The sequence below is a fragment of the Coenobita brevimanus genome, chromosome 84 (genome assembly GCF_032717465.1).
Source record: "Coenobita brevimanus isolate Jiangsu-jjx chromosome 84, ASM3271746v2, whole genome shotgun sequence".
NCBI lineage: Eukaryota > Metazoa > Arthropoda > Malacostraca > Decapoda > Coenobitidae > Coenobita > Coenobita brevimanus.
The window spans coordinates 23,695,183-23,766,983 of NC_137037.1; the positions used below are offsets into that span (position 1 = coordinate 23,695,183).

Below are 71,801 nucleotides of genomic sequence, written 5' to 3' on the forward strand. Positions count from 1 at the left end.
AAACCTTGAATGAGCGAGTTTACCTTGTAGAACGCGTGGTTCAAAAATGCCATTTTCCATTAGTACGCAACCCCCCACACACACAACGCATCCATCGTCACATGTTGTGATGTTGATGCGCAGAAATTCCCGGGCATTCTACTGTGCAGCTCGGGGTAGGAGGCAGCAAGCACGCCATTACACACACGGCTCGTGCACACAGTGCTATGCGCTCTCTGCAGCAAACCTGTCGTGTACAATGTGTTACTGTTTTTTGCTCCATCCTGGGCTGTACTGTACCTTTGCTGCACCATGCCACCAGCCTCAAGAGTTACGAAACTTCTAACGCACGTAATGAAGTTGGAGATTATCAAGCTCAAGGAAGAGGGAAAAGGTAATACAGCTATCGGTAAAGCCCTGGGGCTGGCTGAATCAACAGTGAGGACAGTGTGGAAGAACCATAATACCATCAGGGCACTAGTGAAGAAGTATGATGCATCTGACCTAGACGGCCATTCCCCAGTGGGAAATCGTGTGATGATACTAATGGAACGGTATCTTGCCACCTTCATAATGAGGAAGGAGAAGGAAGGTGTACCACTGAAAGGCAGATTTATTCGAACCAAGCCCAGGTTTTTTACAAGGCAGCATCTCGCAAGTTAAATGTGGGCAAATCTTTGAAGGCATCAGCTGGATGGCTGCATCGTTTTTTGAAACACAAGGAACTCCATCACATCAAACTGACTGGTGAATGTGCCTCTGCCGATGAGCTGGCCGTGAGAGATCATCCTGCGATTTTTAGAGCGCTTCTTGAAGAAGGACAGTACACCAAGGACCAGATCTACGACGTCGATGAAACGTCGCTAAAAAACAGAAACAAGCCCCTCGTTGCAAGCTCCAGAATGTAAGATGACGGTAATGTTCATTGTAAACCTGTCTGGGAGCCACGAGATGAGGCCAGTTGTTGTACACACAGCTTCACACCCAAGGTGCTACAAAAACCTCACAATAATGGATGCAAGTGGTGTGTACTGGTACAAGTCTGCAAATAGTTGGATGATCAGGAACATTATAGCAGACTGCTTAACGAAGCACTGCATCCCCGATGTCAGGGCCAACTGTCGGGAACTTGGCATTTCATTTAAGATACTCCTTGTGCTGGACAGTGTACCAAGTCACCCTCCATACCCAGAAGATCTGCACAAGGATTGTCATGTTGTGCTTCTGCCACCCCAGATGAAGTCACTAATGCAGCCACTGTACCAAGAACTGATCGCCACTGTGAAGCACTTCTACCACAAGCAAGTGTATGACTACCTATGCAGGAAGACTGACACACAAGAGGAGCTTCATGCCTTACAAGATCATGATGAAGACCTCGATGAGGCACCAGCTCCCATACCATCTCCACCAGCAGCTGTATCCTGACCCTTCACAGGTGACCTGACTGTTGAGGCATTTTGGCGTCGTTTTACAGTGAAGGACGCAGTTGACTTTCTCCTACAAACATGGCACACAGATTACACCTGCAACGGTGAACCATGCATGGCGAATGCTCGTGCCTAACTTATGCATGACCCACGAGACAGCCATTCAACCACTGGCCGAGGCTGAGGCAGCAACACTGACAGCAGCACAAGCTGTACCAGATTTCAAGGACATTACGTTGGCGGACACACGGGAAGTGCATGCTGCTACTGAGGAACAGCCTCCCAAGGAAGTCTTGCAACAGATAAACAAGGCTGATGCAGAGCCCAACACCAGGCACAGTCAAGTTGAGCAGCCTAGTGTGATGGAGGGGAGGATAGAGCTGTGTATGTCCAGAATAAGCAGGATCCTTGCAGCCATGGATAAGCTCAAGGAAGAGGTGAAGGAAATAGATGCCAGCAAACCTAAGAATGGAGGAGGTTCTGGTTGATATCGACAAACTTTTCCATTTCTACACAGACAGGCACAGGCAAGAAATAAACAGGAGATCACAGACGCTCATAACAAGTTACACACAGCAGGCTCAAATTAGTTAAAGTGAGGAATCAGCTTTTTTTTTTTTTTTTTTAAATAACAGAACGGAGGAAGGAAAAACAAATGGGGAAAAAAAAATAATCCATACACCAGATTACTGGTGTCCTCTATTCACAAAATATCTGTAACAGTTAGACTTGAACAGTTGTGGGTTGAAATATGGAGGAAAACAACTCTGGGGAAGCGAGTTCCAGAGAGATGCAGTTCGGGGAATGAAAGAATTCTGATAGGCAGAAGTTCTGCAATATGGTTGAGTGACATTTCAGTCATGAGCGCTACCAGATGCCCGTGTAGCATGAGGGAAGGCATGGAGAGGTGGCACCATGGACGCAACTTCGTCTGAGCATTTGCCCAAAAAATATCTGTAAAATAATGCAAGGGAGGCAATATTCCTTCTTACTTGCAGGGGAGGTAGTTTATATGTAATGGCAGGGTTGTTAATGATTCTAACAGCTTTATTTTGAATTTTTGTCTAGTTGTCTTAATGCAACCTCTCCACAACCATTCCACAAGGGTGAGCAATATTCAAGCTGAGAGCACACATGACTCATATAAATTATAGCTAACTGCTCATCGGCGAAGAAGTTACGGACTCTGTACAATAATCCAAGTTTCTTTGAGGCGGTTTTAGCAAGTGATCTGACATGAGAGGTCCAGCTGAGGGCACTGTTAAGTGAGACACCAAGAATTTCAATACTTTTGGAGATGGGAATACTAGTAGCACTGAAGGTAATGTACGAATCTGGCAATACCTGTCTATTAGTAAACTGTATATATTTAGTTTTACTAGCATTAAAAGAGACAAGGTTGTTTTGTCCCCATTCACTGATTGTAGCTAGATCTTGATTTATGGAGATGGCTGTACTGAGTTGAGAGGTAGAGATATTAGACTTTGTAAATGGATGTCTGAGTGTGAATGAACTATGTTGTGTTGAGTCATCTGCATATGAGTGAACGGGATTGTGAGTGACAGATAAGAGATCATTAATATGAACCAGAAATAGGGTTAGCGCCAGAACTGATCCCTGTGGCACGCCGGCGTTGATTGAGTGGAAATTAGAATATACATCATCTACTTTTACTCTTATTTTCCTGTCACTAAGATAAGAAGAAATCAAAGGAACAAAAGACGTTAGTCCATAGCAAGGGAGTTTGGACAGCAGGGAACGGTGCCATACTCTGTTGAAAGCTTTAGAGATATCAAGAGCTACTGCATGAGTTTCTCCAAAAAGATCAATTGATTGATGGATGGTATGAGTTAAGAGATTGAGTATGTCAATGGTGGATCTTTCGTGGCGAAAACCGTATTGTCTATCACTAATTAAGTTGTTGGATTCAAGATGTTTAACAATATGCTTATTAATTAAAGTTTCAAATACCTTACCAAGAGAAGATGTGACAGCTATTGGTCTGTAATTGGAGGGGGTCAGACGAACTTCCTTTCTTCAGAACTGGGTGGATATTGGCTTCTTTCCATGAATTTGGGAATAAAGAAGTACGTATGCATAGTCTGAATAATTTGGCTAGGATAGAGGCAAGTTCAGGGGAACACTTTTTCAAAACAATTGGCGGAATTCCATCTGGGCCTGGAGCTTTGTTGGTAGGTAAATTGTCTTGGATGGATTTTACGAATCTTGTCTGTATTTTAAGTGGGGCAATTTCGGGAGAATCAAGTTCCAGTACTGAGACATTCTGGCTGGTATCATCTATGGTAGAGTTTCTTGCAAAGGTACTAGCAAAGATATCTGCTTTCCCACGTGGGTCATTTGTAATATTGCCATCTGAAGATTTTAGTGGGGGAATGGAAGATGACTTGTTAAAGTTATTATTGAAAGAATTAAGAGTTGACCAGAATATTCTGTTGTCATTAGGGTTGTTAAGTAGTTTTGATGCTTGCTTTTGAAGAAAGTTTGATTTAGATAGATTTAATACAGCTTTTGCATGATTTCTAGCAATTTTAAATTGGGAGAGCGATTCAGATGTTTGATTTTAAGTAAGAGTTATATGCTAATGACTTTTGGGCTGTTGCTCTGGCACAATTGCCATCAAACCATTTTGGAGAGTTTGATCTTTTAGTGAATTGTTGACTTGGTATGAATAAATCCATACCAGCTAGTATTAAGTCGCAAATGTGGGACATCGTTTGATCCTGTTCCTGTTGAGGATGAAGAGGATGCAATGCCAGATGCGTCAGCAACGGACTTAAAGGGGTTTGTGGCCGAAGTGAGTGACTTTGAGGCTCCTGAGGAAGGTGCTCAAGAGGAGTCTGTGGAGTGAAGTGTTGGTGCGGTGGGAGGTGCGGTGGGGGGCGTGGCGCTGTAAGTGTTGCCGTGCCTTGGAACCCCTGTTATTTAAGTCCAGCATGCCTGTTGTCTACTGTTGTTAAGGTGCCTACCCATATTTTTGTTATTGCAGCTATATCTGTAGTACAATGTCTGAAAATTTTGACCTTTATTATGTCTCTAGGGACCCAGAAATGTCTGTCCAGGTATGAGAGGATATCGCCCATATGTTATTTTTCCCTTAAGATTATGTATTCTCAGTGCGCAATTTCACAGTGCAAAGAGGACCAGGACCACCCAATCTCTCACGCACTGTGCGAGCCCACTATATATATATATATATATATATATATATATATATATATATATATATATATATATCATGTATACTATTAGGGGGGTACTGTGTATATTACGGTGCACTCTTAACCCTTAATTAATCACCAAAAGGGGTAAGGTAATGCTCACAAGAAAACTAATTTACTTTGCGCTATAACATACACACGCCAATGTACAAACCAGGATTCAATTTACAAAGCGGAATTCACATTGACCTCACAATACAAATATAAAACGAGTTATTTCTCTTACCTAACCAGATTACGGTACTATCGGTGAAGGCTACGTACTGACAGAGCTTAAGGCACTAGGAGAACCACTTAATAATATAATCCACACACCAGTGTTAAATGAAGAAGTGAACCAAAAATGGGAAATGGTGCACATGCAGTGTGTTTTGTAATCAAAGCAACGTGTATAGTAATGTGTGAAAATATGTGGAAATTTGTAACAAGAAAGTGACAAAAATGTGACAAAGAGTGACACACAAAAAAAAAGGCTACTTTCTTGCCAGGTCCTCGAGCTTATAAAGTAGCCTTACTCTGCCTCTCTTAGCTAACTAGTCACTAGGCTGTTGAAGTGTAATCTCCAGCTGTACACATACTATGGAGGCAACTGCTACCTATGATGAATTAACATGTCTTACACATTGCCACTACCAAGCCACCAAGTAAACGTTTTTAAACTTCTTTTGAGAAAATACTCTTATTTTGCCCCTCCTACACATTATGTCACACCCACCTATGGTCAAGGACAAAAGGTCTCTGCATAGTTCTGGGAAAACAACCAGCGTTATCTGCCCAGAAGCAGAAAAACTGACCACTGAGTAAACAGAGGGACGATACTGTAGTGAGGTCTTAAGTTATACCCTTACAGGCAGCAAAAATTGATAACACAAATGATTTAACGTTCTTGACAGCTCGCCTGTCTCCCTACATTATCTCCTTATCTTCTATTTCATCATTCACTACTGACGTAACTACGCCAGTGACACCTCCCTTCCTGGGAGAAGAAATACACCAATGAGAAAATTTCTGGATACTGTAAGTTCTGGACAGGTAATCAGCTAAAATATTAGTAACACCTTTTACATGTTTCACATCAAGGGAATATTCCTGCAAAAATAGGGCACAGCAGGTCAGTCTAAGATTTTTGTCCTTACCGGGACAAAAATTTCAGAGGGTGGTGATCAGTGTACACTACCACATCACCTGACCCTGTACCAACATAAACAGAGAAGTGTTGAAGGACAAGTATGAGTGCAAGGAGTTCCTTCTCAATTAGTTGAATAATTTTTCTGGGCCTTAATGAATTTTTTGCTAAAATAGCACACAGGCATCTGAAAGCCTTGATCATTATCCTGAAGCAACACTGCACTGGCCTCTAGGCCACTGGCATCAACAGCTAATTTAACCCACGCCATCCCGGGGATGTGTATATATGCCCAAATTTTTGTCACACCCAGTTCCGGAGATGTATAAAAACACCCTGTAATTGCAACCTCCATCAGCACCACATTTTTCAAGTTTCGTGATTGATTTTTGGTAGGCATGTGAGGCAGACCTTCCTCTAGTAGCCGCCAGGTGGCAACACACCCTGACCCTGTGTGACCCGCAGTCATCTCGCGCTCGTCCACTCTGTTACCAGCACACCCTACAGAACTACTAATAACTACTAATAATGTGTGTACTTGCTATATATGATGCTATATATAATTGTAAGGCCTTGTGAATATCTTAGAACAGTAGTGTAAGGTGAGAAATGGTATAGTGTAAGTGGAAAAGACACAAATAGTGAGCAAAGTGTGCAAGAATTTGGCAATTTCGATGTGTTCCGTTAGTAGAACTACACTTATATACCCTATATTTGTGTGTGAAAACCATTATATTCATGTATGACCTACCAATTCCTATGTAATGAACCTCTTTGTACCTTCCCTGAGTGTTTTGGCCAAATCTAGTATAGTTGGCCCTTGGATAGAAGATGAGACTGAGGGTGTGCTGTGGACCGCAAGAGAGTACGTGGCGATAGGGAGGCCCCCCCAAAATGGCATTTCTAGAGCCAGGTGAGCACTTTATTGGTTGTTTTCCATGGTTTCTCAAAAAAAACGACCTTTTTAACCAAAAAACACGAGATTGAAAAGTTGCTGGGACTGGAGTGATTTTTCTTTTTTTTGTGCCAGAGTAGTTGGGCCGTGGCAGGTTAAAGGGTTTATCAAAATCTGGAGCTTGAAGCACTGGGTGACTTGATAGGATGGCTTTGACTCTAGAATAGGCATCCTCACATTCTGACTTCCACTCATACTTGACTCTTTTTCTTAACAAATCAGTGAGGGGAGCTACAAGATCAGAGAAGTTCATGACAAAATGTCTGTAGTACCTTACCATACCCAAGAATCACGGCAACTCCCTTATTTTTGGGTTGGGGGGAATTGACTATGGCCTGACCTTTAACTTCAGGTGGACTCGTTCGGCCTAATCCGACAACATAACCTACCGGTAGGTACTGCACTTGAGCCCTTACAAATTCACATTTAGTTATTTTAAACAATAATTAGCAGAGAACAGTCCCTGCAGCAAGACATCTAGTTGGCTCAAGTGTTGTTCCCAGGTGTTGATAAAATAATATCATCAATGTAAGTAACACAACCTTCTAAATACTTGGCGAGATCATTCATCAGCCTCTGGAAGCTGGCAGGAACATTCTTCATACCACAGGGCATGACTTAACATTTATAAGTATTGTCACCGACCACTAAACAGCAAATTTCTTGGGCCTTGTCTGTGAGTGCAACTTGCCAATATCCCTTCATCAAATCTAATTTTGTAATAAACAATGCACTGCCTATCGCGTCCACGCAATCATTTACTCTAGGAGGTGGGTGGGTGTCAGTCTTGGTAAGGGAGCTGACTTAACAATAATCAATACAATGGTGATGTGACCCACTGGGCTTTAGAACCACTATGACCGGGAAGCACCACTCGCTTGACATGACTCAGCTAACCCCTGATGCAACATGTAGTTCATTTCCTCTTGGATGATGGTCTGCTTCTGAGGATTAGCCCAGTAGGGTGACTGCTTTATAGGGCTGGTGTCTCCAACATCTACGTCAATCTGTGCCACTTCTGTCCAACCTGGGGTGTCCTGGAAGACATCAGGAAACTTCCTGAGAAGGGCAACAAGTTCGGCACATCACTCTGCAGTCAAATGGGAGTACTTATCAGTTAACGTACCTCAAGCGTCCTGATTTTCTTTCCAACTGGTTGTCTGGTCCAAAGTCAAAGGGCAGCCACTCATCCTCTGTCAACTCGACAGCCAACACCACGCACGCAGCACTAACAGGGTCCATGTGTCACCTGTGGTACTCCTTTAACATATTTACATGGCACAAGCTTCATTCCTTCCTCCAGTCTGGGGTTAAGATGACATAATTTACTTCATCTACCCTCTTCTCTACTACATAAACTTGCCTCCAGAGGCTGACCATGAATGGGAAGCAAGACAAGAACTTGATTCCCTGGGTGAAACACACTGTTCCTAACTTTCTTAGAGTGGTCATACCACCTCTTCATTTTCTCCTGAGATGACTCCAAATGTTTACTGGCTACTTCCATACTATAGGCCCTGTCTTTCTTTAAATTCTGATACGTACTCTAGCAGGTTAATTTGGTCATCATCCTTGACCCATTATTCTTTGAGGAGGTCAAGAGGAGCTCTTACTTCATGGCCAAAGATTAACTGAAATGAGGAGTAGCCCAAGGACTTGCTCGGTGCCTCTCTGGTTGCTAAAAGGAAAGGCAAACACTTGTTCCATTCCTGTTCATCAATGGACAGCTTTTCAAGCATACTCTTCAAAGTTTCGTGATACCTCTCTAATGCACCCTGACTCTGATGATGATATGCTGAGGAAGTGATCTGGGAGATTCCTAACTCCCTAAGGGTTTGTCTGAACAGTCTGGAATTATAATTACTGCCTTGATCTGACTGAACTACCTTTGGGAGACCAAAACGGGTAAAGCAGGTCAGCATCTCTTTTACAACCAATTTAGCTGAAATATTTCTCAAGGGAATGACTTTGGGATATTTAGTGGCCATTGTGAGGATGAACTGGTGACCTGAGGAGGTTTTAGGCATATGGCCACCAATGTCCACAAGGACTCTAGCCCCTAAAACACGGATCGTCGCGTTTGCGAGGCTCGGCCATAAGGGCAGGACGGCGGGTCGTCGCGTTTGCGATTTTAGTAAATTTTGAATAACCGCGGGCAAGCAGGCTCCAGCTGGTATTGTCTATCAGTACCACCATCCTCTAGCTACAACTAGCATACTTTACCTTTGTACTACTGACCTCAGTTGTTGCCAAATATCGCGTTTTCCCCCCGTACCCCCCCTACCACGGCCCGGCCAGCCTGGCTGTGATACATGGCAGCGCTCTGAGCGCTCAGAACTGTAAATCTGCGATCTCCTCTCACAAGCAGTTTATGCTACTAGGAAACGCTTGTTTCCTCAGTTGTAACACTAGCTTTTGCCTCTGTTTAGTGTCAGTTTACTGCAGGCTTTCAAAGTGAGATTATGGCGAGTTCTAGCTCTTCCCAGTCAGTGCAAGCGGCCGACAGGAACGAGAATAAAGTGGCGGACGTAAGGCAGAATAAAAAGCGCACCGTGGTGATCTTTTGGGAAGTAATATGATTGAAAATAATGTAGTATACATGTTTTTAGCTGTGAAAATGGAAATGTTTGTTGAGTGATGGGAAAACCGCCGCCACAGTGCATGTCGGCCGTACGCTCCATTGATTTTAGCCTTATTTTCAGTGCTTATTGTACAAATACGGATTCCTAACTACCTTTACGTTGTAGTATAAAGTTTACTGTGACAGAATGAGGCTGTGGTAGAGGGGAAACCGGGTTGCTGGAGGTGTGAAAGTGAAAATTTGGTTACCCAACTTTGCAAGTCTCCACAAGTCCTTGGGTAGTCCACGAAGGCTCAACACCTGTCTCTGGAGAAAGCTGAATGTAAGTACTATCTGCCATACCAAGTATAATGTTCTAGGGTTAATCTCTGATTTTTGGCGAATATTTTCCTACAGGTACTCAGACCGCGATACAACCCCGCCACTCGGGGGGAATCGACTGTAAACACCCGCGTTTTAGGGGCTAGTGAATGGGGCCTCAAACACAGGTAGAGGAATCAAATGAGCTGCAGGGATGGGCTTATTGCTCTTACCGTCTAGCTGACAGGTGTGACATGACCTACGGAACAGGGAGACATCTCGACAGATTCCAGGCCAGTAAAAATGCTGCCAGATGCGGGAGAGAGTCTTTCTCTCCCTTATATGACCTGCTAAAGAAGAGTCATGAGCCATAGACATAATTTTTTGCCTATAAGGTCTTGGAACAACGACCTGATGTACAGTCTCCCACTCGTTATCATGAGCAACACTAGGAGGTCTCCATCTTCTCATTGACACGTTGTTTGGCTTTAAATAATAACACTCTGTCAATTCAGACTCACATTCATCTTCCCTAACTGCTGAGTCAATTAAGGTGGCAGTCTCTGGATCAGATCTTTGCATATCAGCTGACTTTGCACTTACATCAATCTGGGGAGAATCATCAACTTTTGAGTCATTTAGCTGGGTGAAAAAGGTATCACCAAGCGTAATATCATCTTTGGCATTGCCAGTGCCATTACTGTCAACATTACCATGGCTGGCCTTTGCCATCATAGCTCCAGTTACATCACCTGCGCGAAACATTTTAGGACATACAACTTCTATCTCTTTAGTCCTATCCTCACTGAGGGGAGTTTTTGACACACAGGGAGCAGTACTCACTTGTCCTGCCACCAAGTCATTACCCAAAAGGAAAGTGACCCATTGTACAGGTAGCTGGTGAACAACACCCACACACACTGAACCAGTAACTAACTCAGACTGGAGCTTCACCTCAACTAGGAGACCAGGTACAAACTCAGCTATACACTGCAACAAGACACATTTATTAGGGTCAGTTACATCAACAATCCCCTTCAACATTAGTGACTGTAAAGCTCCTCTGTCTCTAAGTATAGTGACTTCCTTACCACCTTTTTAATCAAGTGAAACTAACCCTTTAGATACGATGTTAGCAAATAAATGATCTGGGAAGGAGTCACTTTGTGTACTGCTTGGGGGAGGACACTCTTATTATCACTCTCACTTGATCCTGATTGCTGCAGTAATGTATAACAGTGGCTCTACGGGAATCTGGCCTTATCAACAATATGCACCTGCTGTGGGGGGTGTCTGACTACCACTAACAATATCTGTGGGTGGCTGCTCTGTGTTGGTGTCAAAAAATCCAGAAGAGTTTACCAAAGTAATATGTATCACATTGCAACTTTTCCCTCATTTTCTCCAGCACCAATCCTCCAAGTGCCCCATTTTCTAGCAATACTGGCAAAAGCTGACACTTTTTCTTGATGCTCTGGCAACACTGTCCTCACTTACTTTTGTGGAACTAATATACTCTGCAGTTCCAGTGTTCCCAGTATTGTCACTTGACATTAACTTGCCTTTACCAGAAGAAGGATTTACAAAAACTGGTTGGTTCACTCTCCTACCCTTAACAAATGACTGAGGCTTACATTCATGCTTATGAATTATACTATAATTATCTGCTGCAACAGCAGCCCCAGCTACCTGTAGGGTATCTAAGTCTTTCACTATAGTCTCACCAATCTAAAACCAAGGTTTGGGTGGAGTCCAGCCGGGGATTTCCCGGCGTACAGTGTTGCCTTGTTTCCTACACTCTGATTGGGTAGTGGCTGACCTGACACCGTTAGAGTTCGTCCGCTCACACCTCGCCACCTGGCCTGACATGACTTCACCCACTTCTGTGTGTGTGTGTGTGTGTGTGTGTGTGTTTTTGTGTGTGTGTGTTTTTTTTTTGTGTGTGTGTAAAGACAAACTAATTTAAGTTATAAATATAATTTAAGTTATATATATAACAAAGTGAACAGTGGAAGCACGTGACAGAAGCTTAATCTCCCTCCAATGGATTAACTCCCAGTATGGGCCTGGATGTTGCCGCTCGTGAGTGTTTTAACTTATTTATTTCTGTTAAGAAAATAGCGTATGTTCTACTGATTCCTTCAAATTATATTATAAACGTAATTGTTACATTACTTACCCAACTTAGAACTACCGTGAAAGTCGGTAAAAGTAACTACATTTTTTTCAGCACCACTGTAAAATATGTATGCCACGTTTCTTTATTGATGTACAAGAGCCATATGCATTACAAGTTTACCTTCCTTTGATATGCTAGAATACTTACGTTTATATTGTATTAGTATGTGTGTACCTATCTGCGATGCCTATTACATATATAACAGAATCTACTCATCGCTCGTTTAGGAAGTATGGCATGGCTGCACCCAGCGCCAGACCCCACCCAAACCTTGGTTTTAGATTGGTGAGACTATACTGGGAGTGTAGCAACATCCTTATCTATGTTACCAGTGAAGTTCTCCAAGATTATCAATTCTTTCAATTTAGAGAAATCGTCAACTTTCTTAGCCTGTGGCATCCCAACGACGTATGGATATGTCACAACTTGATTTGCACTCAATCCTGACAATGTACTGGTACGTTCTGCAGTTGCAAGGTCTGTCATTATCACATTTTTCAAGTTCTGCGGGTGATTTTTGGAAGGCACATATGGGAGACCTTCCTCTACCAATCACCAGGTGGCAACACTGCCTGACCCCGTGTGACGCCCACACACCATTGTCTCGGCAACTCACCTGTTATCACACCTTAGTACATTACTTATACTGTGTGTGCTTGCGATATATGACACTCACTATAATAGTAAGGCCTGTAAATATGTTATAACAGCTATATAAGGTGGAAAATGGTATAATGTTTGTGGAAAATTATTATGTAAGTTGAAAATAGAATGTAAGTTGAAACAACAGTCATAGTGAGTCAATTGTGCAAGAATTTGGCCATTTTGATGTGTTCAGTGAGTGAAACAATGCTTATATCTCCTATATTATTGTGTGAAAACCAATATACTCTTGTACTACTTATAAATTTGTACCAAATGAACAAATATCTACCTACTCTGAGTGGTTTGCAATAGTTCCTCCAACCATAGAAAAAGTGACAGCAGCAGCACGTGCCCTGAGAAGGCAGCACCAGGTGTTCGGAGAGAGACCTGTATGGCGCACTTATAAGCTCACATAAGTACTTATTTTGGTATTTTCCAATGTTTCATAATAAGTGGAGGTTTGAGTTTAAAAAAAAGAATCGAAAATCTGCCGTGATTGGGAGGGGGGGGGGGATCATTAGTGAGAAATCAGCTGGAATGGGGAGGGTTAGAATGTAACCACTGATCACATAAGTCTCTAGCATATTCCACATGAGTCTGGTCTTTCTGTTTAAAGGTAAATCTAAATTTAAACCTATAGCCTATGCCTCTGGCACGAGTTCATATGCTTTGAGAATGGCATCTTTTAAACAATAATGGTCAGCACTTTGATCAACTGATAAAGAAATATAGGCCTCTTGAGCCTTTCCTTTTAAAACACTCTGCAGTAGTACTGTCCGTGAGTCTTTTGGCTAAGAAAGACGACGTGCCATCTTTTCAAACATATGGAAGTACTTAGTGACATGACATCTTGCTCATTAAAGGGAGGGACTAGCTTTATGTTCCTAGCAACAACAAAATATTCCCTGGCAGATGAACTACTAGCTAGAGCTGAACTATCAGAGTGTTTCAGTCTGATTTCATGATCCATTTCCTTTTGTTTCATTTATGCTTGCAATTCTAGTTCTCTCATTTTAGCATGTGATTCTACTTACCTCATTTTCAACTTACACTTCTAGTACTCTCAGCTTAATTCTGGCAAGCTCAATTTGCACTTTGTCACCAGTATTATGAGCAGAAAAATAACTGGGGCCAGGAATCTTCGACCCCAAGGCCTCAGGGTCAACACCTTGTGCAGTATCAAATGGCTCAGAACTAACAATGGAGGACTCACTTTCGTCAAACATATTGTCCAGTATTAAATCAAGTAAATTAGTCTTAGCAATTGAGGCAGAAAAACTCAACTGTAAGGCCTGGCCAAGCTATATAAGCTTGTGTTTTGTGTTTTCATTCTGGTTGGGGAAGACTTAGAATCCAAAAATGTTTTCACATCACATTCACTCACTAGGGTCATGATTACTGATTATAGTTAAGTAGGTATGAGTAAGCACTGCGTATGTGGCCAAGGTTGCCAATATTATGTCACAGAGCTATCCGGGCGAGGAGGTCGCCAAATTGTTATGGGGGTATATATTATGGTGCATTTTAACCCTTGATTAATCACCAAAAAGGGTAAGGTAAGGCTCACAAGAAAACTAACTTTACAGTATAACATACACACACAAAAGAAGAACCAGGATTCGTATTACAAAAGGGAATTCACACAGGCTTCACAGTACAAATATAAAACGAGTTATTTCCCATACCTACCCATATTACAATCAGTGGAGGCTACGTACTCACAGAGCTTGAGGAACTAGGAGAACTCGTCAATGATATGATCTAGATATAATCCACACACTACAGTAGTGTTAAATGGAGATGTAAACCAAAAATGAGAAATGGTGCTCAAACATTGTGTTTTGTAATCAATGGAACATGTTTAGTAACGTGTAAAAATATGTGGAAAAGTGTAACAAAAAAGTGACAAAAAAGTGTCAAAAAGTGACAAAATGAGTGACAAAAAGTGTCAAAAAAGATGACTCTCTCTCCAGGTCCTCGAGCTTATAAAGTAGTCTTACCCTGTCTCTCCTGGCTAACTAGCCATTTGGCTGTCTTAAGTGTAATCTCCAATCATACACAAACAATGGAGACACATACTACCAATGGTGAGTTAATACATCCCACACATAACCAATAGTGAGCCACCAAGAAAACGTTTTTAGACTTCTATTGGGAAAATGACTCTCATTTTGCTCCTCCAACACTGTATGTCACACCCACTTATGGCCAAGGACATACGGTCTCTGCTAATTCTGGGAAAATAACCAGCGTTATCTGCCCAGAAGCAGAAAAACTGACTACTTAGTAAACAGAGGGAAGATAATGAGGTCTTGATTTATACTCTTACAGGCAGCAAAAATTGATAACAGAAATCATTTAACGTTCTTGATGGCTTACCTATCTTCCTACATTATCTTCTCATCTTCTATTTCATCCATTTGCTACTATGGTAAGCACGTCAGTAACAATACATATATATATATATATATATATATATATATATATATATATATATATATATATATTGTTACATCCCTACGTGTCAAGTGGGGTTGGTGGAGGATTAGTGCCCCTCCCTGTAAAACAATTAACTCTAAGCCCTTGGTCACCCCGTTTGGGATACATGGCGTCTGGCAATGAATGATATATATATATATATATATATATATATATATATATATATATATATATATATATATATATACTGTATGTGTGTGTGTGTGTGTGTGTGCTGTACATATATATAAATGTGTAATGTATGTATGAATACATGTATACATGTACATAAGTCCCTCAAAACGTTCTTGGCCAAGCCTATAAAACATCACAGGAGAAAGATTGTTCTTGTATTATTTCTCAACATGGCCTCCCCTAAGTTCAATGTATTTGGTCCACTCACATCCAAGGATTGCATTCCCGTCACAGAAAATGGTCGCATCTTGAGTCTCCAAATATCTATCAACAGCATGAATTACTTTAGCATCTCTCCAAAAACAGTGATCACGCAGGTGGGATTTCAGTTTAGCAAACAGGTAGAAGTCAGACGAAGCCAGGTTGGGTGGGTGATGAGCATGAGGCAAAAGTTCAAAGCCACAGTTGGCTGCGCCAGCCATTGCCACCTGTGCCGTGTGGACAGGGCCAATGACCTTAGCAACAGCACACCCACTCGCAGCTTTCCTCACGGTTTCTTTTTTATTGCTTCTTTCAGCTGTCGCAGTTCTGATGAATAATAACTCTATTAATGGTTTGACCCTTTTGCATGTAATCAATCATGAAAACTCCCTCACTATCCCAAAACACTGATACCATCACCTTGCCAAGAGATGCCACTTGCTTGAATTTGTGGGGAAGCAGAGAACCATGGTGTTTCCACTACTTGTTTTGAGTCTTTGATTCAGGTTCACAGTACTCAACCCATGTCTCATCCTGGGTCACAAATCTCCAAAGGGAGTTGCCAGGGTCAGCCTGAAAACGAGCCAAAAGTGTCATTGAAGTTTCCAATCTGGTCAGCTTCTGGCCTGGTGTCAACATTCTGGGCACCCATTTTGTAGACAGGTTACCCAAGATGTGTTAAAAAATTGTGCATAGACCCAACACTGATATCCATGTTACTGGCAATCTGTCGTACAGACAAACCTCCGTCATTCAAGACCATGCAATGAATGGCCTCCACTTGATCGTTCATGGTCGATGATATTGGGCAACTGGACCGTGGGTCCTCTTAAGCGCTCTCCCTGCCCAACTTTAATTCAGCAGTGCACCTCTTGATGATGGAGCAGCAAGGAGAGTCCCCACCAAATGTGTTTACCATGTGTTTATCGAGTTCCTTGGAGGTTATACCTTTTTTTCGCAGACACTTGATCACAGCAAGGGCTTCTTTCTTGTCAATTTTGGGGGTTTGCTCTAACCTACTGAATTTCATAAGGCCTAACCTGCTGACAAACTATGACAAAGATTTGAGTTTTTGTGTATAGTCATATCGTTTCATGGCATACAGTCATACCCAAACGTTGTGGTTACACCTTGTTTGTGGGTGAGGCCGAGAACTTTTCGAAGGACCCACACACACACACACACACACACACACACATATATATATATATATATATATATATATATATATATATATATATATATATATATATATATACACGAGTATATATATAGGGTGTTTCAGAACGACTGAAACCCATTCAATCGGGCGAGGCCCCGATGTTGGTTTCAAACATTCTGAAACATCCTGTATATATATATATATATATATATATATATATATATATATATATATATATATATATATATATATATATATATATATATATATATATATATATATATATTGATAGATAAATAGATAGACAGATGTTTGTACATTTATATATTTATGTATGTATGCATTATGTATGTGTATAGAGAAGCTTCTGTGGTACAGTAATAGAGTATGCGTCTCGCACGCTGGTGGACGCGGGTTCGCCTCCCGCCAGAGTTGTAAAAAACTTTGGGAAGTGTTCACCGAGCCACTTATTGCTTTGGCGGACATAAAGGGTGCTGTGGTTGAACCAGTGTTGCATACAAGTATGCTTGCACCCAGTCAGCTTAAGGCAAGCCGATGACACTTGGTTCACAGGCTACACACACACATCCAAAGCCACTCCAACATTAAAATCACACTCAGAAGCAATTCTCACCCTACTGTACATACAGTCTCTACCAGACAGCCTAAGCTACTTGGTAGAGATACATTGGCTGTATCGTCCCTGCTTCGGTAGGGATAGGCTGGTCCTGCAGTGGCTCATGATGATAATGAGAGAGAGAGAGAGAGAGAGAGAGAGGAAACTGTGACATGGACTAGGATAAATGAGACAGTGGAGGGACAATGGTGGAAAAAATGTGGATGAAATGGTGATGGTGGAGGGGAAGGGACGTGAATACACCCTTCTAGTTCTATGACATGTTGCTTATCTTACTTTACAGTTATGTGAGTTTCCACTGTGCTGGACAGTGTTTCTTTACCACCCTGTCTCTGTCCGCTTAGCAATACAAATGGGAACCTGGATGCAAAAGTGACTGCTGCTGTCATGTAGAGAAATATGGTGAAAATGAAAGTTAAATGTTTTCCTACGATAACCCTTGTGCAACCGAAAGGTAATAATTTAAAAAAGTGAGATCTCAGTATTGTCAACTTATGATGATTCTCAGCGCTGTTTACCAAGACTTTAGATGAATGAAAAATGAAATATGAGACGCACCTACAAGAATGAGGATGAAATGCACAGGTACGTTCTCGTTTGCTTGTACTTAGTCATATGACAACTTTTTTTTTTTTTTTCGGTGACTTTTTTCTCGTATCACTGCCACCATCAAGGGATATTCTATCTAGTAGTCTTCGCTTAGATCTTCAGGTGTTTCTTCATTACAAAGGATAACCCTGTGAGTTAAATCAAATGGTTTCGTGGTGGCCTGAACGAAGAAGGACGTCATCGGCCAGAAGGGTCTAACAGCAGCGTAAACACCCGTTACAATAAGCTGGGGTTATGTCATACTTCCCCACCAGCTCTTAACCCACATCGTAATACTTCCCCACCAGCTCTTAACCCACATCGTAATACTTCCCCACCAGCTCTTACCCACATCGTAATACTTCCCCACCAGCTCTTACCCACATCGTAATACTTCCCCACCAGCTCTTACCCACATCGTAATACTTCCCCAACAGCTCTTACCCACATCGTAATACTTCCCCACCAGACTTAACCCACATCATAACAGTTCCCCACCAGACTTAACCCACTTCGTAATAGTTCCCTCAAACAGCTCTCAACCCGCACCGTAATAACCCACATCGTTATAACACACACACACACACACACACACACACACACACACACACACACACACACACACACACACACACACAAGTTGTTCACTACTTTTCATTTATAAGGGAGGGTAGAGGGTTGTGGGGGAGCGAGGACTGGGAAGGCAGGGTAGGGTAAGGAGAGGGAGGTTAGGATAAAGAGTGGCAGGGTAGTGTAGGAAAGGGCAGGGGCAGGGTAGAGAGAGCCAAAGAAAGATAAGAAGAGGGAAGGCAGGGTAGAAAAAGGAGACGTAGTGTAGGGTAAGGAGAGGCATGAAAAGATAGGAGAGGGAAGGCAGGGTAGAGAAAGGAGAAGCAATGTAGGGTAAGGAGAGGCAGGATAGGGCAAGGGGGGGGTAGGGTAGGGCAAAGAGAGGCTGGGTGGCGTAAGGAAAGTCAAGGCAGAGTAGGAAGATAGAAAGAGGGAAGGCAGGGTAGGGAGAGGTACGGCAGGGCAAGAAGAAGAAGGGTAGGGTGACGATAGGTAGGTTAGTGTAAGAAAAGGTAAGGCAGGATCGGGAAAGACATAAATAGACAGGAAGAGGGGAAGGCATGGTAGAGTAAGGAGAGGCAGGATAGGCCAAGTAGAGGTCGGGTAGGGTAATAAGAGGCTGGATAGGGCAAGGGGGGTAGGGTAGCATAAAGATGGGCAGAGTAGTGTAGAGAACGTCAAGGCACTGTGGGGAGATAGGAAAAGGGAAGGCAGGGTAGAGAGGGGCAGGGTAGGGTAAAGAGAGGCAGGATAGTGTAGGAAAACCCAAGGCAGGGTAGGGAGAGGCATTAAAATATAGGAAGAAGGAAGGCAAAATAAGGAGGGGCAAGGTAGATTAAGAGAGGCAAATTATGACAAGGAAAGGCAGGGTAAGGTATGTGCAAGAAGAGGTAGGGTAGGTCAAACAGAAGCAGAATAGTGCAGGGAAAGCCAAGGCAGGGAAAGCCAAATGAGAAGGCGGTGGCTTAGTCGGTAGAGAGGTGGCCCGCAGTCCTACCGGACCCAGGTTCAAATCCCCGCTGGAGCAAGGCACAGTTTAAGGATATCAGTTTCGTAAAATCAGACCTTACTGATCTACCAGAAGACCCGCCGACATGTCGTAAAAATACCCCCGCTAATACCAGTACACCATTCCTGTATGAGACAGCCCTAGCATGTATTCAACATGGACGGTGGGTGTTAGCGCCCAAGTGGTGACATGTGGAGGTGTATGGTATGTAGGAGGACTACTGGACCTTGAGAGCAGGCTGTGAAGCCTATGCCGAGAGTCGGACACATTAAAAAAAGAAAAAAAAAAAAGGTGGGGAGTTAGGAGGAGGGTTGGGAGAGGCAAGGTAGGGTAAGGAGAGGCAAGGTAGTGCAAGGAGAGGAAAGATAAGGTTAAAAGAGAAAGGGGAATGTAGGGAAAGTCAGGGTAGAGTAGGGAGAGGCATAAAAAGATGAAAAGAGGGAAGGCAGCATGACGGGTAAGTAGAGTCAGGGTTGGAGAAAGAGAGTAAAAATAGAGTAAGGTGAGGAAGGATATTGTAATGAAAAGCAGGGTAGGTCAAGAAGAAGCAGCGTAGGATAAAGAGAGAGAGGGTAGGGTAGGAAAAGACAGGGCAGGGAAAACCAGGGTAGGGTAGGGAGAAGTGTAGAGTGGGGATATAGAAGGAAGAGTAGGGAGAGGCATGATTATGTGCTTCAGTTTTAGCCTTTTGCCTCCTTATTTCTGCTTTCTCCCATTTGATATGCTGTCAGACGTGTCACTGGGTGGTACTGGCGCTGCTTAGGTGGCTCAGTGCTACTTAAGCAGTTCGGCACGCTACCCGCCCATTTGGGCGGTGGAAAAGGGGGAACAGTTGGGAGAAAATAAGGTCACGCCTCTGTGGTGACCAGTGGGTGACTAAGTTGTGTTACATGTTCAGGGAGGCTGGGGGAGACCCATATGACCCATTCATAAAGCATAATCAAGCCTTAGACCAGGAGCACTGAGCACACAAAATATATATATATATATATATATATATATATATATATATATATATATATATATATATAAAGTTTCTTGCAGACTTCCAGAAACATACATTTCATTTGCTCTACTTACATAATACTTTTCCACTTACATTATACCAGTCATAGAACTGTTATCACATATTTACAGGCCTTACGATTGTATTTAGCGTAATATTAGCGTATATTTACATAGTGAGCGAACTCGCTATGACTGTTGTTCCAACTTACATTCTCTTTTTTTAACTTATATAATACTTTTCAACTAACATTACACCCGTTTCCACTTTATAGAACTGTTATCACATATTTACAGGCCTTACTGTTATACTGAGATTCATATTATCGCATATGTACTGTTATGCTAGGTGTTTTCGGGGCGGCTTCCCGTCCCTAGAACGCTTAGAGTGCAGCCGGGTTCCCTTTCTAGACAGGAGTTTAGACACAGTAAGAGAGGATCAGGGCATAAAAACACAGGGCGATAACCTTACACATGTATTGACAAATTCACTACTGTAGAACAGGAAGACTTGTACGCAATATACTGATCAAGATCAATACATGGGCTGGCACGTGGGTTTGGAGTATCTCGCAGGATACTAGTCAGACGGGAGTCTCAGTTCAGGTTTGGGCATACACAGCTTTTACAGTCACTTTATAAGAGGCTCTTTTACACAAAGGAGGCGATACATAAGTGCTATAAGGTCAAGAGAATTTGTTCTGGCATAGTCTCTAGTTCTAATTCTTATGATAATACTGGGAATTATGTCACTGTTCTGATTCTGGGCTTACACAGGATGGCTGGACACTGACACTGAGTTATGATAATGATACTGAGGGTTTGCCTCCGTCTTATACAAAATAGCCTAATACTGTTTCTGGTGTTTTCCGTATTGCACTGAATTTCACTGTCACTTATATCACACAGTATTGGCCTCTCGTTGCCAGCCTGCAAGAGCCGTATCTTGCTGTCACTATAGGGGAATGTCACTGATCGGGCGAGGGGAAGGGGGCGGCCTGGGGACTCACAGTTGCCTGCCTGGGGTACGAGGAGTCCCGTCAGGAGTCCCTTTGTTCCGCAGCCACGGGACCACTCTCAGGGGCGTCGTCTCTCGTCGAGGGTTTGGGCTGGGCGTCGTGAAGGACCCCTCACTGTCAGGGCAGGGAACTGGGGTCTGGCCCTTGGGACTGGGGCCAAACAAGTCTCTGAAGCACTCCCGCAGGGGCCTTGTAGAGGAAGGACATCGCATTCGGCGGGGAGTGAGGTTTCGCCCAGGGGTCCCGGGGGCGCCCTCAGAGGTCCATAGGCTGCAGTCTCCTTCTGGTGGTGGTGCTGTCAGGTTGGGGCTGTGGCGTTGTGCCCGGCCTGAGTCCATCAGGGGGAGGTCCTCGGGGACCAACTGGATAGAGAAGAGTCCCAGGGACAATATCGGGCCTCTCCACCAGTCCTTGGGGCAGCAGTCCTCCTTCTGGAGATTGCCTCATTCTGGGGGAACAAAGGGGAGGCCTGCGTTCCTGCTGGTAGGAAGGGCTGACTGCAGGTCACCCTTGCTTCGCAGAGTCACAGGGGGTGAGGGGCTTTGGTGTTCCTCCCCGGAGCAGCTATGGGCCGTCTCTACGCTGTTGTTGCGGCTATGGGCCGTCACCTGGGGCTCAACTCCCTGACGGGAATACAGACAAAGTGCGGCTATGGGCCATCACCTGCCTGTCGGCATGGCAGTGGGTCGTCGCTGAAGTCCCGTATGGAGGGCGACATGTAGACGAGGAGCGGCTATGGGCCGTCTCCTGCCTACGGGTGCGGCTATGGGCCGTCGCCTGTGTTGTGCCCTCCAAGGCAATTGCAGAAGGAGAGGGGGAGTACCTTTCTCTCCCCGGTGCAGCTATGGGCTGTCGCTGGTTCTGCAGGGGGTGTGGGCAACACCTGGCAGAGCGGCTATGGCCGTCTCCTTACTGGTGGCCCGGCTATAGGCCGTGGCCTTCTCTTGTGTGCAGCTTTTGGCTGTCACTGGGGCCCACTTATAGGCTGTGGCCCTTTGGGTGGAGTGGCTGTGGCCTGTCTCCTAATTGGCAGCCCAGCTATAGGCCATGGCCCTCTTTTGTGTGCAGGTTTTGGCCATCACAGGGGCCTGGCTATAGACTGTGGCCCTTTGGGCGGAACAGCTATGGGCCGTCTCCTGGTTTGCAGAGCGGCTATGGGCCGTCTCTTTATTTGCATGGCTTTGGGCAGTCACTGGGGTGATGCCTTGAGTTGTAGGGTCACTCCACCCCAATCCTGGTGAGGGCTAACTTGCCCGAGAGGTAGTGCACTCAGCCGTTTGAGTGTCCACTGCAGGATCAGCCTATCCTTACCGAAGTGGGGATGATACAGTCAATGTATCTCTACCAAGTGGCTTACGCTGTCTGGTAGAGATTGTACGTAGGGTGAGAAGTGCTTGTAAGTGTAACTGTAGTATTGTAGTGGCTTTGGATGTGTGTGTAGTCTGTGAACCAAGTGTAATCCGGCCTACACATGCCGACTGGGTGCAAGCATACTTTATAGTATGCGACACTGGTTCAACCACAGCACCCCTGATGTCCGCCAAGCAGTATGTGGCCAGAAGAACGCTCCCAAAGTTTATTACCCTGGCAGGGCGCGAACCCTCGTTCTTCAGTGTACAAAAACGTACATTTTACAACTGTACTACAGAGGCTCCATAAATATATATATATATTTATATATATATATATAGATAGATAGATAGATAGATATAGATATAGATAGATAGATATAAATATAGATAGATAGATATAAATATAGATAGATAGATAGATAGAGGAGCCTCTGTGGTACAGTGGTAAAGTGTGCATTTTCGTACACTGAAGAACGAGGGTTCGCTCCCTGCCAGGGTAATAAACTTTGGGAGCATTCTTCCTGCCACATACTGCATTGGCGGACATCAAGGGTGCTGTGGATGAACCAGTGTCGCATACTATAAAGTATGCTTGCACCCAGTCGGCTTGCGTGGGCGAATTACACATGGTTCAGAGAATACACACACATCCAAAGCAACTCCAACACTACAATTACACTTACAAGCACTTCTCACCTTACATACAATCTCTACCAGACTCCCTAAGCCACTTGGAAGAGATACATTGGCTGTATTGACCCCACTTCAGTCGGGATAGGCCGGTCCTGCAGTGGACACTCAAACGGCTGATGACATGAGATTAGATTTAGATAAATATATAGATTTTGATATAGATAGATAGATAGATAGATATCTTGGTCTGAGACTTCTTCATATTTTTAGTTACCCGGTAGTTGTTTTCCAGGGAGGGGCACTAACCCTCCGCCGACCCACTTGTCGCATAAGGAAAACCTGTTGTTTAGTTATAAGGTTTCTGCCCAGCGTTGTCAATGATTTTCTGGTTTGTGGAAAATATTTTGGCTTGCCACTCAGTGTAGAGCTACCCTAAAAACAGTACCACTACACTAAGTGGGTGGATGATGGGCGCCCCTGCGTTGTTGGAGGGACACAAGTCAAGAGTAAGAGCAGTGAAAATGAATAATATGAAAGGAGCGTTTGGAGTCCATGTAGAGACAGATTGCCAAGTAAGGAAGTGAAGGAACGTTGCGGTGTGAATGTGGATGTGATAGACAGCATTAGGAGAAACGCGTTGAGGTGGTTTGGCTATGTGGAGGGGAGGGAGAGCGAGACTGACGAGGGGAGTGTATGTGAGTGAGGTGGAGGGTGGGAGAGGGAGGGGGAGGTCAAAGATGAGCTGAAGGGATGGAGTGGCGAGGTATATGAGAGAGGATTGTGTGAGAAGCTGGGGGCAGGGCAATGAAATTGCGGGAGACAGGGCGACAAGGAAGTAATTTGTTTGTGGCCACCCCTTATGGGATTAAGGTGTCTGGATATATATATATATATATATATATATATATATATATATATATATATATATATATATATATATATTATCATCATCATCAGCCATTTGAGTGTCCACTGCAGGATCGGCCTATCCCAACCGACGTGGGGACTATACAGCCTATGTATCTCTACCAAGTGGCTTTGGCTGTGTGGTAGAGATTGTATGTTGGGTGAGAAGTGCTTGTCAGAGTGATTGTAGTGTTGGATTGGCTTTGGATGTGTGTGTAGTCTGTTAACCAAGTGTAATCGGCCCACGCAAGGCTTTTCGTCTTATTAACTCTCCTCCTCTTACTGACTCCCTTTAACCTCTGTCTCTTCATTGCACTGTTGCATCTTTATATCTTTTCTATCACTACTTCAATGGTCGCTGCTCCTCTGAACTGTCTGCATGCATTCCTCCACCTCTACGACGGGCACGTAGCACCCGTCTAGCAGCAAACTCTCACCTCTTTTCTGTCCAACTCTCTAAAGCAAGAGTTAGCCGTTATTCCCAGTCCTTCATTTATGCAACGGATCAGCTCTGGAACTGTCTTCCTCTGTGTGTGCTTCCTGCTTCCTATAACCTCCAGTCTTTCAAGCGCAGTGTGTCCAGGCATCTCGAAATGATCGGATCTTGAATTTGGCTCTCTATTGTATTTTGTTTTTCTGTTTGAGGGAGCAGTAATTGCGGGCTCTTGATCTTTGGTTCCTTCTTCTTTGCATTAAAAAAAAAAACTGGGTGCAAGCATACTTTATAGTATGCAACACTGGCTCAACCACAAAACCCCTTATGTCCGCCAAAGCAGTACATGGTCGGAAGAATGCTCCAAAGTTTATTCCCCTGGCGCGGCGTGAACCTTCATTCCTCAGTGTACAAGAACGCACACTGTACCACTATACCACTGCACCAACTCATATACCTCCCTCATATACCTCTCAACTCCCTCTCCCTCATCTATCTCCCTCCCCCTCCTCATATACCTCCCCCTCCCTCATATACCTCTCAACTCCATCCCTCCACCTCATCCTCGGTCTGCCTCTCCCTCTCCCTCCCTCCGCTTCACCTACATACACCCTCTTAGTCAGTCTTTCATTCTCCATTCTCTCCACATGTCCAAACCTCCTCAGTGTATTTCTTCTAATTTCCTCATTCACATCCACATCCACCCCACAACGTTCTTTCACTTCTTCATTTGTCAACCTGTCCCTCCATGTCACTCCACATGCTCCACTCAGGTAACTCATTTCCACTGCCCTCACTCTTGACTTCTTCCCCTCTAGCAAGGTCCACGCCTCGCTTCCATATGTAAGGGTAGGGATCACAATACTATCAAGCAGTGATTTCTTAACTTCCATAATCACCTCCCTATTTCTCATCACTGCTCTCAGTGAACCAACACCTTCCTTCTCTGCTGTACTCTTTCAAGCACTTCATCCCAAGAACTTCTATCCTTACTCATCACATTACCCAAGTACTTGAATGCACTCACATTCTCCATATCCTCATCATCCAACCTCACCGTGAATTCTGTGACTTCATTCCTCTCAAACACCATAACTTTACTCTTGTTTACATTAGTTTTCAGGCTGTCCCAAATACATTTACCAAACCTTGCAACTCCCATTCATCTTCACTCAACAATACTGTATCATCAGCAAACAGCAACACAGGAATCTTCCACACCTCACCCTCATTCATTAGAGTTACCTCCACATTCACTGCCCTACCTTGCACCTCCTTTACAACCTCACCCATGAATATAATAGAGAGCCACCTAGACATCACACATCCTTGTTTCAGTCCCACATTTAGATCAAAGAACTCACTCAGCTCACCATCCACTCGCACCGTAGCCCTAGCTCCCTCGCACATACTCTTCACAGCACTCAGTAATTTCCTATCGACTCCATATATTCTTAAATACCTTCCACATACCTTGCCTATCTACTCTGTCATATGCTTTCTCCAAGTCCATGAAGACAACATACACTTTCTTTCCCTTCTCTAGATACTTCTCCACTAAACATCTTAGAACAAATATCTGATCTATACACCCCTTTCTCTTCCCAAATCCCCCTTGTTCTTCTCCAACTAGCCCCTCTGTTATATCCCTAACCCTATCAATAAGTATTCTACCATATGTTTTTCCGGTCACACTAAGAAGGTAAATACCCCTGTGGTTCCCACATACTTCTCTCTCCCCTTTTCCTTTGTATAAAGGAACAATTATACCTGATTTCCGGTCCCATGGAACCCTTCCCTCTTCCCAGGCCAATCCACACAACTTCCATATCCACTCCACAACAATCTCGCCCCCATACTTCAGCATTTCACCGCACACACAATTAATTCCTGGGGCCTTTCCCATCGTGATCTTCTTCATTGCATCCAGTACTTCTGCCCTACTGATCTCATCCTCCCTCCTCTCATCTCTTCTTCTCCCAGCCATTCCCCAGCCACTTGAACTCGCACTGTTCTCGTTCTCTACATTCAACAAATCCTCAAAGTGTTACTTCCATCTCCTTATTTTCTCTCTCTTCTCCATCAACAATCTATTGTTCCCATCTTTCACATCCCTACTATTTACCCTTTCACAGTCTTATTTTCTTTACCTCCTTCCAAAACAATTTCTTACCCTCCCTCCATTTCACACTCAGATTCCTCCCAAAGTCTTCATCCACTCTCTTCTTACTCTCCTTCACCAATCTCTTCACCTCCCTTCTCCTGTTCACATATACAGTACCTCTCTCTTCTCCCTCTCATCTTCTCCCCTACCTATACTCGCTAGCCAGTTACAATATGCCTTCTTCTTTTGTTCCACAGCTCGTTTCACCTTATCACTCCACCATGCTGTCCCTTGCACACCAGTACATTTCCTCCTCATTCCACAAACCACCTTGCACGCTGCACCTATCTCTTCCGTGAATATCTTACATATGTCTTCCACCCCTTCTATCTGCTTTAACTCATACCTTCCCAATCTTTCTTCTACTATTCTCTTATGCTCTGCCATTTTCTCACTCTCTTGGAACTTCTCCACTCTTTTCTCAGGAGCTGTTTCTTCCTGTCTTCCCATTCGTCTCTTCACCCATTTTCTTTGCAGCCTACCTCGGCTATCATTATGTGATGGTCCGAGATTCCATTCCCCCACCCTGTCCACACTCTTGCATCCAACACCTGTCTTCTCATTCGCTCATCCACACGCACGTAATCTATCATTGCCTCTCGTTCAACAAGTTCACAGTTCATCCTCCTCATGACCTTCCATTTATACCTATGGATCATCTTCTGCCGGAAGAAGGTGTTAGTTATTCCCAACCCTTTACTTGCACAGATGTCCTCCAAAGCTCTACCATTCCCATTTACTTCAGCTGGCACACCCTGCTGACCAACCACTCCATCAACTCGTACATTCCCAACACTGCCATTCATGTCTCCAATCAAAAACACTCTCTCGCTCCTCTCAAACTCGTCCATACATGTTTCTACACTCGCCCAAAACTCATCTTTCACTCATGCTACTCGGTCCTCTGTCGGCGCATACGCACATACAATCGTCCAAGCTTGTATACCAACTTTCATCCTCACCCATACAATCCTTGCACCCACTGTTCCATACTCTTTTATATTCTCCTTCCAATTCTTGCTATCATCAGATATACTCCCTCTCTTGCCCTCTCATTCTCATTAACTTCCGCACATATTCCTACACCATACTCCCATTCTCTCACCGTTTCACCTTTCCATTTAGTTTCAGTTAATCCTCACACATCCACTCTTGCACAGATATACTATTTATGTAACTGTATGCTTCATGAAATATATTAGTATTCATCATCATCATCATCATCCGGACTTCCTTTCCCACCCTAGGGGAGTTGCAGCGTCCCAGACGGCCTAAGTTTGCCCAGTTCAATGGGCCACGCTTCCATTCACTCATCATTCAAAACCACGGAATCCTGGCTCCATCAGATAAGCCAAAAAAAAAAAAAAAAAAAAAAAAAATCACCACGTTCTGTAGCTTCACATATACCTATCTAATAGAGTCATTTCGAACACTGTCTCGTTAAAAAGGGGTGCCAAATCTCAGGTCATGCGCTTCTCCCCACAGAATTCATCCAGTCAGCTCGGTCTCTTGTCAGTCACTTAGCCTCACCGACTTCCATACCTCTCTTCCCCACACACTTATCCACCACATCCCTCCACCTTCTTCGTGGCCTACCTCGCCACCTCCTTCCTTCAAATTCGCTCATATATACAATACCTTTTCCACCACTCTATTGTCATCCTTTCTCTCCACATGACCATACCACCTCAGTACACTCTCTTCGATTCTGGTGTCCACAGACTTTTTCACCCTGCATGTCTCACGAATCTCATTATTCCATATCCTGTCCACTCTCTGTACTCCACATACATTCCTCAGCAGTCCCAGCTCCATTGCTCTTACTCTTAACTTTCCATTTTCACGCCGCACCATAGTATCACAGCCGTATGTTAAAGTTGGCACCAACAGCCCCTCATGTAAGCCTCGCGCAGCTGCAACATTCAACCTCTGTTTTTTATCAAGGCCTTCATAGCACCAGTTACTTTCCTTCCTTGTGTCACTTTACTTTCCACTTCTTTTACACATATTCCTCTCTTTTCTATCACTATACCCAAGTATTTGAACTCTCTTATCAATTCCAGTCCCTCTCGATTCACTGTAACATCACACTGAGAGTTTCCTTCTCTCTCAGCAACCATCACGGCACGACGCTCTCAAACATCTACAAAACTCTGCACTAGTCTACCAAGCTCTTGTCCGACACATGCAAGTAGCACTGCATCATCAACATACTACAAATTTGAGATATTCCATCTATCACCATTCATTACCAACGCTATCTCTATCTCCACTACTCGTGTTTTTATTTCTCTCAACACCCCATCCATATATATGTTGAACAACAATGGGGGCATCACAAAACATTGTCGCACGCCCACATCAATGCTGGGAACGCTACTAATAAAAAGCAGCGGCGCTCCCATTCCCGTTACTAGCTCGAGAAAGTAGTGGCGTTACTGGTTTCGTTACTTGATACGAAATGTAGCGGCGCTCCCGCTCCCGCTCCCGCTACTTTGGATAAGGAAAAGGTAAACGAAGGAAAGATTAACAAAAATCTGTGATATAGCAATGCACTATATACTGTTTTGATAATATTAGTCAGTCTGAGTGATTATATTGTGTACCAGTAATGCCAGTATATACTTATCCTGAAAAAAAAAAAAAAAAAATCATATACATGTCGGTGTCACTTTAATGAAGCTTAGAGCCGAAGGTACAGGAAAAGCTATTTACTGTATAATGTAACAAATGTTCTTTTACACTGTTACCTAGTATACCTACTGAAAGTAACATACGTAAATAAAAGACAAAAATGTGGCCTACCATTGACACATATAATATAGATTTATTATATTTTCAATGATACCTATTTAAGATATGTGCGAAAAAGAAAGTAAAAATGAACTGGGACTTTCTTTTAAAGGCTATTGATACAACAGAAATGTTTTTTCCATTAATTTAAACTGAAAGGAACATCTATCTATCTATCTATATACCTAGGCTGCTTCCCCCAAGGAAAGGGAGGTAGCCGAGACAGGACGACTCACTCTCCATTTACTCATCCATTCAAACACATTCATTTGCATCTTAGCCCCAAAGGGGAGAACGGACAGATCCTCACCGCACCACACCGCACAAGGGTCAACTGGGCAAATGCAATCAGTGACATCCGCAGCAGGGCCCGACAGCAGAACTGGTTTACCCCTGCCACATCATAACAGACCCATCCCCTTACCCGCACCTGACCTGACTAGCTGATCAGACCAAATGCGGGAGAATATCCCCTCAGGGCTGCGTCATCACTTATTCATTCACAATTTCTCTCCATTTATTTCTGTCACGCACAGCCACTCTTCCTTGCTCAACAGACATACTGTTACGAAATAATAACGTAGTGAGTAAGAAATAGGCTGAAAGAGAGAGTGAGGGAGAGAGCGGTAGAGACTGGGGTAGTTAGAGGTGTGTGTGTGTGTGTGTGTGTGTGTGTGTGTGTGTTAGCATTGCCTTCATCTAGCTGACATCCTTATTTATCTTTACTTTAATTTAAATGAACGATACTTAACTAGCAATTTCCAGTCTAATTATTGCACATTACTAATAAATAATTAATAAATTACTGATGTAATGTAGAACAAACATCATTAATTGACAGAACTGACGAAAGTATTATTTCTCGTCATTAATAAATACAACCAAACTGGCTAAAAAAAAGTAATGGCGTTACCATCATCGCTATTAAAACAGTAGCGGCGCTATTCCCAGCTTTGGCCCACATTGATCGTAAACCAATCACATAGATGCCCATTTACCTTTACACATGCCTCACTACCATCATTAAAACTCTTGGCGACACCTAGCAGCTACCATCTACACCTTATATGCCCAAACCTTCCACAACCCTTCTCTGTCTACTTTACTTTGTCGTATGCCTTTTCCAGATCCATATATGCTATAAACACCTTCTAGTCCTTCTTACAAGTCTTGTCCACTGTCTGCCTTTCTGCAAATATTTGATCCACACATTCTCTGCCACTCCTAAAGCCACCTGTTCGTCACTCACTAGGTCTTCTGATGTCTTTCTTACTTTTTAATAATTCTTCTCTCCCACGCTTAGTACACTTATGCCACGATAATTCTTGCACTCATTTCGCTCAGCTTTATTTTTGTTCAGGGGTACAATCACTGAGTTTTTCCACTCTACTGCCACAGTTGCACTCATCCATGCCTTCTTACATATCTCGAACAAGCACTGCATTCCGTTCTCTCCACTACACTTAATCATCTCTTCATACACCTCGTCAACCTAAGTTGCATTCCCATTTTTCAGCCGCTTCACAGCGTTTTTCACCTCTGCTAGTGTCACGTTTTTTGGCACTGCATACTTTCTCTGTACACCCTCGAAACCAATCATGTTAGCAGTCGCTTTGCTTTGTCCATTCCCATTCATCAGACTTTCAAAATATTCTTTCCATCTGGTCCTTACTTCATCCCCAGGGGTAATAATCTATCACTTACATCCTTCACACTTTCACATTTCTTCCAACTGTCACTTCTACATTTCCGCACCTCTTTCCAGAATAACTTCCTATTTTCAGAGAAGGTCGCTTTCATTTTTCTTCCCAGATCATCATTTACCTCCTTCTTTTTCCTCTTCACCAGTCTCTTTACGTGCTTCTTGAGCTCAATATATTCATTGCTTATTTCAACTGAACCGCTGTACTGTATCCACTCTTGCCACTTCTTCCTTCTCTTTTCCTCCAGTGCTCCTTTTTACCTCCTCATCCCACCATTTCGTACCTTTCTTCTTTGCTGTTACTCTCTCCACACCACACACAGCTTTAGCATTCCAAACTAAGCAATTCCTACATACATTCCACAAGGTATCCAGATCCGTTTCATTCCAGTTCACTGATTCAAACTCCTCCCCTACTTTGGCTGTGTATTCATCTGCCATTTCTTTGATCCTCAGCTTGTCGACTTTCAACCTCTCTCCCTAACAGCTCCTCTTCCGTTTGGTCCACCTCACTCCTCTCAGTTTGATCCTGCATACCACAAGCATATGATCTGACAAACTATATGATTGTGGCATGCAAGATTAAGCTAAGAGGAGTGAGGTGGACCAAGAGAGATAGAAGCTGTCAGGCAGAGAGACTGGAAGTCGACAGGTTAAGGATCAAAGAAATGGCAGATGAATACAGGGCCAAAGTAGGGGAGGAGTTAGAATGAGTTAATTGGAAAGAAATGGATCAGGACAGCTTGTGGAATGTATATCGAGTTTGCTTAGTTAGGAATGCTGATAAATTTATATTGTATATTTGCATTTTTTAATTTCATGAAATTGTTGTCTCATTCACTGGATGCGTGAATAAGTAAAAGCAATGCTTTTCATGAATCGCACACTTTTTAAAATCATGTAACAGTCACTTCAGAAGATCTGTAGTATAATGGTCCATTGCGGTCCATGCTTTAACCATATTTGAACCCAAAGAACAGAGGTACATAGAATAATTAAACAAGACTCATATAACACACTGAGTCCAGCAAACACTGCAATGTTACAGCTTACTATAAATTATGATGAAAATATAACCACGAGTACAAAAGCTTATGTAAACAAGATTTATATTAAAATCGGTATACCAAAATCCAGCACTAAACTTGTTTACTACAAAATGAACTTAAGCAATGCAATAACTGTAACCCACAACATCCAAACACAGAAGATCGATGCAAAAAGGAACCGCCAGTTACTCGCACTTGAGCACACACACACACACACACACACACACACACACACACACACACACACACAGGCAGGGTGAGGAGTAGCAGTGTTCAGACAGCCCAAATTTGCCCAATCCAATGGGCCACGCTTCCATTCACTCATCATTCAAGCCCCCGGAATCCTGGCTCTATCGGATAAGCCAAAAACATTCACCACGTTCTGTACCCTCGCATCAACGTATCCGATAGAGTCAATCCGGACGCTGCCATGTTAAAACGGGGTGCCAAATCCCTGATCATGCACTTCTCCTCACAACATTCATCCAGCCAGCTCGATCTCTTGTCAGTTCCCTAGCCCCACCGATTTCCAAACCTCTCTTTCTCACACACTCATCCACAATATCTCTCCACCTTCACCTTGGCCTACCTCGCCTCCTCCCTCCTTCAAATTAGCTCAGATATACCTTTTTCACCACTCTGTTGCTATCCATTCTCTCCACATGACCATACTACCTCAGTACACTCTCTTCGATTCTGGTGTCCACAGACTTCCTCACTCTACATCTTTCACGAATCATATTATTTCGTATCCTACCAATCCTCTGTACTCCACATACATTCCTCAGCAGTCACATCTCCATGCTCTTATTCATGATTTTTCATTTTCATGCCACACCATAGTCTCACATCCGTATGTTAAGGTTGGCACAAACACTACTTCATGTAACCCTTGTGCAGCTGCAACACTCAAGCCTCTGTTTCTTATCAAGGCCTTCATTCCACCATCTACTTTTCTTCCTTGTGTCACTCTACTTTCCACATCTTTTACACATCTTCCTCTCTCTTCCATCACTGTACCCAAGTATTTGAACTCTCACCAATTCCAGTCTCTCTTAATTCCCTGAAACATCACACTAGGAGTCACCTTCTCTTTCAGTGACCATCACTTTACTCTTTTCTGCATTTACTTTCAAGGCACGACGCTCACAGACATCAGCAAAACTCTGCACTAGCCTACCAAGTTCTTCTCTGGTATTTGCAAACAGTACTGCACCATATGCATACAACAAATTTGAGATATTCCATCCATCACCATTCATTACCAACGCCATCCCCCTCTCCATTACTCGTGTTCTTACTTTTCTCATCAACCCATCCATATATATATATATATATATATATATATATATATATATATATATATATATATATATATATATATATATAATCTCATCAGCCGTTTGAGTGTCCACTGCACGACCGGCCTATCCCGACCGTAGTGAGAAAGATACAGCCAGTGTATCTCTACCAAGTGGATTAGGCTGTCTGGTAGAGATTGTATGTAGGATGAGAATTGCTCTCTCTCTCTCTCTCTCTCTCTCTCTCTCTCTCTCTCTCTACACACACACACACACACACACATATATATATATATATATATATATATATATATATATATATATATATATATATATATATATATATATATATATATATATATATACAGGGTGTAACGCGACGTATATATGACAAAAACTTACACCAGTGATCTATCATGCAATTTTGAGTATATTTTGTTCTATAACATATACTCTCTGTCACCCCAGTTCAGTACTCAGCATTCGGCTGTTTGGGTGTAAAAGTTTAGTGGCTGCATAGGTGACATTGTGTGAGAGCTTCGCAGGGCGACGGGAGACGAGTAAATCTATATACTATCAGTAGAAACGAGTTTTAAAAAGAAACTTAACGAAGTCTATTGATTCTTTAACATCGTCATGCATTCCTGCAATTCCTTTGCACAAATCGACTGTAAATTAAGGATTAAATTCAAATTTTATGGCTTGCGAGAGAGTAGGGAGGGAGGAGAGGGGCTGGTGTGTTGTGCCAGTTATGCAATGTTTTGTTTGTAGGATATTGCTACGAGCATTATCATAACACCCGCAGCTCATTCAATGAAAAAATATCATTGTAATGAGTGACTAGCATTCCTTTAAGTCAGGAGTAATAATATTATTCATTACAATTTTTCTGCTGAAAGTAAACATGGCACCATTGCTTTCATATGATGATGTGAGAACAGTGACACAGGATTGCCAATGTAACGACTATGCAACTAGACCTACTTTTTGCTTCTACCTAGCGACACTATTTAACATCTGACAGCATGATATCTAGCTACATTCTGGATATTTTTGCCATTTTTAGGTGATATTCTAGAGATTTAATCGTATTTTCTAGCGATGTTTTGCAGTGTTTACTATCTAGCGACATTCTAGCAAGTTTTCAGGACTAAACTAGCGAGATCGATTATAAGGACTTGACAACCCTGCGTCCACTGTCATTTGAACGGGAAAATTTGCAGGCGAGGCAGTAGGCACACACTTCAGATACTGTTCTCCACGTTCAGGTGTTCACTGGATTCAGATTGTTCATGAAACAGCATGCCACGTACGTACAGCAGTGAAGAATATGCAGATATCGTCTATTTTTACGGATTCTGCGATGGTAATGCCAGTGATGCAGAGAGGAAAACAGATGGAGATACCCAATCGCGCCACGGTTGCTTGTAGCGGAAAAATTGTTATAAATATTATACTTCCTGACTTAAAGTGAGGCTGATCTCCCTTTACAATAACGTTTTTCCATTGAATGAACTGTGGGTGTTATGATAATGCTCGTAGCAATATCCTACAAACAAAACATTACATAACTGGCACAACACACCAGCCCCTCTCCTCCCTCCCTACTCTCTCGCAAGCCATAAAATTTGAATTTAATCCTTAATTTACAGTCGATTTGTGCAAAGAAATTGCAGGAATGCATGACGACGTTAAAGAATCAATAGACTTCGTCAAGTTTCTTCTTAAAACTCGTTTGTACTGATAGTATATGGGATTTTTATGTACGGTAGAGAATAAGCTAATAATACTCATCTCCCATCGCCCTGCGAAGCTCTCACACAATGTCACCTATGCAGCCACTAAACTTTTACACCCAAACAGCCGAATGCTGAGTACTGAACTGGGCTGACAGAGAGTATATGTTATAGAACAAAATATACTCAAAATTGCATGATAGATCACTGGTGTAAGTTTTTGTCATATGTCGCGTTACACCCTGTATATATATATATATATTCTGTATATATATATATATATATATATATATATATATATATACTCTATATATATAGATATATATATATATAGTGAACAACCATGGGGACATCACACAACCTTCTCGCATGCTCACAATGATCGTGAACCGTTCACTTAGATGCCCTTTAACCCTTACACATGTTTCGCTACCATCGTAAAAACTTTTGATGGCACATAGCAGCTTACCATCTACTCTGTATATGCGCAAAACTTTCCACAATCCTTCTCTGTCCACTTTGTTGTATGCTTTTTCCAGATCCTTAAATGACGTAAACACCTTATGGTCCTTCTCATAAGCCTTCTCCGCTATCTCTCACTGCAAATATTTGATCCACACATCCTCTGCCACTCCTAAAGTCACTCGCTGTTCATCGCTCAGTAGGACTTCTGATAGCTCTCTTATTTCTCTATAGTAATTCTTCCATACACCTTCCCTACCACATTCAATAAACTTACGCCACGATAATTCTTGCACTCACTTCTCTCACCTTTATTTTTGTACAGGGGTACAATCACAGCCTTTTTCCACTCTCCAGGCACAGTTTCACTCATCCATGCCTTCTTACATATCTCCAAGAAGCACCTCATTCCACTCTCTCCGCTACACTTAAGTATCTCTGCATTCACCTGGGCAACCCCAGCTGCTTTCCCATTTTTCAGCCGTTTCACAGCGCTCTTCACCTGTGCGAGTATCACATCTGGCACTGCATTCCTTCTCTGCACACCCCCCAAACCAATCGTGTTTACAGCCGCTCTGCTCTCTCTATTGCCATTCATCAGGCTTTCAAAATATTCTTTCCATCTGGTCCTTACTTCATCTCCACGGGTTACTACCCTACTACCTGCATCCATCACACTATCACATTTCTTTCCACTTTCACTTCTACATTTCCGCACCTCTTTCCAGAATAACTTCCTATTTTCAGAGAAGTTCGCTTTCATTTTTCTTCCCAGATCATCATTTACCTCCTTCTTTTTCCTCTTCACCAGTCTCTTTACGTGCTTCTTGAGCTCAATATATTCATTGCTTATTTCAACTGAACCGCTGTACTGTATCCACTCTTGCCACTTCTTCCTTCTCATTTCCTCCAGTGCTCCCTTTTACCTCCTCATCCCACCATTTCGTACCTTTCTTCTTTGCTGTTACTCTCTCCACACCACACACAGCTTTAGCATTCCAAACTAAGCAATTCCTACATACATTCCACAAGGTATCCAGATCCGTTTCATTCCAGTTCACTGATTCAAACTCCTCCCCTACTTTGGCCGTGTATTCATCTGCCATTTCTTTGATCCTCAGCTTGTCGACTTTCAACCTCTCTCCCTAACAGCTCCTCTCCCGTTTGGTCCACCTCACTCCTCTCAGTTTGATCCTGCATACCACAAGCATATGATTTGACAAACTATATGATTGTGGCATGCAAGATCAAGCTAAGAGGAGTGAGGTGGACCAAGAGAGATAGAAGCTGTCAGGGAGAGAGACTGGAAGTCGACAAGTTAAGGATCAAAGAAATGGCAGATGAATACAGGGCCAAAGTAGGGGAGGAGTTAGAATGAGTTAATTGGAAAGAAATGAATCAGGACAGCTTGTGGAATGTATATCGAGATTGCTTAGTTAGGAATGCTAATAAATATATATATTAGCATTTTTTTTTTCTCATGAAATTGTTGTCTCGTTCACTGGATGCGTGAATAAGTAAAAGCAATGCTTTTCATAAATCGAACACTTTTTAAAATCATGTAACAGTCACTTCAGAAGATCTGTAGTATAATGGTCCATTGCGGTCCATGCTTTAACCATATTTGAACCCAAAGAACAGAGGTACATAGAATAATTAAACAAGACTCATATAACACACTGAGTCCAGCAAACACTGCGATGTTACAGCTTACTATAAATTATGATGAAAATATAACCACAAGTACAAACGCTTATGTAAACAAGATTTATATTAAAAATTAGTATACCAAAATCCAGCACTAAAGTTGTTTATTACAAAATGAACTTAAGCAATGCAATAACTGTAACCCACAACATCCAAGCACAGAAGATCGATGCAAAAAGGTACCGCCAGTTACTCGCACTTGAGCACACACACACACACACACACACACACACACACACACACACACAGGCAGGGTGAGGAGTAGCAGTGTTCAGACAGCCCAAATTTGCCCAATCCAATGGGCCACGCTTCCATTCACACATCATTCAAGCCCCCGGAATCCTGGCTCTATCGGATACGCCAAAAACATTCACCACGTTCTGTAGCTTCGCATCAACGTATCCGATAGAGTCATGAGCACTTATATATATATATATATATATATATATATATATATATATATATATATATATATATATATATATATATACCGTATATACATATGTGTGTGTGTGTGTATGTGTGTGTGTGTGTGTGTGTGTGTGTGTGTGTGTGTGTGTGTGTGTGTGTATACAGTAAGCTCTTAATTATCCAGCATAATTCAGCCAAGTCCTATGCCCACTATAGAATGACGTAAAAAACATAGTATCCTCACCCACTGGCTTATTATTCGGCACAGAGCTGGATATTGCATTAATGTCCATCTCATTCCTCTATCCTAAAAACTTTCCCATGATTAGAAGATGAAAATTAAGCATAAAATACAGTATAGCAAAGATACATTACAGAAATAGTAATACAGCGCCAGTTAGCTGCAGTTTATGAGCCGATTGATGCACTTCAACACCAGATATTGGATAGAGTCGCTGGTTACGACCTGTTTTGGAGCCTCATATTGCATAATTTTGCCAGATATTACTTTAATAGACCTAAGCCAGCAGCGTCAGATAATGCTTTGGGCCAGATATTGCGACAACAGATAACCCAGAGTTTGCTTTGTGTGTGTGTGTGTGCGTGTGTGTGTGTGTGTGTGTGTATATATCGTCGTCAGCCGTTTGAGTATCCATTGCAGGACCGGCCAATCCCGACCCAAGTTGGGACGATATAGCCAATGTTTCTCTACCAAGTGGCTTAGGTTGTCTGGTAGAAGTTAAGCAACGTTGGGTCTGGTTAGTACTTGGATGGGTGACCGCCTGGGAACACCAGATGCTGTTGGCATCCCTACTTGTCAAGTGGGGTTGGTGGAGGATTAGTGCCCCTCCCTGTAAAACAATTAACTCTAAGCCGTTGGCCACCCCGTTTGGGATACATGGCATCTGGCAATGAATTATATATATATATATATATATATATATATATATATATATATATATATATATATATATATATATACACACACACACAAGTGCTCGTGGGCCCTTTGGGCCCCTCGCACTTGCTCCTGCGGAGGGCTCTCATGTTTATGTGCTGTTCTAGTGTAACGTTGTCACTTGGATTTTTTGCAGCTAACCAATTGATCGTGTTATTTGCAGCTTCGGGAATGGAACCGAAGTTGTCTGAAAATTCTACGGAGATCCTATGCTGGGCTTCAGGAGCTGCGTTTTTGGTCAAAATGTGATCGCTCATTAAATATAGTAAAAGTTTCTCAATCGTGATCGGACCAAGTTCTTTCACATCAGCCAATTTTTTTGCAATTTTTGTGCCAATTTTGGTGCGATTTGAATGTGTAGTTTCGGCTGCCCATAATACACACACACGCACAGAAAACCACACAGCTTCTGCTACAGTATATTATATATATATATATATATATATATATATATATATATATATATATATATATATATATATATATATATTGTTAAGAGTCTATGTTACAGTGCTGACTTAACCTTTTATCAATCACGAAAAAGGGTAGGGTAAAGCTCAAAAGAAAACTACCTTAATTTACATCACACTGTAACATACACACACAGCAAACCAGAATTAATTTACAAAAGGGGGTCCATATAGCCTCACAATACAAATATACAAATGAGTTATTTGTCTTACCTAACCAAATTACAAGTGGAAACTACATGCTCACAACTTGAGGAACTAGAAGAACTCGTTGGTGATATAATCCACACAGCAGTACTATAATTATGGAGAAGTAAACCCAAAGGGCAATGGTGCTCAGTCTGTGTGTTTTGTAATAAATTGAAAGACTATGTCAAAAATGTGTCTAGTGGGAAAAGTGTCCAGAATATGTCTTGTGGTAAAATGGCTATCTCTCGCTAGTTCCTCACGCATTACATAGTAGTTTACTCCGCCTTCGTAGACTTAACATGCCAATGTTCCGTCTTAAGTATAATCTACAGCCTATTACACACAAAGGAGGTTTCTGCTTCTAATTACAAGTTAACACATCCTAACTCTTAGCCAATCAGGGGTTGTTAAGAAGGCGAAGCTGGTCAGTAATTGGAAAACACTCTAATTAGCTCCTCCTACAGGGTATGTGACATCAATATTGTCAAGGACAAGGTCGTTCCTGAGTACTATGTGGAAAATTAGTGAGTTATTCTGCCCAGAAACAGAAAAACACGCAAAATGATTTAGTGGTCTTATCTGCTTCCTTGTACTGTCAATGGCCTTTCTGTCAGATATATATATATATATAGTATATCTGTCTATCTATATCTATCTATCTATCTATCTATCTATATATAATCACATGTACAAGTAAATCAGTAAATAACACACGATGCATAGACATGCTGATATCCACAAGAAAAACGAAACACGAAATATCCCGAATGCTTTCGTGTATTCAGTTACATTTTACACGACGTTTGGATACACGAAAGCACTGGCGATATTTCGGGATTCTTTTTCCTTGTGGATAACAGCTTATATATATATATATATATATATATATATATATATATATATATATATATATATATATATATATATATATATATATATATATATATATATATATATATATATATATCATCATCAGCCGTTTGAATATCCACTGCAGGACCGGCCTATGCCGACCGAAGTCGAGGCGATACAGCCTATGTATCTCTACCAAGTGGCTTCGGCTGTCTGGTAGAGATTGTATGTAGGGTGAGAAGTGCTTTTAAGTGTAACTGTAGTGTTGGAGTGGCTTTGAATCTGTGTGTAGTCTGTGAACAAAGTGTAATTGGCCCGCGCAGGCCGACTGGGTGCAAGCATACCTTACATCAGTGCTATTCAACCTGGGTGGACGGTCCACCTTAGGGTGGACGAAATTCAGTGTGGGGTGGACAGCTTTCTTTGGGTGGACAGAGGGTGGACCAGATCATTACCGTATATGGATAGAATAAAAAAGAAGAAATAAATAATATAATACAAGTGGAGAATTTACATATGTGTAGTCAAAGATAGCTAGTATGTTGATTTTTCTGTAGCTCACGAGCACTTAATCCAGCTTTATCTCGAAATGCATACACTGCACAATGAAATTTATGCAAGATTTAACCTCCCTGTCTTTCCCTTCAGATTTATCACAAAGTGTGAACATTAAATATGTATTTGTATATTACATATCGCCACTATAATAGCTAAGTATCACTCCCCCATCTAGCTCTCCTCTCTCTTAAACCTAACTTATTAGCTAGGCCTAAATGTAAACATGTCCAGTTCCTATTCATTTCATTAACAACACTGTGATATGTAACACGTTCTGTTCCTGCTCATTTGATTGGCAACGCTGGCAACTCTGGGCAGCTGGGCTCAGAAAGTGGAGAGTTGCTGTTGGAGCATAAGCATACCTCCTCTGTCTTCTCGTTCTATCCCTTGTGTAAGTATTACTGCTGTTGTTATTACACTGTCTTACAGTATTAGTTTTATTTAGGTATATTAGGTTTATTATTTTCAAACATTTCGTTTATGGATATAATAATACGCTTATTAAATTTATGAGCTGATTATAATGAATAATTTGTTGTGAAGTTATGTTCTGTGTTAGTGAATAAGTATTATTTTATGTGTATTTCTGTGTTAGTAAAGAAGTATTATTTTATGTGTGACCTGTTATGTGTTTGTGAAGAAATATTATTTTATATGTCATCCAACTAATACAGTCTTAGAGGGCACTTCATTGATTTCATAGGTTTCACAGATTCAATCATTGCATTATTTATAACTAACTCTTGCCTTTCTTCTTCCAGATTACAACTGTAGTGCCCAAGAGACGCAAGCATGTCACTATATACGTACTTCAAGAAAATAGATGGCACTGCTGACCCAGCAAAACCCGAGTCGATTGCTACATCAAGCAGAGATGATACTTCCAATCAAGCCTCACAAATTGGAACTACTACTACGGACTTCACAGAGAACAAGGAGACTACCAGAAAGGATCAATCTTCACTCCGTAAGAGACGAAAATGGTGGAATGATGACCATATTGCATTTGGATTTTTCCGACCAGTAGAAGAAGCTTCAAATCCTTTCCCACCAGCAAAGTGCCTTTATTGTGATGTAACGTACAGCAATGCAAATGTAGTTCCCTCAAAACTTGATCGACACTTGAAGACTAAACACCCTGAACACCAAAACAAATCAAAGCAATTCTTTGAGGCAACTTTGGAAGCATACTCGAAACAACAGGCCACTTTCAAAAGTCAAGTCACGCCATTTGACACAAAATCACTTACTCTTGCTTCTCTTAAGATGACACATATCATACTTCAGAAAAAAAAGCCTTTCACTGAACTTGAGTGTTGTACTGCCATGCCTTGAAGTAGCAGCTGACCTTATACATGGAGGAAAAGAAGCAGTGAAGAAGGTAAATCAGATCCCATTGTCAGATACAACAACAAGTCGCCGATCCATGATGTTAGCAGACGATTTGAAGGAACAGCTTATTAAAAAATTGCGTCTAGCATCATCATTTGGCATACAACTGGATGAAACCACAGACATAGGAGGAGAAGCACAGTTGAATGTTTATTGTCGGTTTCCAGAACTAGAAGCAAAAACTATAGTTGAACATTATTTGTGTTGCCTCCAGCTGGGTGTAGAAACAACAGTACACAGTATTTTCCAGAAACTAAATGAATTTTTTTGTTGAAGAAGGCATCGACTGGTCAAAATGCAAATCAGTTACTACTGATGGTGCAAAAGCAATGGTTGGTGCAATCAATGGTGTTGTCAGGAAAATCCAAGCTGTCTCACCGAACTGTGTCCCCATTCATTGCGTGATTCACGGGGAAGCCTGAGTGGCAAAACGTCTGAATGAGGCTCGAAACGCGAATGAGAAAAAATGACTTTGAGCTACTTCTTGATGATGTTGTAAAAATGGTGAATCATATACGTGCACATGCAAAGAAACACAGAATGTTCAGTGAGTTATGTAAGGATATGGAAGCCAACTTCACCAAACTTCTCTTGCATGCTGAAGTGCATTGGCTATCACGCGGGAAGGTTCTCAATCGAGTATTGGCACTGCGAGAAGAACTCTGTGTTTTCTTTACTGAGGAAGCAAATCCCATGGCAGTTAAGTGTCAAGATACATTCTGGCTGGCAAAGCTGTCTTACATGGCCTCAGTGTTTGACCATCTGAACAAGTTGAACATCAGTCAGCAAGGCAAAGGTGGGGATATCTTTACAAGTATAGGAAAAATAAATGGATTCAAACTGAAGGTGAAAAAATGGAAAAGCAATGTAGAGAAGAGATGTTTTTCTGACTTTGAAATATTTGATAAGTATATGAGAGAATGTGGCTGGGAACATGGTATGCAGGAAGGAGGGCAGACGATGGAGGTGCAAATGTCCCAAATGATTATCAAACACCTTACATTGATGCAGGAAAATCTTGAATGTTATTTCCCAGACAGTGAGAATGACTACCTGGCCTCCAAGATGTGGGTACTTAATCCATTTTCAGATGATGGAACCGATCATTCTGATGCCCTATTGAAGCTTAAAGTGGATTACTCTCAAAAAGCAGCTTTCAAGACATTTGGCCACCCTATGGATTTCTGGATTTCCCTGCTTGATAATCCTGAGTACAAGGAGTTGGCTGATCAGGCAACAGCAATGTTTGTCCAGATGCCAACGTCATATTTATGTGAACAAGGCTTCTCAAGCTTAGTTTTAATCAAGACAAAGAAAAGGAATGCCATTCTTAATTTAGATCCACTGATGCGGATTGCACTGGAAAATCGTCTGGCGCCTCGATTCAACCTGATAGCAGACAAACTGCAACACCAGCCAAGCCACTAATATATGTTTTTTGTTTTTTTGTTTTTTTGGGGGAAGATTCATGACGTTTTTGTTATAATGGCAAATATAAAACATATTGTTTGCAATTTTATTCTTGTTTTAAAATTTATGAAAACAATTTATTTGCTTTGGAACTTCAGTGATAAAATTGTAATGTATATTTTGAATGAATGAATAATTATATGGAAGAATTTATAACTAAAATTTGGAAATTAAAAAAGTGAATGAAACTATTTTTTCCTGCATATGTAGATTTAAAAATGAAGAATAATTTGATTTTGGAATATATCAAATACAACGCATTTTATGCACAATATTGCTTATTGATTTGCTTCATTAGGAGAGATGACATTTTTTTAAAATTGACTGATGTATTTTCTCTTGTAATGAGACTGCATTATGTAATCATATGAAATGCATAATGGAAAAATAATAAACTGCAAATTTATAATGAGCAAAATTGCTTTTACTTGCCTACATATTTGTACATTCAAGAATCTAAAAAAGTAAATATATAAGGTTAGGATCATGGGATTATACAGTTAACCGATTGGGGTGGACAGCTCTTACCAATTCAACAAAAGGGGTGGACGATGCCAAAAAAGGTTGAAGAGCACTGCCTTACATTAAGCGACACTGGTTCAACCACAGCACCCCTTGTGTCCGCCAATGCAGTACGTGGCCGGGTGAACAGTCCCAAAGTTTATTACCCTGGCGGGGCGCGAACCCTTGTCCACCCGTGTACGAAGCGCACACTCTCCCACTGAACCACAGAGGCTCCTTGAATATATATATATATATATATATATATAAATATATATATATATACATACACACACACACACACGCTCGCAAATCGCTTACTAACGTGTGATTCACAGATATGCTGATATCCACAAGGAATTTTAGAGATTGTAATATCCCTGAATGGGTGAGATGCAGTACACTTGAATTTCCCTACAGACTTAACTAAGTTCCTGGTCAAAACCAGTGATAGCTTCTTGCTTCTACGCAAAGAATTATATAACTTTTCCATGGCAAACAGTGAATAATATTAGACCTAAAATACGAAAATATTTATACAGCAATATGACACCGCATAAGATAATACTTGTGTCCTCGGGACAAGTAGAAGCGTTATGGTAAATTAACTCACTAATCTCTTAAGAAGATTAAAAAGGTGCAGACAGCCTTCGCTGGTGTCCTTATTTTATTCTATGAGTTTCTTGTGGATATCATATTTTATATATATATATATATATATATATATATATATATATATATATATATATATATATAGATAGATAGATAGATAGATAGATATAGATAGATATACAGTTTACTCCCCCAGTATCCCTGCTTTTCGTAAAAGGCGACTAAAAGGGTTGGCGGAGGGGTAGTGACCCTCCCCGGAAAACAACTAACTAAAAAAACAAACAAGAAGCCCCGGACAAGGACTAACCAAACGATGACGACCCAGGACCGGACAAAGGACTTGGTAATGGGTACATGGAATGTAAGAAGAGCTAATGATGAGGTGAAAGAGAGATATTTCGTGTATGTGGAATAACTGAAACAAAATGGAGAGGAGAAAATGTGAGAAAATGGGAGTATGGATGGGGTATATGTGCAGCAGTAGGTGAGAATGAGAGGGCAAAGGAAGGAGTATGTATAGTTGTGAGTAAAAGATGGAAGAAGTTCATAAGACAGTATGGATCAGTTGGGTCAAGGATTGTGTGGGTAAAGTTGAAAGTTGGAATACAAATGTGGGCGTTTGTGTGTGTGTATGCGCCAACGCAAGATCATGCTAGAAGAGTGAGAGAAGAGTTCCGGACAAATGTAGAAGTGTGCATGGAAAAGTTTGGAAGGAATGAGAGTGTTTTTGATCGGTGATATGAATGGTAAAGTTGGGAATGTGAAGGTGGATGGAATAGTTGTGAGTGGGGTGTGCCTGCTTGGATAGATGAGAATGGGAGTGCGTTAGTGGACATTCGTGCTGGGAGGGGTTTGGTGATAGCCAATACCCTCTTCAGGCATAAAATGATCCACAGGTATACATGGCGACTGATGAGAAGGGTGGGTGGTGAACTGAATGAAAGGAAGGCAATGATTGATTATGTGTGTGTGGATGAAAGGATGCGAAGATGTGTAATGGATGCAAGAGCTTATAGAGGCTGGGGGAGTGGACTTTCTGACCACTACTTGGTGGTGGCCAGAATTAGGATTCAAGTAAGATGGAGGAATAGAAGAAGGGAAAGACGAGAGGAAGGAGTAGTTGCAAGGAGAGTGGAAAGGTTACAAGAGGATGAGAAAAAGGCAGAGTATAAGAGAGAAGTGGAGGAACGATTGGGCAAATATGAATTGGAGCAGATGGGAGACGTGGAAGATGTGTGTAGGATATTTACAGAAGAATTATGTGCAGCACTTGATGTGATGTGTGGAAGGAAGAGAAGATGGAGGGGGGTGCAAGGAACAGCGTGGTGGACTGAAGAGGTGAGACAGGCTGTGGCAAAAAAGAAGAAAGCATACAATGAATGAATGAGAAATAGGGGCGTGGAAGAAGTTGAGAGGCGGAAGAGAGAGTTATATGTAGAAAGAAAGAGAGGTGAAAAGATTAGTAAGAGAGAGTAAGAAGAGAGTGGATGAGGAATTTGGAAGGAATTTGAGTGTAAAGTGGAGGGACTGTAAGAAAATGTTCTGGAAAGAGGTGAAAAGAGTGAGACAGGGTAGAAGTGAGGTTAGCAGGGGAGTGAAAGATAAAAATGGTAGATTACTAGTGGAGAAGGGAGAAAAAGTGAGCAGATGGAGAGAACACTTTAAGGAATTGTTGAACATAGAGGATGGAAGTAATGCGAGTATAAGTGGCTGGGGAATGGCTGGGAGAAGGAGGGAGGTGAGAAGACAGGAAGAAATCAGTAGGATAGAAGTTGTGGAAGCAATGAAGAAAGTTAAATCGGGGAAAGCCCCAGGAATTGATGGAGTGTGTGGTGAAATGCTGAAGCATGGGGGAGAGATAGTAGTTGAATGGATGTGGAAGATGTGCAGATTGGCCGGGGAGGAAGGTAGAGTCCCGGAGGATTGGAAGTCAGGTATAATTATTCCCTTGTACAAAGGAAAAGGGGAAAAAGAAGTGTGTGGTAATCATAGGGGCATTTGTCTTCTTAGTATAATAGGAAAAGTGTATGGTATGATACTTATTGACAGAGTTAGAGAAAGAACAGAGAAATTACATGGAGAAGAACAGGGAGGCTTTAGGAAGGGAAGAGGTTGTGTAGATCAGATATTCATTCTTAGATCTTTAGTGGAAAAGTTTCTAGAGAAGGGAAAGAAGTTGTATGGGGCCTTTATGGATTTGGAGAAAGCATATGTCAGGGTGGATAGACAAGGATTGAGGAAAGTGTTAAGAATATATGGAGTAGATGGGAAATTGTTGAATGCTGTGAAAAGTATGTACGATGGTGCGAAGGCTGCAGTGCGTGTGGATGTTGAACTAAGTGAATTTTTCTCTTTGAAAGTTGGATTGAAACAGGGATGTGTCATGTCTCCATGGTTGTTCAATCTGCACATGGATAGGGTAATAAAAGAGGTACAAGGTAGGTTAGTGGATGTTGGAGTGGCCGTGGTGAGAGAGGATAATGTTTGGAAACTCCCTGTACTGTTGTTTGCAGATGATACTGTGTTGAGTGAAGACGAAGGGGAGGTGCATGGCTTGGTGGATGAGTTTGGGAGAGTGTGTAAGAAATGGAATCTAAAGGTGAATGTAGCGAAGAGTTAAGTGATGGTCTTTGACAGCGAGGTTGGATGGTGAGGAATTGGAAAATGTAAGTACGTTTCAGTACTTGGGTAGTGTGATGAGTAAGGATGGAGGTTTGGAGGGTGAAGTGCTTGAAAGGGTACAGCAGGGAAGAAAGGTTGCTGGTTCTTTGAAAGCAGTGATAAGAAATAGGGAAGTGAGCATGGAAGTGAAATAGTTACTACATGACAGTATTGTGATACCAACTCTAACGTATGGAAGTGAAGCTTGGACGTTGTTGGAAAGACACAAGTCAAGAGTGAGAGCAGTGGAAATGAGTTATTTAAGAGGAGCCTGTGGAGTCACATGGAGAGACAGGCTGACGAATGAGGATATAAAAGAGCGTTGTGGTGTGGATGTGGATGTGATAGGAAGCGTTATGAGGAACACACTGAGGTGGTTTTGCCATGTGGAGAGGATGGAGGGTGAAAGACTGACGAAGAGTGTATGTGAGTGAGGAGGAGGGGGGGAAGAGGGAGGCGGAGGCCGAGGATGAGATGGAGGGATGGGGTGGAGAGGTATATGAGAGAGGGGTGTGTGAGTTGGGAGCAGGGCAGTGAAATGGCGGGGGACAGGGCGACTTGGAGGCGATTTGTTTGTGGCCACCCCAAACGGGATTGAGGCATCTGGCTATATATATATATATATATATATATATATATATATATATATATATATATATATATATATGTAGATAGATAGACAGACAGATAGATAGAAACATAGGTACAGATACTGATATACAGTTGATATAGATAGATAGATAGTGATATAGATAAAGATAGATGGATAGGTAGACAGAAAGATAGATATACCTAGGCTGCTTTCCCCCCAAAAGAAGGGGGTAACCGAGACACGACGACACTCTCCCAATTTACTCATCCACACACACACACACATTTACCCAAAGGGGAGAAAGGACAGATCCTCACCCCACCACACTGCACGAGGGTCAACTGCACAGCGCAATGACCGACATCCGCAGCAGGGCCCGACAGCAGAGCTGGTTTACCCCTACCGCATCATAATAGACCCATCCCCTTACCAGCACCTGACCTGATCAGCTTATCAGACCAAATGAGGGAGAATATTCCCTCGGGGCCGCGCCATCGTTTATTCATTCACAACTTCACTCCAATTATTACTATCACAACACAGAAACTCTTCCATGCTCAACAGACATCCCTCTCGCATCTAATGTTCTCTTCACACTGTCCATCCATCCTCTTCATGGTCTTCCTTTTAGCCTTACACCTCTCACATCTTATCCAGTTATCTTTTTCACCAATCGCACTTCATCCATTCTCTCCATATGCCCAAACCATCGCAACACTCACTGTTCAACTCGTTCAGCCATCTCCCTCATAACACCAGTTCTACTTCTCACTTCATCATTTCTCACTTGATCCATACACCTCACTCCACACATACTCCTCAGACACTTCATCTCATTGCATTCAAACTCTTCCTCTCTGCTACAGTCATATTCCATGTCTCAGCCCCATATAATGCAATCGGTACCACTGTTAATGGTTTGTTAATGCCCCTTGACGCCAGTCGTAGGTGAAATCAAAGTCGTGTAGTAGTTTTCTGATAATATATTAAGCACCGTCTTATATCTTCACACAGCAGCCGTTGACACCACCCGTGTCCAACCCCAGACCGTTACAGACGCTACTGTGCGACTCTCACTGGCTAGGGCGGTGGTGCGGCCACAAAACTCATGGTTCAGCAAAGTTTGAATTCAAGCCAGACATAGCAAGCGCTCACAGACATAGCAAGCGATAGCAAGCGCTCAGTGGCGCCCTACTTGGATCTTACTTACAACTACTTACATACTATACTTACACACTACATATTATTACAAATGGTTACAAACAATTTTCCCTCTCATCAAAAGTGTGTCTCCTGACACAGTGGTGGAGGCATTAAGTCATAATGTGGCAAGAATGCAAGTGGACAGAGTATACAGTCAACCAGGACTACATGGGAGTATAATGATATATGGGATATTATAATATAAATCAAGAAGTTGAATGTAACAAGAGAGAAATATATTTACAGGACATGGCCATGTTAGAAAGGTAGGGAAGGTTATGAGTACTAATAAATGCAAAAGTAGAATGTAAATAATGACTATCGTGGTACAGGCCACTAATTAACCAGGCACAAGGTATATGACAAGCGTAATGATAGCATACATATAGGTTTGGTCAACTTACAAATGGATGTCTTTATATATATATATATATATATATATATATATATGTATAGTACTAGTAATCACAATGATACCCTTTATGAGAAATATAGTAACAGAATGTACCACTTTAATCACTCCAGTTTATCTTACATAGAATGGACTGTCAGATATTCACTTCCCTTATCTCATTTTTATTTCACTAGTTTTTATACCCTTCACTCACTGTGTAGTAATTAAAGGAATATTATTACATTCTGTTTCAAGTAGCTCAAATTTCAATTTTGCACCGGGATTTCTTGTCTTTTCTTCAATATGATCTTCACATCTTCACCAGTCATAATGAGTGTTACTTGGTGTCACGGGGTTTTTATAATATCACGGTAATTTTGATATAATGCTTAAATATTATTTAAATTGATAATATTCAATAATATTGAAGAGCAGAGACAATGGTTGTCTTGCTACATCAAGCAACGATTACTTTACGTTGGCTTAGCACGATTCTCTGAGAACGAGAATTTATAAACTTCCTCAACAGTACACAGCAGAGACTAATTACTCACAATTGCTGACTTACTGTACTGTTAGCCTCTGGAGAAAGTTACATCACCCCTGACAATAAATAACTAATACTAATAATAATAACATCAGGTTCTTGCTGATGCATTAACTCCTGGCACAACGGATTTTAAGTTAATACAAGACTGGTCTAAGTACCAGTTATGAAAGCAAAACGTTTATGCAAGCTAGGAGTTATGTGGGAAATAAGCTTAATTCGGAGAAATGAAACACGAGTTTACTTTACATGAAGCTCAAGGAAAAGAACTGTTAAATTTATTAATTACAAAAAAATAAATTTAACGTTACATTTCAAATCAAATCAATGAGACGCACTCACTCACTCTCACAAAAGCTAAATACTTACGCCTAGGGAAAAACACCTTAACTAAGCTCTTAAAACTACAAAATACACAAAAGAAATACCAGTCGATGAATACTATGTATCACCACTAAGGTGGGAGTACCGGGATTAACTGTACTAATGGAGCTTGGGGTGCTAGCTGACCTCTCCACTTCTGAGCACAGACCCTTTCTCCGTCACAGCAAACACAAGACTGAATTCAAATAATGCATAAGCAGTACGCACAGGCCACCGGAAGAAGGCGTGGCTAACGGTTGAATGAAGCAGAGGCAAACGATAAAGAAATAATTGTATCGCTTCAGTAGCGCACTTAGTGACGTGCATTAAATCGGTCACTTTTTGAAAACGGTGACGAATTATTTGAAAAGTATACCCCGGAATGGAGAGAGAAACGGTTAACTGAGCGATACACAGTGAGTTTTCCACTAATAGTTCGTGGCTTCTCACAAAAAGGAAATGTCGCGAATTGATTCGTGACATTACGCCCCATGAAAATTAAATCTTTCTTCCTTCAGAAGAAAGATTTCAATATACATACATATAAATCCTAACTCAGTCACACAAGATTCACACTGTGGTGTGTGTGCTATCCTGCTACAGGAGAAAGTCGCAGTCGTCAGTGAGCGAAAAACCTCGTATTTACGTTAATAGAAGCAAGCTTGAGGGAAAAACTCCGTGACGACGGTGAAAATCCTGTACTCAGGTCAAACTGAGCGAAAATTCGCTACATTTACACTGACAACTAATTGTTGTGTAGCGTGGTGTATGTAATACACGGTGTAGGTGTGACAGTTGTAGTGTAACTGTACCTACGTGTAAAATGACACAGTAAATAATATGGCGACGACGAAGGCAGAGGAGAAGAGGCGGCAGCGTGCGGCAGACGATCAGCTGGCCCGCACAGCAAAACTGCTACACCCATTGCTGAACCTGCAAAACCAATTAAGGTGGAGCATCAAAAGTGTCAATGAGACAAAATTCTTATTATGTTACAATTACTCTCTCTGGCTAGCAGTCAGTACATGCTATGAAAAGTACACTCGAGGTCGCCATTAATTATAGCACACGATTATGGTCGGCAAGTTGAGAATCCCTGTGCAAACTCGGGTCTTCCATAGCCTCGAACCGCACACGGGTCCTCAACCTGTGCCCTAACCTACAGTACTTATATTAATATCGGAGAGCTGAGAAACCTTGTGCAAACTTGGGTCTTCCATAGCCTCAAGTCGCCTCTGCAGAGTTCTCACTTCCCCCTTAACCTACAATACAATACTTATATTAGTACCGGGAAGCTGAGAATCCTTGTGCAAACTTGGGTCTTCCATAGCCTCAAGTCGCCTCTGCGGAGTTCTCTCTCGAACTTCCCCCTTAACCTACAGTACAATACTTATATTAGTACCGGGAAGCTGAGAATCCTTGTGCAAACTTGGGTCTTCCATAGCCTCAAGTCGCCTCTGCGGAGTTCTCTCTCGAACTTCCCCCTTAACCTACAGTACTTCTATTAGTACCGGGAAGCTGAGAATCCTTATGCAAACTTGGGTCTTCCATAGCCTCAAGTCGCCTCCTCAACTTCCCCTTAACTTACGGTACATAATATGTATGTACAGGCCCTGGACATAATGTGTCCTGTGGGGCCAATGGGCGAGACGTCAGGTCTGCACCCACTTCACCACTACCCTGTCTCTCAACTGACTCAGAGATTACAGGTGTAGTTACAAATGGCACAGGAAGGGCATGTCCCTGATTAGTGGTGATACTTTGGCACACACTGCAAGAACGGACAAAACTATCTATATCCCGTCCCATCCCTGGCCAGAAAAAGTCAGCTCGGATACGGCCCTGGGTCTTCCTTTTGCCCATGTGACCTCCTGAGACTGAACAATGACCCCATTGTAACACTGCTAGGCGGTACTTGGCGGGAACGACAAACTGCAGTCGAACCTCGCCCTCGGGTGTTCGTGACTCACGGTAGAGCCGTCCTTGTTTGCGAAGGAACTTGGCTCGACCTCCCCGTGAATACTTAATCACTCGACCCTTTTGTTTATTCCGCACGGCAGCAAGTGTCGGGTCAGAATGTTGTTCTTGTACAACAAGTTGACTACACATCAGATCTTGCGGCGATTCAATGATCACTGGGGTGACACAGTCTGGAGCCTCAGCCATGGCTCGTGTTACCGCAGCAGCCGAAGTCTGAGTAGCGTCATCGGAGCAACTATCCTTGGCTCCTTGAATATTGCCTACTATCAAGTCAAATAGAGGCTCTGGCATGACAACTGCAAGTGTCATACCAGTATAAAATGGAGATGCCACCTGGATACATGCCTCAGGGAACAATCTCACTGATCCATCAATAAGCTTTGCATGGATCTGTCGACCTGTATACTGCTCAGGCCGAACTAGACTCTGCTTGACAGAGCAACCTGAGGAACCATTGTCTCTCAGGACCTTCACAGGAATGTCTCCCACAAACCCTGGCTGAACAAGGAAGGTACTGTCACCTGTGGTGGGGCCTGTGGAGGAAGCAGCTAGCCACTCATGAGGCTGCTGAATAGATGTGGCAAACATTGTGCCTTGAGGGTTATAAGATGGAACATTGGCCATCTGTGGAGGGGGGTTCACTGTCACTGTGGGACTAGTGAACTGTGGGGAAGTACCCACACTGGTAGGGACGTGACCACCAGGCTGCTGCTGAGGAATGAAGGCTGCATTCGCTTCCTGCCTCTTTTGAGCTGGTGGTGAAAAAGTTTGTCCCGACGGTCGGTTGCGTGGCTGATACTGCTGTTGATTAGGGTACTTGTTGTACCTCTTCCACTCAGGTTTCCGAGTGTTTTGCCCCTGGTCCTTCCACTGCGGTTTTGGACCTTGGCCATTATTCTGAGAATGGCCTTGGTGCTGGGATTCAGTCTGAGACGGCTTCCCAGACTTGGCAGTATCTTTTCTGCTCCAGGTGTTTTGCTTACGAGCTTGATACCCGTATGCAGTAAAGAATGCGTCAGCCTTCTCTGCCATTTGGCTGGCATCTTTCACCTGGCAGATCTTAAGCTGTGCTATGAGCTCAGCAGGCCACGACCTCTCTAGCTGTGTACGCAGCATAAGGTCAATTATCCCCTCGCGCGTGGAAGGAGTTTCATCTTTCTCCATCCACTCATTTAAGTAAGCTGTGAGACGATCAAGGAACTGAACAGCTGTCTCCTTGTCTTGGAGACGAGCTCGCATGAACTGAACTTTGGCGTCGTCTACTGTGAGACCATACGCCTTAATGAGTGCAGCTTTCATCATCTCATATGTGAGATTGCCTCCACGAATTCTGTGGAGAATATCGAGGGCGGGGCCCTCAAATAAACTAAGAAACTGAAGCCGCTTAGCTGCCTCATCCAGTTGATACATGTCTGCCATGTCCTCAAAACGAGCTATGTACGGCTCGATTCGCTCGCTTTCCTTGTATGAAGGAAGCTTGATGCGTGGGGTCGCCAGGACATGTGCAGGGAGAAAGCTCGTGGAGCTTGGATCAACTGCAGCAGACGTGTCTGAAGCCAAGGAATCTCGCTTGAGCTTCAGCACTTCAAGTTCATGTTCTCGTTCTTTGTCTCGTTGTTCACGCTCGTATTCGCGCTGTTCTCGCTCTTTTTCTAACTCGAGCTCGCGTTGTTTCTGCTCGTATTCGCGCTGTTCTCGCTCTTTTTCTAACTCGAGCTCGCGTTGTTTCTGCTCGTATTCGCGCTGTTTCTCACGCTGCTCTTGTTCATAAGCACGCTCTCTTTCACGTTCCTCACGCTGTTCTTGCTCGTATTCGCGCTGTTCTCGCTCGCATTCGCGCTGAATCCTACGCTCTTCACGAGCATCTTTCTCACGTTCTTGCTCGTAATTGAACCGTGAGAGAACGTAACTCTGTATTTTCTCTGGGTCTGTGAGACCAATATCTTTGGCTTCCTGTACATATACAGCTGTAGCCATGATGCTAGCTCAATTTACTAAGTAACCGAAATTGAGCACTGACTGCTTAGCGACGAATACTAATAAACACAAGTAAAGAATACAGACACAAGCTAGTGGTGACCAGTCTTATCTAGTTAACTGGCAAAAATAAATCAAAAATGTAAATGACTGGGAAGACTCAATAATAAACACAATGGGTACGCCGACTTCCCAGGAGCGAATAAAATCGTCTGGCGTTACCAAAAATAAACTAGAGTTAAGTACTCTATTGATTTATAAAGCAAAAAACTCACTTGCTAAATTAACGGTAAACACCAGTAAGCTTGTGCCTATAAACTTTAATGATAAATACCTAAATATGAATGAGTGAGCACTATCTCGTGAATAGCTTTAGAGCTAGGAGTTAATATCCTGGAATGAGGTCGCCAATTGTCACGGTTTTTTTTTTAATATCACGGTAATTTTGATATAAATGGTTAAATATTATTTAAATTGATAATATTCAATAATATTGAAGAGCAGAGACAATGGTTGTCTTGCTACATCAAGCAACGATTACTTTACGTTGGCTTAGCACGATTCTCTGAGAACGAGAATTTATAAACTTCCTCAACAGTACACAGCAGAGACTAATTACTCACAATTGCTGACTTACTGTACTGTTAGCCTCTGGAGAAAGTTACATCACCCCTGACAATAAATAACTAATACTAATAATAATAACATCAGGTTCTTGCTGATGCATTAACTCCTGGCACAACGGATTTTAAGTTAATACAAGACTGGTCTAAGTACCAGTTATGAAAGCAAAACGTTTATGCAAGCTAGGAGTTGTGGGAAATAAGCTTAATTCGGAGAAATGAAACACGAGTTTACTTTACATGAAGCTCAAGGAAAAGAACTGTTAAATTTATTAATTACAAAAAAATAAATTTAACGTTACATTTCAAATCAAATCAATGAGACGCACTCACTCACTCTCACAAAAGCTAAATACTTACGCCTAGGGAAAAACACCTTAACTAAGCTCTTAAAACTACAAAATACACAAAAGAAATACCAGTCGATGAATACTATGTATCACCACTAAGGTGGGAGTACCGGGATTAACTGTACTAATGGAGCTTGGGGTGCTAGCTGACCTCTCCACTTCTGAGCACAGACCCTTTCTCCGTCACAGCAAACACAAGACTGAATTCAAATAATGCATAAGCAGTACGCACAGGCCACCGGAAGAAGGCGTGGCTAACGGTTGAATGAAGCAGAGGCAAACGATAAAGAAATAATTGTATCGCTCAGTAGCGCACTTAGTGACGTGCATTAAATCGGTCACTTTTTGAAAACGGTGACGAATTATTTGAAAAGTATACCCCGGAATGGAGAGAGAAACGGTTAACTGAGCGATACACAGTGAGTTTTCCACTAATAGTTCGTGGCTTCTCACAAAAAGGAAATGTCGCGAATTGATTCGTGACACTTGGAACTACCAGTTTCCAGGTCTTTTGGTTGTCGCACTAACCTTGTTGCTACACGGATCTCGTGCAACCTTTTGTCCATTCGCTTGACACAACGGTACAGGATACATACAATTGCATTAAAATCTAGAAGACATAAGACCACTGGAGGAAATACAAAGACTGGATGTACCCAGGAGCGGTTAAAAGCTGAAGAGAACTGGTTCATAATGATATTAGACTGATTCAGAAAGTTCAACATACGTAGGTTGTCTGATGTGATGGAAAGATTGTCTGTTGGTAGATGAAAGGTAGTATTAATAGGTTTGAAGATGTCATGTTTGTAGGAGCGAAGTACGAAGTGAAAATGTGTAGCATGGGCTATTACAGACTTAGACTTTACTGTACAGTAATCAGGGGCCTCATATAAACCAACTGCGGATAGTGAACGGACAGGGGTTCCTGGACAAATAAGACTGACAGGAGTTGAGACACTAAAGAAGAAATAGCGGATGTGATTTAGACGAGCATGGTGTACCTGGCTTTTGGGGGCCGGAACAAAAGTACAGACAGGTTGTACTGAGAAGTTACGGACTAAGGCAGATTCGCAAGGATCAACACTGCCAGGAAAAATTGTTAGGAGGTACGCAGCACAAACTCGAGAGTTGGGTGTGAGAAAGGCACATCTGTCGAGGTCACTTGAGGAGATGAAAGCAATACAGAGATGATCCTGGGAGAGAAGAATGTACTCTGAAGAGACAGAGGCTTGTACCAGAGAGTTATTGTACCAGAAGGGAAAAGGAATGATGTGAAAGAGATCGAATGTGATAGAAGAACGAAGAGTAATATGAACAATTATATCTTTAGTAAGAAATGTGGCCTCTAGGATTGGGTAGTAGTGTTCTAAAGAGGAAAATGAAATCACAGGAGACAAGCCGAAGGCTGAGTGAGCCCATTCCAAGGTAGAGCGAAGGTCAGAGAGAGGTACTAAATCTAGGGAGACAACCATCAACAGCACTGACTAAAATACGAATTAGGCTAGAAACTTGAGAGACAAGAGAGTCCAGAGAAACCTGCAAATTATCTACATGTAATTTAACATACATCAACTCTGATACAATATTTACCTTTGATACTTCAAGCTTAAGAATGGATGTTAAATTATTTAGAGTATTTGTAACATCACTTAATTAGTGTGTCATCTCTTGTAGCATAGAATGTTAAACATTTAACACCTGTTCCTGGGACTCTAGAGCATTTGCTATTTGAAATGAGTCTTTCTTAAATCCAGAAAGGTCACGGGCAGTCGCTACACCAAATAATCTGCTCAGAATTTCTCCTCCAAGATCAAAAAGTCCACGTTTCATTCGAGAGAAGCCCACAGGCGTTCGGTTAGGGAAGGAATCTTGGAGATGGTTGAACTGAAAATGAAGATAATCTAACTTCCAGAAGATGGGCAGGTAGAGTGGGTACCAAAATGTGTCTGTGGGATGTTGATTTTTAATATCTGACAGGAGTCTCTGTAGGTCCTCTAGCTGAAATGCAAAGTCAGGCAGGGCGATGGCCACGGTGGCCAGCGGCTCTAGGTCGTAGCGCAAGGAGACTACATCTTTCACTACCATTACCTCGCCTCCTGCACCAACCAAGGCCCCGGGCCGTATAACACCATCGTCCTCACCCGATCCAAACCCGACCAGAGTCAGCATTGCCAGCACGTAGACCCACGCATCTTTCCTATAAAATGAGTTGATGTTAGAGGTGATGTTAATGCAGATGGTAACGACAGTGTGAGATGATAGCGTTACGTAAGAGACTTAGTGGCAGAACGCAATTTGGCGCGATAGTTATTAACAGTAGGGGAAGGTTGAATAGCAGTGTCAGAAGGAGGACTTAGAGAGAAGGACGAAGGTTGAGTAGGAGATTGTTGTGGAGATGTAGTCTCTGTTAGTGGCTCCTCCAAGACTATGCGTTTTGATGCACGTTTGAGATCATCTGCATGCACCCATGTCGTCTCTGCCTTGTACGGATCTCTTAATTCGAAATTACCTTTATGAGATATGACATGGAAGGGACCCAAGAATTTACTCTTTAGTTTCGAATCTCTGTCATGATCTAGGGCAAAAACTAAGTCACCTACTTGGATGGTAACATCCGTGGCAGCGGCATGTTGGTTATATATCATCTCCTCATTTGTAAAGGCCAGATTATCCTGAATGTATTTATGAACTTTCTGGAAATTGGATAAGTGGACTCGCACGTAGTTATCATAATTGTAGATCGGATCTTGCGCACCCCGTTTGGGATACATGGCGTCTGGCAATGGATGGATGGATCTGGTTTGGATTGTGACAGTGAATATGGTAGTCTTTTGTCAAAGCCATAGATGACAAAGAATGGTGTTTCACCAATTGACTTATTGATGGATGAATTAATTGAAGCAGCTACCTGCGGAATCCACTCATCCCAGGTGGAAGTATGATCTCCCACACTGTGATGTAGACTCTCCATTATCTTCCTATTCTGGCACTCTACTAGGCCATTTGAGGCTGGATGATGGGCCACTATATTGCATTTCTTAATTCCGTATCGAAAACAAATTTCTTCCAGTACTGAATTATTGAACTCTGACCCGTTATCAGTTAAAATTACATCTGATGTTGTGAAAGGGCAAATAACTGAATTAATAAAGGCATGTGCCACTGCGTTAGCAGATCTTTCACGCAATGGAACTAAGATAACAAATCTAGAGAAATGATCGACTACCACTAATAGATAGACGAAGCCAAATTCTGTACGAGGCAGCTTCAGAAGATCATGAGAGACAGTTTGCCAAGGTTTTGATGGTACTGGGTACTTCAATATAGGAGGAGGTTGACAGCTTGTCCCCTTATGACGGGCACATGATAAACATGCATCGCAGTGTGCTTCTATATCCTTTCGCATAGTGGGCCAATAATATGACAGACGAGCTTGCCGTAAGCTTCCGTCTTTGCCAAGGTGTGATGCATGAGGGGAGTCGTGGATTAAATGAAGAGCAGCAGGAATTAAGTCTGTTGGAATGTCTAGTTGCTTAACTTCGTGATGAAGGAAGTTGTTACCTTTTACTACTGAGTGTTTATAGAGTAATCCATTGTTAAGGAAGAAATCAGATACAGGGACTCGTAAATTTGGCAGGGAAGAATCATCGTCTGACTCTAGAGAATATATGACCTGTGACAGGGTCCACACGCAGGAACCTATGTAGTATGTCATAACTGAATGCCAAGTTTACATCGCAACTGGTTGAGACTGTGGCTACATGCCGCGAAAGGGCATCGACTATGACGTTGGACTTCCAAGGAACGTATTCAAATATCAGATTATTGTCATTCACAGTGACTGCCCAACCTGCAAGTCGACCGGTAAGGTTGCGTCCCCGAAACAGGTCACATAAGGGAAGATGGTCTGTTTGGATGTGAACAGGATAACAGTAGATGATGTCGCGGAAATGTTTTAGAGACCAGACCCCAGCAAGGGCTTCCCAGTGAGTTACACTGTAATTCTTTTCCGCAGAGTTTAGCACATGGCTGGCATAGGCAATGACACGTTTATTCCCTTCGGAGTCATTTTGCATGAGAACGGCACCTAGGCCTACTCTGGAAGCATCAGTACAGAGGAGCAATGGTTTTGAATAAATAGGGAATGCCAAAACCGGGGATTGTGCTAGCGCATTTTTCAGTGTTGTAAATGCGGTTGTCTGTTCATCAGCCCACACAAAAGACGCATCCTTCTTTAGGAATTTTGTTAAAGGTGCAGCTATCTGGGCATACCCCTTAATGAATCTTCGGTAATAGCCACTAAGACTGAGGAAACTGCGTACAGCATCGGTGTTGGTTGGAGTAGGGAAATTTGTTACTGCTTTGACCTTGTCATCTGATGTATGAATTCTGTGATCGTCAACAACATGTCCTAGGAATTAGAGTTTCTTACATAAAAAGTCACACTTTGATAGTTTGATCTTAAGTCCAGCTTGTTTGAGCCTAGTGAACACTTCGGCCAATTTTTCTAAGTGTTCCTCCACCGAGTAACTAGTGATTATGACATTATCTAGATAAGCAAAAACTGAGTGACCTATCATGCCAGCGAAAACTGTATGAATTAGCCGCATGAACGCTGATGTTGCATTTCTCAAACCGAATGGAAATCTACAGAATTGGTAATGCCAGATGGAGTACTGAAGGCAGTGATAGAACGAGATGATTCCTCCATTTCCACTTGCCAGTAACCACTTGAAAGATCTAGGGAGGAGAAAACACGATTGTTTTTGCCTAAGGATTCCAGCAAATTAGTAAGTACTAGAATTGGAAATCTGTCCAGGACAGTCATCGCATTCATGCGTCTGTAATCTATCACTGGTCGTAACTCACCACCTTTCTTTGGAACCAGAAATAGCGGGCTTTTCACGGACTATCAGAGTGTTCAATGACCTCATTATCCAACATGTCCTGAGTAAGACGATCAGCTTGTTGATGTTGGCTGTGTGGTAAACGGTAGGCAGGTATATATACTGGGTGAGCTCCGGGCTGAATTGTAATTTGACACTTTATTAAATCTGTCTTGCCCATGTTCTCACCGGGTAAGGCTACGACTGCGCGATAGTCTTGCAAAGAGATTAAGTAAGTGCCTTCTGTATTCTGGGTAATCACTCTGTTTCACATGAGATTCAAGATTAGATGGAATGTCAGTGGACTGAGTAACAGGGCACACGTCAGCAACAAAGAGTGGGAAATCTTGGCAGACATGTATGGCCGCTGGGTATACCAAGAAGTCACCAATCTGTGTTCCCATTCATAATTTAAGTGGAGTATTAGTACAGTTGGCAAGGTACAAGTAGCATAAACCATCCTCTAACACCATACACAACACCGACTCATAAGCTAAGCCATTCACATGACACGTCTCAGGTAAGGTTAGTACATCCACTCCTGCTTTCACATCCACAACATGAACAGAGACTTTGGTAAATTTGTGCGGCAACAAAATTGTTCACTGATTTGTTACTGCACGCCTTGTCTCTGCGTGTTGTAAAACATCATTCACACTATGTGAGGTAGTTGAATGAGACGTGTCTGAGTCAGCAAATGTGCCACTGTTAGAGGGGTTGATACGATCCACAGTTGAATGCTCAGAGGGTGTAGTACTAGATGGCAGTGTACTTGGCTGTTCAGGTAACGGTGTGTGTACCTGTTTACTCTCGAGTAATGTTGGAATCACGTGAGAGTGAATAACTGAGTGTGCTTGGGAAAGAACCAGACGTGGATATTCCATACTAGATATTGGGAAACCATTGTTATCTATGGTATGAGAAGCAGGGAGGAGAGCAATAGCTTGTTGAGCCATTGTCGAAAAGCCAATGAAAGTGTCCATTGGATATTTAAGATCATTAGTGACATGAAACTCCACGTCAAAAGGTCTTAGGGCTTTATCAAGTTGTACTGCTAGTGTGATCTTTCCTTTGACCTGAAATTCTGAGCCATCCACGCCGCATAGGCGAATGTCAGGTGGTTCGAGAAGCCCTTCTCCTTTAGCTGTTTCACTAATGTTGTTTAAAAAGGTATCTGAGATCAGGTTTACCATAGATCTGGTGTCCATAAACAAAGAGCTTTGTACCCCTTCGCTCCATCCTAGAATGACCAGCCCTAAAGATGTTATAGGTCCTACCTGGCAAATGGAGAGCTGATTTTCTGTTACCTTACTTTCAGACACTGGCGGATTTTCCGCTATTAGGTTACATTTCTCCAATCCGAGCGCTCCTCTTCCCCTGATTGACAACTCTTAAGGTAATGACACTCGTCAGTGGAGTGAGTTGTGCTATTCTTGTGATATTTGCCTGTTAGATGACGGGACCGTGAGGGTGTGCACTGTTGTTCCCGTGAGCGGAAATGTCTTTCTTTGTGTGCGCAGCTAGACTCTCGATGACCTACATTACTGCAGTGCCAGCACACAATTGAGGATTGTTTGCTTCATCGCACAGTTGATTTGTCACGACCGCTAGAAGGTGAGAAATAGTGTGACTGAGACCAATTACTAGGTTTGGTTTTTGTAGTTGGCCGCGAACGAGATGAATCAGATGAAGTAATGCTGGTGTGTAGTACTCTCGCCGTACCACCTACAGAGTGAGAGGCTGAGGTGTAAGAACCGGCCTGGCGAGTGATGTCTGATCCTGACCTTTCTATTATGGCCTTGGAGATGTTAACTATTTTGTATCCGTGGTTAAAGCCAAGTTGTAGTGCTATTTGTTTTTGGTTGTCAGAAAGCCAGTTAAGAAATCTAAAGTAACCGAACAAATCTGCAAAATTATTTAAAGAAACCATAAGCACTCCATTAATTTCGGCTACCCATTGAGTACCATGGAACAATTGGGGCAGCTCTGAACTCGTCACCCTCATAGTAGCGGCTGCCTCAATTACCTTTGCATGTTGGAGAGGTACCTTCATGTCCTCCTCCATTTGCTTGAGAAGGTTGGTCAACCTTATAAGAGATGCAGCATTGGAATGTTGGCAACAAAGTTGAATTAACTGCCCCGCATGAAGAGCGGCTCCTATTAGTGACCTGCCCTGATGGAGTCGACTCATCAGATAAGAAACTTTCAGGGTTTCAGTTGTGATTTGCCGATTACGAATGTCATTTTCGACCTCTCTGAGGAAGTCGTAAATGGAAACTGTTCTATCCTCTCCTGTAAATTTGGGTCTGTTAACATCATCCAAATATATAGATTGGGGAGGTGGAGGGTTCTGATTCACCATCGTAGGAAGAGGGTGAGACCACGAAGGTGAAGTAGGCACTGTAGTAAACTGAGACGGTGTGTGGGAAGGAAGTGTCGTGGTGGTAGTGGTGTGTGTCGTGGTTAGTGGTGGTGTATTTGTAGTAGAAGGTAAGGACAGGAGCTGTAATTATTCACCGGGTCTGTCAGGATCACTTGATGGTCGTGACCGTCAGCTGTGGAGAAGGCTGAGTGACTTCAAGAGAATCAGTTGGGGAAAATGATAGAGTATCTGGTGTTGATATATCTGGGTTTAGGGTAGTAGTAGGGTTAATATAGGTGGTTGTAGGAGTGGTACGAGTAACAAAAGTGGTCGTAGTAGAAACAGGCAGGGAACTTGGTTTGTTTTTTATAAATCTGCCACTATGAAGAGTTACATTATCACCACATACAGGGTCATCTGTGTCACTATCAGATTCAATAGGGGAGAGATCTACCCTTTTAAAAAAGGACATTAATATAATAGGAAGTAAGTAATCGAAAATAAATGAACAAATGGATGAATGAATGAAAGAATAAATAAATAAAAATATTTATTATATGTGAAGAAATGAGTTATATACAATGAATATGCGTGAAAGTGAATGTGTTATTTACAGCTGCGCATGAGTATAATTGGGAGAAAATGGGATGAAGCAGGAGTGGGTGAACAAAAAATTCTGAATGAATCAAAAATGAGGGACTAAAATGCAATTAATGGATAAGAGTAAATGGTGAAAATATCACAATCTATAGAGACAGCTTGGCTTCTCTGTAGAAAGGAATCGATTAATGTGATGGATTGAGAAAATGCATGAAAATGCAGATAGAAAAATACTTGTAGTAATATGTGTTCCGTGCAAAAGCTGGATGTTGAGTGAAACTCTCGTATCGTAAAGTCGTAGTGTCTCCTCCCCCACGCCAGCGATGATTGGGTGGAGGTGTTCGTGACGTCACTGGGCGGTGGCTAAGCAGTGGGCGGAATGAGGAGCTGATAGCAGCAGGAGACTGTGACATAGCTCGGTGTGAGTGGCCACGCTCCCTGGGTGACATTGGTCTGCGTGAAGGGTGGGGAAATGATGACGTAACGGCGTCGGGCGGCGGTTGGGGGCTACTTCCTGGAGTGGGGTCTGGGTTGGAGTTTGTGGGGGCTGAAACTAACCCGTACAACAGGTCACACAGGACTGGCAGGCGAAGGCAGGTTGTAGGTTGATAGAAGCAGGAGGATTACGTGGCTGTAGTGGTGTGGTGGTAGGTGGGGTGTTGGTGTGGAGGAAAATCCCAAAATTACATCAGAGCTGCTAGGACGATTCCAAACCAAGACTGCAAAAAGGGCTGGAGGCTGGGGCGGAGATACTCTGTGTGTCGTCATGGGAAGAACAGCAGCGTGGGAAAACAGACACAGCCAGGATTGCCCACAGAAGACGTGAAATCACTATTATCCCACTCGCTTTCCATCAAATATTAATGTTTGTTAATGCCCCTTGACGCCAGTCGTAGGTGAAGTCAAAGTCTTGTAGTAGTTTTCTGATAATATATTAAGCACCGTCTTATATCTTCACACAGCAGCCGTTGACACCACCCGTGTCCAACCTCAGACCGTTACAGACTGCTACTGTCCGACTCTCACCGGCTAGGGCGGTGGTGCGGCCACAAAACTCATGGTTCAGCAAAGTTTGAATTCAAGCCAGACATAGCAAGCGCTACCAGACATAGCAAGCGTATATATATATATATATATATATATATATATATATATATATATATATATATATATATATATATATATAATTGGAGTCTCTTATCCGAAAATCATGGGACTTTCAAAGTTTCGTTTAATCGATTTTTTCGGATAAAAGATACTGTAATATGTAGGATACAAGGGAACAGTATTGTACTCACCCGTCACCCATTTCTGGCGACTTCTAACCCACCACCACCACCAGCACCCCAAAAGCCACTCAACCATCACCAAAACAATTACACTGTAGTAACTACGTATGTAACTGCACTTTTGTAACTGTAGTAGAAGCTGTCAACAAATAAATCTTCACTCAAATAAACTTAAATAAACCTTCACCAAAACAATTACGTAATTCACTGTAAGCAATTCGAAGAATTAAAGTCTTAAACCTAATTTTTTTTTTTTTTTTCATATTATCTGTTTCCCTGTTCAATCATTTCCACGTCATCCACATCATCTCCCACATTATCCAAATCTTCCGAGGTGGTGGGTGGGGGCTGGCGCAACCAACGCTCGCAGAAGTGACTAACGGAGCAACAGGAAACTAACTCTAGTGGCGCGAAACAAGCCCGCCGTGTTTGAATTTTCGGATAGATTTCAGATTTTTGCGGTTAATCGAAATTAGAACGTTTTAGTAAAACTTACGATTAATGGCATATTACGGTTAAAAGAATTTCGGATAAAAGAGACTCCACTGGTATATATATATATATATATATATATATATATATATATATATATGCACACACATAAATTCGCAGGAAGACAACAACATTACGAGAGGTACAGTTACCTCCACTTCTAACGAATACAGCGGGTGGTGTGTTTGGTGAAATGTGGCACCATTGTGTTTGTTTACATCGTAGTAACAGTAAGTGAATGGGTAGACCCGGCAGAGCTTCCCCTCCTCTACAGTGTCTTGTACCCATAGAAACAATGTTGAATCAAGTCATTATTCTGTCTGCATATACAAGTGTTTCCACGTATGTTTAGTGGAAGGTAAAAAGAAAAACGAATAGTAATGCCACTGGATCGTAGCCTATGATTTCATCATCCTTTGTGTAATTTTAACGCACAAGTTGCTGCATGTTTGATCACGAGCGTGTTCTGTCTCAGTCCCCCCCTTCTACCGTTATAGTAGAGTAAGTCGTTCTCTCTGTTATTCAGAGCGGGATTTTCAGCTCTTTGTCCCCATGGCTTCATTTGCGCGTCCTTCTTACAAGTTGTATCAAGCTCTCCTGGCCCCTATATAATGAGCTCAGTCTCTGCATCATTGCCACTTAGATCTACTCCTCATTTTGTTCACATCTCTGTCCTCCCCTGTACAGTTATTATTATTGTGAGTGCTCAAGAAATCTCCAAACATCTAGCAGCTGTGTGTAATTTGAGTATAAGTGTTATTGCATTTTGTTCTTGTACTGTATAGCATAAGTTTAATTTGTAGGTCTAGTGAAGTTTTGTGTAATTCATGTAGGAATCTTTATGTCCATCATTTTTAATAATATTTTGTATCTGTAATAATTTATCTGGCATTCACTGAGTATTATCTGGTATCTCATTTTATCAGGGCTGACTTAGATAAATTTACTCTTGCTAATTTCGTGTTAATAGAGGCTATTGCAGTTAACCATATATTTAACCTGTTTATTTGCCATTACATTATCCTTATGAGTCCTGAATGTTTTGTTGTTAGTTTGAGCATTAAACTTTAACTTGTAATTTTACCTAACTCTTTTGTTTTGAACCTGGAACTTTACGGGACAGTAGTGACTCTTAGTATTCTCACTTAAAGGGTACGTTATCTTTCTCTGTTCCGTAACATAAATTTGGCGACCTCATATCAGGATATTCAGGATATTATCATAAGGATATTGCTTGATATTTTGTGACTGTTTCTTATTCATGATGTCTACTATTACTACACTTCATGAAGCCAAAGATTTTTTGTCAAATGTGCAAACAGTGTGTGATATAGAAAACAGAACAAAGAATGAACTTAAGCTTCTTGCTCAACAATTGGGAATTGCTGTTCGCTCTCATCATTCTAAAGATCAAATTGTTGACATGATTAATGAAAGCTTGTTTAATGTAACTCCTCCAAATGAGCAAACGCAGATTGAATTAGCTAAGTTACAGCTAGCCCTGCAGGAGGCAAAAGCTAAGGAGGCTGAATTTCAGGCAAATGCTCGTATTCAGGAGGCACAGATACAGGCACAAATTGTACTTGCCAGGATTCAGGCAGACCATGAGTATCGCATGAAACAAGGTGGAACTGGATCATCTAGCTCTGATGATTTTGATGTGGCTAAAAATGTTAAACTTGTCCCTCCATTTAATGAATCTGATTTAACAAAGTATTTTCAGTTGTTTGAGAGGGTAGCTACAGGTTTTAATTGGCCCAAAAATTATTGGCCAGTGCTCCTTCAAACTGTTCTCACCGGTAAAGCTCAAGTAACTTATGCATCTTTGCCTCAGGATCAGTCTGATAATTATGATGTAGTTAAGAGCTTGATTCTTAAGGCCTATGAGCTTGTTCCTGAAGCCTATAGAGTAAAATTTAGGACAACTTACAAGCAAGATAAGCAATCCCATGTTGAGTATGCAAAAATCAAAGAAGATCTGTTAGAGCAGTGGTTAAATTCTAAGAATGTGGATTCTGATTTTAGTCAATTTAAGCAGATGATTTTGCTGGAGGACTTCAAAAGGTGTATTTATAAAAATGTAACCCTATATCTTGATGAGAAAAGGATAGATAATTTGTCTGATGCTGCAGTTTTAGCTGATGAATATGTTCTCACTCACAAGAGATATTCTAAAGAAAAAGGGAAAGCTGAGAGTAAGTACGTTGCCTCTACTCAGAGTACAGGTAACAGGAAAGAGAATAAAGATGATGTTTCTCAGGAAGTAAATACCAGCTTCACCTCTAGATTTCAGAAAAGTACATGTACTTATTGTAGTAAGCTTGGTCATACTACGGAGAGATGTTTCAGGAGACAGCGTGATGTGAACAAAAAGGAGTCTTTAAATATTCAGTCAATTGGTCTAGTGTCCACTCTTGAGAGTTCCCAGAATTCTTTAACTGAGTTAACTGAACCTGCTTTGAGGGGTAACTTAAATTCTCATGATGGAGCTCCTCTTTTGAGCAGTAACGTGGGTGACACTCTCAAGAGTTCATGTGCTAATTTCCTGTCTGATGGTTTTGTCAGTCCTCTGGACAGTAATGACAGGAAATCAGTTAAAATATATCGTGACACAGGTGCTTGCCAATCCCTTATGCTGACCAGTGTTCTAGGCTCTAATGTTAATTCCTCTGATGAAACTGTAATCTTACAAGGTGTAGGGAATAATTACTTCTCTGTCCCTCTGTGCAGAGTGAATTTAGAGTCTGGTTTTGTTAATGGTTCCGTTATGGTTGGGTTGGTTGAGACACTCCCAATGTCAGGTGTAACTTTCTTACTTGGAAATGATATTGGTGGATGTCAAGTGTGTCCAGCTCCTCAGTTGTCTAGTGAGCCAGTGGCTGCGACCCAGGATTGTGATGTCCCTGATGTGTTCCCTGCATGTGCTGTCACTAGGGCTAAGTCTAAAGTTACTGGTGATTTAGAGGATAATGATGATGATGATGTTATCCTAGCTGACACTTTTCTTGCTAATTTGGACCACTCACCAGATGAGGCAGTACCCCGTAGTGTTGATAATTTGTCTCGTCAAGAGTTGGTTGAGTTGCAGGTTGCTGACCCTGAGTTGAAAGGTCTAGCTAACTCTGCTTACAGTGAAGAAGAGTCAGCCGGTGCTTCTACTTGTTATTATGTAAAGTCAGGAGTACTTATGAGGAAGTGGAGACCCCCAACAGCATCAGCCGACTGTGAATGGGAGGTTGTACATCAAGTTGTCATCCCTCGTGTTTGTAGGCAGGATATCATTCGAGTGGCTCATGATACCAGTTTGGCAGGACACCTTGGAGTGAGGAAGACTGTGGCACGCATTTTGAAACACTTCTACTGGCCAGGTATCTTCAGGGATGTTTCCTGGTATTGTAAGTCTTGTCACACCTGTCAAGTTGTAGGGAAGTGTAATCAGACCGAAAAGGTTGCACCTCTAGTTCCCATTCCTCTTTTTGAGGCGTCTTTCACCCGTGTGTTGGTGGATATTGTGGGCCCTCTTCCTAAGACTTCTTCAGGATTTTCTTATGTGTTGACCCTGCTTGATATGGCTACTCGTTATCCTGAAGCCATTCCACTTAGAAATATCTCAGCAAAGAACGTGGTTAAGGAAATGCTAGGGTTCTTCACAAAGTTTGGTCTGCCCAAGGAGGTACAGTCAGACCGGGGAAGTAATTTCATGTCAAATGTTTTCAAGCAGTCTCTGAAAGAGTTGGGCATCACCCAGATCACGTCTTCAGCTTACCATCCCCAGACCCAAGGAGCGTTGGAGAGATATCATCAAACACTCAAATCGATGCTCAAGAAATACTGTTTGGAACATCAGAAAGACTGGGATAAAGGTCTTCCATTCGTTGTGTTTGCCGCAAGAGAATCTCCAAATGAATCACTGGGCTTCTCACCTTTGAACTACTGTTTGGCCATGAAGTAAGAGGACCCCTTAAGTTACTCAAGGAATGCTGGCTGTCGGAGGAAGATGACGTCAACCTGCTGGAGTATGTGATGAAGTTCAAAGAACAGCTGTCCACTGCTTTACAGCTGGCGAGAGAGAATTTAGGAGCTGCTCAGGAGAAGATGAAGACTTGGTATGATAATAAGTCCAGGTTACGCCACTTTCAGCCAGGAGATCAGGTTTTGATTCTGCTACCAGTTCATGGGCAACCTCTTCAAGCCAAGTTTAGTGGTCCTTATTTCGTGGAGAAGAAACTCAGTGATGTCAACTATGTCATCGCCACACCAGATCGTAGAAAGAGCAAGCAACTATGTCACATCAACATGCTAAAGTTATATCACAGGCGGGACGAAAATAATCCAGTCTGCAAAGTAGCTGTTCCACCCGAGTCTGCAAGTGAAGCTCTCCCATGCAGTATGAGCCTGAGTGATAGTTTGGGGAAGAATCCTGATATCATGAATGATCTCCAGACTAAGCTTTCTCATCTACCTCCCGAGGAAAGGCAGGAGTTTTCGGCATTACTGCAGGAGTACCGGCAAGTGTTCCGTGCCACTCCAGGAAGAACCACTGTGTTGATGCATGATGTCGATGTTGGAGACGCAAAGCCAATTAAATTGCCTCCTTACCGTGTGAACCCAGTGAAAGTTCCTCTCATCCAGAAGGAGCTTGGCTACCTGTTGGACCACAAGATGATTGAGCCCTGTCAGAGCGAGTGGAGTTCTCCTGTCACTCTGGTCCCTAAGCCAGGTGGGTCACAGCGGCTTTGCATTGACTACAGACGTGTTAATCAGATAACTAAAACAGACACTTACCCTCTCCCTCGTGTGGAAGATTGCATAGACAAGATCGGAAAGGCTAGGTACAAAAGTAAGTTTGATTTGTTAAAGGGATACTGGCAAGTACCTATGACTGAACGTGCTAGGGAGATCTCATGTTTTGTAACACTAGGAAAGGCTTTTGCATGTTCTGTAATGCCATATACAGATTGTTTTAGAGTAATAAGAAATTTCCTTTGTAAATTTCTTTTTTCTTTGTGGGGAGGTGTTACATAGCCTATGATTTCATCATCCTTTGTGTAATTTTAACGCACAAGTTGCTGCATGTTTGATCACGAGCGTGTTCTGCCTCAGTCCCCCCCTTCTACCGTTATAGTAGAGTAAGTCGTTCTCTCTGTTATTCAGAGCGGGATTTTCAGCTCTTTGTCCCCATGGCTTCATTTGCGCGTCCTTCTTACAAGTTGTATCAAGCTCTCCTGGCCCCTATATAATGAGCTCAGTCTCTGCATCCTTGCCACTTAGATCTACTCCTCATTTTGTTCACATCTCTGTCCTCCCCTGTACAGTTATTATTATTGTGAGTGCTCAAGAAATCTCCAAACATCTAGCAGCTGTGTGTAATTTGAGTATAAGTGTTATTGCATTTTCTTCTTGTACTGTATAGCATAAGTTTAATTTGTAGGTCTAGTGAAGTTTTGTGTAATTCATGTAGGAATCTTTAGGTCCATCATTTTTAATAATATTTTGTATCTGTAATAATTTATCTGGCATTCACTGAGTATTATCTGGTATCTCATTTTATCAGGGCTGACTTAGATAAATTTACTCTTGCTAATTTCGTGTTAATAGAGGCTATTGCAGTTAACCATATATTTAACCTGTTTATTTGCCATTACATTATCCTTATGAGTCCTGAATGTTTTGTTGTTAGTTTGAGCATTAAACTTTAACTTGTAATTTTACCTAACTCTTTTGTTTTGAACCTGGAACTTTACGGGACAGTAGTGACTCTTAGTATTCTCACTTAAAGTGTACGTTATCTTTCTCTGTTCCGTAACAATATATATATATATATATATATATATATATATATATATATATATATATATATATATATATATATATATATGCACACACATAAATTCGCAGGAAGACAACAACATTACGAGAGGTACAGTTACCTCCACTTCTAACGAATACAGCGGGTGGTGTGTTTGGTGAAATGTGGCACCATTGTGTTTGTTTACATCGTAGTAACAGTAAGTGAATGGGTAGACCCGGCAGAGCTTCCCCTCCTCTACAGTGTCTTGTACCCATAGAAACATTGTTGAATCAAGTCATTATTCTGTCTGCATATACAAGTGTTTGCCACGTATGTTTAGTGGAAGGTAAAAAGAAAAACGAATAGTAATGCCACTGGATCGTATTGTTTCTCTGACAGGAGATGACTGTGAGGCGTTGTGGAACGGAGGGGAGAGGGGACAAGTAGTGGGGGACCATGTATCGTAACTTTGTCGTGTTTCGTTTAGAATGATGAAGGGTGTGATTATATAAATGTTCTGAGGTAATCTGTAACTCCGTATGCAATAATGAGCTCTCTCTCTCTCTCTCAACACACACACACACACACACACAATTCCGGCCTTTCCCCGTTTAATGGGTAACGAGACCTGATACTGACTTCCTTATCATATCGCATCACTACGACGAGATTGCAGCCTTATCAATGATCTTGTGTAAATCTAATGGAGGAGATGGGGTAGCTACAGAACCCGGGGTTATTT

The 71,801-nt window shown here is 42.2% G+C and overlaps 1 protein-coding gene across 1 annotated transcript; it reads left to right on the forward strand.

Moving 5' to 3' along the window:
- Positions 1–42,867: 42,867 nt before the first annotated feature.
- Positions 42,868–43,794, forward strand: LOC145410098 (protein FAM200A-like). The gene is made up of 2 exons (XM_080280302.1): positions 42,868–43,162; positions 43,403–43,794. The coding sequence occupies exons 1-2, from the start codon at positions 42,868–42,870 to the stop codon at positions 43,792–43,794; spliced, it is 687 nt and encodes a 228-aa protein (XP_080136428.1).
- Positions 43,795–71,801: the final 28,007 nt, after the last annotated feature.

Bases quoted from the DNA above. Each gene is read 5' to 3' on its own strand.
- LOC145410098 (XM_080280302.1), top strand. From the start codon at position 42,868: ATGGTGAATCATATACGTGCACATGCAAAGAAACACAGAATGTTCAGT. The intron at 43,163-43,402 runs GTGGGGATATCT...GTTATTTCCCAG, and splicing joins CATCAGTCAGCAAGGCAAAG to ACAGTGAGAATGACTACCTG.